The sequence below is a fragment of the Impatiens glandulifera genome, chromosome 1 (genome assembly GCF_907164915.1).
Source record: "Impatiens glandulifera chromosome 1, dImpGla2.1, whole genome shotgun sequence".
Lineage (NCBI taxonomy): Eukaryota > Viridiplantae > Streptophyta > Magnoliopsida > Ericales > Balsaminaceae > Impatiens > Impatiens glandulifera.
In genome coordinates, this window is record NC_061862.1 from 134,708,826 (window position 1) to 134,765,467 (window position 56,642).

The 56,642-nt window shown below is 28.2% G+C and overlaps 3 protein-coding genes, 1 non-coding gene and 1 pseudogene across 4 annotated transcripts; 3 read left to right on the plus strand and 2 right to left on the minus strand.

Annotated features, from left to right (window-relative positions):
• Positions 1–13,109: 13,109 nt before the first annotated feature.
• On the minus strand, positions 13,110–13,814 carry LOC124944097 (agamous-like MADS-box protein AGL62). Its single transcript, XM_047484565.1, has one exon. It carries the CDS (start codon positions 13,812–13,814, stop codon positions 13,110–13,112), a length of 705 nt encoding a protein of 234 aa, XP_047340521.1.
• A 6,975-nt stretch (positions 13,815–20,789) lies between these two features.
• LOC124944106 lies at positions 20,790–24,341 on the plus strand (annotated as a pseudogene).
• A 7,255-nt stretch (positions 24,342–31,596) lies between these two features.
• LOC124923228 lies at positions 31,597–31,826 on the minus strand. The gene has a single exon (XR_007098230.1). It is a non-coding gene; the product is annotated as a small nucleolar RNA U3 (small nucleolar RNA).
• An 8,075-nt stretch (positions 31,827–39,901) lies between these two features.
• LOC124937449 lies at positions 39,902–41,768 on the plus strand. Its single transcript, XM_047477718.1, has 4 exons — positions 39,902–40,356; positions 40,551–40,800; positions 41,109–41,202; positions 41,308–41,768. The coding sequence occupies exons 1-4, from the start codon at positions 39,941–39,943 to the stop codon at positions 41,583–41,585; spliced, it is 1,038 nt and encodes a 345-aa protein (XP_047333674.1). The 5' UTR covers positions 39,902–39,940; the 3' UTR covers positions 41,586–41,768.
• Positions 41,769–48,743: 6,975 nt separating this feature from the next.
• Positions 48,744–49,552, plus strand: LOC124937477. Its single transcript, XM_047477746.1, has 2 exons — positions 48,744–48,987; positions 49,150–49,552. The coding sequence occupies exons 1-2, from the start codon at positions 48,772–48,774 to the stop codon at positions 49,417–49,419; spliced, it is 486 nt and encodes a 161-aa protein (XP_047333702.1). The 5' UTR covers positions 48,744–48,771; the 3' UTR covers positions 49,420–49,552.
• The last annotated feature ends 7,090 nt before the right edge of the window (positions 49,553–56,642 follow it).

Sequence of the window (56,642 nt, forward strand, 5' to 3'; positions counted from 1 at the left end):
GATGAAACAAATACATTGAATCTTTGAGAGGAGAAGGTATGAGCTCTTAACAAGCTAAGAGCTATTAGAAATGAAGACGAGAATCTAGATAGAATTGAAATGTCTAAATTGTTCAAACTTTCTTTTCCTACTTCCCCCTTCCCTCCTTAGGTTCAACTGCTGCTTATTTTCCTGACAAGATTTGCGATTACAGGTTAGTTACTCCAACGCTGATTATTCTTGTGTAGCATGTTTATGGTAATAAATAAATATTTAGCAAGCTTTTGTAACTCATTGCACTACAATTAAGGAAAATATTTTCTCTGTGCCATCTACTAGAGTAATTTTCTCTGTGACTATAATAAATTAAAAGAGATTATATTTTTTTCATGTAAGTTGTGTATAATATCTCTTAATATGCACATTGTGCAATACCACCTTACCCAAAATTTTATTTTTGCATAATACATGTATATGTATAAGTTGGATTAATGCCCATTTTGAGTATTTCAATCATGAACCAACATAGACCGTGTGGATTGTAACTTGGAATGAACATCTTCTTCTGAGGTCTGAACATGATTGATTTTATAGGTTATATTGAACATGTGATGGCGGTTCTTACTAACATAGTCTTGACGTAAATCAACGAAGTGTCCGTATTGTGTTATTTACATTTTCAAAGGCCAACCAAGAAGGAAGGAGAAAAAACAGTTTTAGATTTAAAAAATAATTGTATGAAAAACAAACTAACAGTGCTATAAAATATAAGAGTTAGAGATTAATCGAGCCAATTATTAATAGTGCATATATCTAAATGAAATTTTATGGCATTTTTCTAAATGATCCGGTTATCAAATCATTTACGTCTAAATGAGTTTATTTAATAATATATATATATATATATATATAATGATGCTTAATTTTTAAAATGTCCGGATTGCCGGGTCGAGAGCTGTGGTTAATTTGGATATATGTGAGAGTAAATGGATACTTGGGTCGGATTGTGGGTTAACCCGCCCATAAACTTAAAACAGTTAAAAATAAAAATGCTATAGGTATGGTTCAAACTTGCAACCTAACAAAACAAGTACAACCTTTTAACCAACTAGACTAATAACACTTTATATTTTAAATTCAACCTAAAATTTGATAAACGCATGACATTTTAACAATATAAGTTTAAATTTTTAACTAACTAATCTATATATATATAATGATGCTTAATTTTTAAAGTGTCCGGATTGCCGGGTCGAGAGCTGTGGTTAATTTGGATATATGTGAGAGTAAATGGATACTTGAGTCAGATTATGGGTTGACCCGCCCATAAAATTTTTACCGTAATATTTTTTTCACAGTTTTTTATATTATTACTCGTGCAAATGCACGGGATACATGCTAGTTATAAAAAAGAATGGAATGAGAAATTTGATGATCTTATAATATAAGGGGAATTCAATATTAATAATTTACAAATATATTTTTGTTAGATAAAATTAGACCGGTTCACAGAACTTAACATAAATAAACTTTCCATGCAGGAACAAGGAACCGGACCGGTCAAACAAATGAACCGGTTAAGAAGATTAACCGGTCAAGTTATTAAACCGACCAGGAACATTCGGAACATGACCGCACAAAGAAAGGATCGGCCAAAACTAAAAAACCGGAAACACCAGACAACCGATCAGCTAGAAGGCAAAGGAATAACCGGAAGCTGTCCGGTTAAACCAATCACACCGGAAGTCATCAGGCTAAGTCAAATGACCGACCAACATAAGAAGATACTTCGGGTATCTGTTGAGAACGATACCAAAGGAACAGACTGAACACTTCCATATTCATACAAGTCTGAGGAAAGTCTGCAGGCTGCAGAAGACAGTCCTACAAGATCTTTCCACTTCAGGATAAATCAGAAAGGAAATCTTCCAAGTACAGACAACTGTCTAACCGACAGTTACCACATTGAGTAAAAGACAAACCTAGCATGTTTGTCTTACACACTGGAAGAACAGACTGCAAAGTCTGTAAAGTTGACCGCCAGGTCTGAACAGATGACCGCCATGTCTGAATCACTGAACCTCTCCTCAGCCAATCAAATTCAAGGAAGTGAAATATGACCGTTGGCATATTTCACCTATAAAAGGAGCAGTTGAAAAAGAGTAAATGCGGGGATACAAGTGATATAGTGAACAATTAATTTACAAGTGATAAGATTGTGTTCTCTCTCTAGAAAAGACCTAAGTGCTAAAGTTGAAGTGTATTTACAATTTCGGTATAAATTGTACGGGTGTTATCGAGCAGGAAATAAGTCTCGATCGGATTGTATTTGTATTCCTTAGTGAATATCCTTCTCGCGGTTTCGAGAGGAAGGGGTGACGTAGGAGTTTTATCTCCGAACATCCATAAAAATATGTCTTATTATTTACTTTCTGCTGGTTCTACTTTCTAACCGACCTGTACTAACCTACCTACACCGCTCTAACCTACTTGACTTTATCCAAACCGAATCACTAGGTTACAAAAACCGACCCATCAATTTTCAAACCTATATTATCCAAAACCGGTTCTGCCTATCTCGTGAGTGTGCTGCTTCAACCTGAAACAAACCTCTTCCGCGCTTGAACCTGGTTCAAGGGTTTGTGACAGTTTGTGTAGTATTGAAACCCCGGTGTTAATCTCTAACCGGATTAATCACCACCCTTTGAGTGAGACGCGCTAACCGGCCCAACCCCGGTCCTCCAGCCGCGACCTAGATCCTAACAATTTTTATATTAAAGATAAAAAAAATTGTTGTTGTCATTTTATGTTTTTATGTAGATGTCATACTTATCATTAAAATTAATGATAAAATGGTTAAAATCATTGAAGATATATGTTAAATTCAAAATTTGACATTAAAGATATTGTATTGGCTGACGTAATTTTTGGATTAAAGTGATTAGAACATCGGAACATATAATTTTAAGTTAATCGAATTATGCAAATTGAGCAAATAGTAGAACCCTACAAAATTATTTTTAAAAAATATTAACATTTTATTAAAATATGTAAAATACGTTCAAACTTTAAACATTACAAATAGAGACGAAAATATGTTAGACTGTAGTGAACTCAAGCCCACTAAAAAAAATGGTTCTTTTTTAATAAAATAAAGTCAAATTGTTCTCAAATTTTCTAATTTTTTCAATATAATTTATGATAGAATATTTATTTAATTTTTTTCCATTATTTTTTAAGTCTACCCTAAAATTCTTTTAAACTCAATTACAAATATGAAGGAAAAACAAGAAATAAAAGAAAAAAAATGAAGTTGAGAAGATTGCTAACTGAATATTGAATCAAAATAGAATCATCCTTAATATAGACAAAAATTGCAAAAAAACATAGATAAATCCATTTTGATAAATTAAGTCTCAAAATTTCATTACGATGAAACAATAAAATTGTGATTTAAATTACTCATAAAATAGATTTTCACGAACAAACAAAATCTTTGTCTATGGATATGATTATAAGAGTGTCCTATACAAATTAATGGAATGATCATTATTCTCATATGTGTCTATTAAAAAAATCAACAAGTAAATATATTCAAAATGACACATTTAGTTTCAAAATTACCCTGAGGTGAACTTGAGAAATTTTCATCTTTGTAAGGTGGTAAAGTTTGTAAATAATTTTGTCTAAAAAATTAGTTGGAAAATCAATGTATTTGTATGTTTATTTGTTAAGGGCATATTTAAACACGCATATTATTTATATATTGTTAATATGTGTATACGCGTAAAACGAGAGTCATATAAATAGGTCACATTCGGAATGTAAAGCGCGATTTGAGTCATAACAAGAGCCCCCAAATTAAACCCTATACCGCCTCCATATATCGGGTTCTTCATCCTCTTTATCTTTTGTCGATCAATTCTTATTTTACTCCGAGGAATCAAAAAGATTTTGAAGTATCATTTTATTGGGTATCGTGCTGAATTAGCTCTCATGCATAAGGTACTTGTGCACTTCTTGTCTAGTCATGTTCTAAGGTAACATACTCTTAATTAAAGTTATTTCTCACACGAATTATTCGTCAAACACCTACATGTCTATTAAAAAAATCAACAAACAAATATATTCAAAATGGCACTGGAATACATTTAGTTTCAAAAGTTAATACGTGTATACGCGTAAAATTTAGAATATAAAGCGCATTTTTAGTCATAGTAAGAGCCCAAAAATTATACCCTAGATCGCCTCATAATATCGGGTTCTTCATCCTCTTCATCTTTTGTCGATCGATTCTCATATTACTTCAAAGAATAAAAAGATTTTGAAGCATCATTTTACTTGAAAAAGCTCTAACCGAGTTCATGTTTGAAGGTGATTTATTCTCTTAATTAAAGTTATTTTTCATGCGGATTATTCGTCAAACACCTCAAAATAGATATATGAGTCTTGGTAATGATTTTGTCTCTTCTCTTCCTTTTTTATTTTTATTTTTAATAATTATTTAGTATTTTTTTCATCTAATTTTATCATTATTTATTCAAACTACTATTTAAATAATTTTTTTGTTAAAAAATACATTAATTTAGATTATTTATCAATTTTTATAAGCATTAAGTCACCGTAACATTAACCTTAACCTTAGTAAGAATTATCTTGTACTACATTAAATAAATTAAAATAAACGAATCAAACTTAGGCCACACATTTTGAAATTAAATTATCCTTTACACACTTGATTTTATATACTTGATTATTTCACTTAGATTATAATTTTATAAATAAAATAATTAATTTAATTAATGACAATAATAATTTGTTTACTATTTTTGTCATTCCTTAAAAGTCATAAAATAGCTAAAATTGTAAATAATTAAGAATTTGAAAGAATAAAATTATAGGAATGATATAATATATTATAAAGATTTTTTACTTTACATTGAAAATTCAACACATATTTAGAATTAGATTCAATTACTTAATCTTATAACATAATATTTTCAAAATTCAAATCCATCTTAATTAATTAACTAAATTCAAGATTTTTTTTTACAAATATTGCCCGAATTTTATTTTATTTCTGTAACTTGAAATTAAAAGTAAAGTTGATTCCTTCTTTATTTATTGAAAAAATTGAGATAATTTGAGATTTTGTAATTAATTCCAAACCAAAAATAAATCTAATTATTAAACAACCCAAAATTCAATTCTTCACAAATTTCTCAAATATGATGAAAACAATGTACAAATATATATCACCACATATTATGTAACCCAATTTCCTAAATCATTTTTAAAAAATATTTAAGTAACTTAAAAAATAAAATAAAATAAAAAACAATATTCTCTTTCCATTTCTTTATATATAAATAATATTATAATTAAATAAACTTATAAAAGGAATATTATTTTTTAAAAACAAAATTTATTTGTATGAACGGGTTTAATTAAAACCAATAATTATTGTTGACTCCTTATGCATTGTTCATATTTTTTTAAATGAATTAAGATTTTTGTATTTATAATTTATGAATTTGTATTTAGATCCAAGTTTAAAATACTAGACAATTCAAAACATAAAAGTTAGTAAGACTATATATCTATTAAAATCACAATTCAAAATCCATTAAAAATCCATTAAATTATATTAAAAACGTTGATGAGACAATACAAATATAAAACAACAAAAGGGATATATCCATAATTATATATCTTTTATTGTTTTTTATTTGTATTGGATCATGAACTTTTTTTAATATAATTTATTGGATTTTGAACTGTGTTTTTAATAGATATATAGCTTACTAATTTCTATATTTTGAATTATTTTATATTATTAATTTGGATCGAAATACAAATTCACAAATTATGAATAAAAAAAATCTTAATTCATTTTAGAAAATAAGAATAATGCATAAGTACTCCTTCTTGTTTTAATTAAACCCGTTTATACAAATAAATTTTGTTTTAAAAAAAGTGATATTCCTTTTATAAGTTTATTCAAATATAATATTATCTCAATTTTTAATAAAAAAAATTTTAGGATTCAAAGATTCAATCTAAGATCTCGTTTTAGATGAAGTATTATTTATGATGGAATTCTGACATATGATATGTACATGAAAAAAAATTGTTTTATGGTTATTCGTTTGTCATATGTGTCAAGAAGATGTTGAATTGACAACTTACTTACTTTTGCATTGTTAAAGGGTGAGTAGTATTTGAAGTCTTTTGTGAAGTATTACTTGGATTCATTTGGTGATGCTCGAGTCATTAGGTAGTTGCTGAAAAATTTAGATTGATGTGACTGATATGAGATACCTACATATTTGGGCTACCATCCCAATTATTCTTTGGTGGACTATCTAGTTGAAAAGAAATCGTCGAATTTTCAATGATCGTAGTCGTACAATGCGTATCATTCATAATACTATTGTTATGATACTTTCTGAGATTTGTTTAGGAAAGAAAGCCAGTAGAGTCTGTCGGGAAATTAATCGTTCTTCTCGAAAATTTACAAGCTCGATAACTTATTAAGGACTGTTGTTCTTATTTTTTATTTTTTATTTAATGTCATTCTTTGTCGTTGTGCTTAAACGATTTTTTCCATTTATAATATATATGGACTTTTTTCAAAAGGAAGTAATATATAAAACTGTCTCAATATTCTATATAATTGTTCAAATAGGTGATAAAATTTTAAATAAAATATTTTCTAAATAAATTATGTCTCAATATCTTCTCTCAAAATAAATATTTAAAAAAAAAAGTTTGGATTGGAGATTTTCAAGAGCTTTAAAAAAATATATGATTCGAAGTTGATGTTTTCCCTTTGAACTTCCATATTCCAGATGAAATTACACAGATTTTGTCTCCCTGATCCATTATTATTTGGAACAACATTTGAATGATTTTATATTCTCATTTAGTTATCTTCATTAGTGCATTTTTATCTTCTAAATAAAGTATTAGTTGTATAAATAAACCACCAATAAATTTTGTCCTCCAATGGACTTCTTATTACTAATTTTATGACATAAGTTTGGTCAACCAACCATTTTTTCAACATATTTTTCTTCAATTCAATCAACCTCTCATCTCGTAATTCCACTTTCACTTCAGTCAAACCAACCATCTCATTCATATATTTTAATCATCGATATATATATATATATATATATATATATATAATTTTGTTCTCAATGAATTTCTCATATTACTAATCAGGTGACCTCATTTTGGAGCATTTTACACTAAACAATCTCAATATTACCCTCACTTCAATCAACTAATTAATGAACTACCAATATTTTTACTAATCTCATGACCTCATCTTGAGAATTTTGCACACAATCATATCAACATTACCAACATTTTTTATTCTCATTTTCACGAACAAACCATCTGGTCAATATTTTAAATAATAATTTTGTTTTAACTTTTAATAAAAGTAAATATATATATATATATTATTTATTTATAATACATTTATTTAAATAATTATTTAAATATTTACTAAATAAATACTAATCAAATTATGTCAATAATAATAATTTAAAATAAAATATCCAAAAAAAATGATTAATATTTATAAATATTTATTTATAATATATTATTAAAATATATAATAAAATTTTAAATATTAAGAATTTAAAAAATATATTAATAATTTTATATTATTTTAGTCTGTTAATTTTTTCTTATTTATTTAAATAAATTCATAATATTTAAAAAAATATTTTTATTTTAATAATATATTATAAATTTAGCATATATATATATATATATATATATATATTAATTAATTTTCTAATAACCGTCTATATCCGATTTAGTAAGTAGTTTACTACAGGGAAATTTGACGAAATGACCCAATGATTCATTTATTTGCATCCGTGGTCACCTGATAATTTTTATTAATCTGGTGATCATTTTATTTTTTGAACGAAAATACTCTTATCGCGTACGCGAAGGCCTTTCGCATTTCGCGAAAGGAATAGAGTTTTATATAAATACTCTAATTTTTCATTTCGTTATTTTTCTTTCTCTCTACTCCGCGTTCTCTCTCTCACGACGGTCACCGGCCACGACGACGACGAAATTCTAAACAAACACATCATACATATCGACGACCAAAATCCGTTCTAATATCATTTGTTCATCTTATTGTTCATCCTACTAATCGATTTATGTTCTTATTTCGTTCATCTTCAAACTCTAAACCATGATGTTGTTCTTAATGTTCATCTTGTTGATATTTTGTTCATCTTATTCATATTGGTTGATCAAATTTATTGATAATATTGATATTTGCATATTGATGTTCAGGGAAAATTCATGTTCACAATAGAATGTCCCTTCGCGATGGGACCCTACGCAATGGGGCCAGATTTGTTGGTTTATGCTATGATTCGGTTGTTCATTTTTGGTAAATATTAATTCTTTAACCTCATTTCGAAACATTTTTGCAACCAACCATCTCTAAACCTTAGTAACCTCTTTTACTCACACTTTGAAAATGAACTCTTACCCTCACTTTGATCAATCAACAATTTAATTTATATATTTTCAATTACTAATATCTTTTGTTCTCCAATGGACTTCTTATTACTAATTTTGTGGCCTAAGTTCGGTCAACCAATAATTTTAACCAACAATTTTATCATATTTTGTCACCAATTTAGTTGATCTCTCATTTCGTGATATCACTTTCACTTCGGTCAAATCAACCATCTCATTCATATATTTTAATCATCAATATATTTTTTCTTAATGGATCTCTCATATTAATAATTTTAGTCGGTTAATTTTTTCTTATTTATTTAAATAAATTCTTAATTTAAAAAATATAAATTAAATTTATTTATCCTATTAATTAAGAAAAAGAATGTGAAAAATAAGTATAAAAAAATTAAACTATAAATAAATATAAACTTATTTTATTATATATATATATATTAAAATACATCATACAAAAAATATTTATTTTATAATTAAATATAAAATTAATTATATAAAATAAATTTAAATATATATATATATATATATATTCATTATATAATAAAATATAATTTATTCATATTAACAAAAAAAAAAATAAAATTAAAAATTATTTAATTAACATGTTCAAAATCAGTTTATAATTTATATCTATTAAATATAAATTTTGATTTTCTTTTTATTAAAATCACTTTGTTAATATTTTTATATTTATTAAAAAAAAAACTTTATATAATTGTGTTTTTTAAAATAAATATAATATAATTTTTTAATAACATTTAAGTAGAATATTATATATATATATATATGATGATTATATTTTAGGAATATGTAAAACAATTGATATTCCTATTCGTCGCTATATATATATATATATATATATATGGTAATTTCTAGTAATTAACAATTAAACAGTATTCTTGAATTCCAAGTTCCATCAATCAATTACTTACTCAGGTGAATGATCATGTCTTCTCATCTCATCCAACTTTCCACGCTGTCTCTCTTTCCTGAAGAAGCCGGAGATGTCATGAAGAAGAAACGTTTGATCGGAGGAGAAGACGACGACTTGAACATGCAAAACCGTAAAAATCTCATACAACTTTGGTTTATTCCTATTATTCTAATATTCACTTGAAATTCAAGTCAGTAAATATCTCATACAACTTGTAACATCAGTCAGCATTGGACATTGAGCAATTACAACAGAATTTAAGAATTTCCTTATTAACTAAAATCCATGTAAATGATTAATTACTAACATAATATCAGATTCCACCTATCTTGTGAAAGTTCTTAGTCTCAATTATATTTTCTATCTTGATCCCCTATCTTGGACTGTTAGCTACATTCTAGCAGTCTTCTCACCTTTGTTTCTTCTTTTTCCTTTAATCTTGAATTCTCTTCTCCTAATACATCCTCTGCACTTTGAATATAGATTCCTCACTCGGTCCAGCAATTAAGAACTCGATTCTTGAAATTCAAAAACTCAAAAAAGCTAATTTGCAAAACAAGTTGTAACACAATCATATTTACTAAAGGGGAAACCAAGCATACACATAAACTTCTCAATAGACATTGGCGAAAGAAGCAAGTGGGTGTTGGTTCTACTCACATCACATGACCATCTGGATTCCCAGACTGTTCCCAATAGATAGTATGAATGTACATCAGAGACCTTCAAAACTCCAGTACTATATGGTTCTATATCTGGATACATACAGAGTCTTACTTAAGATACTTGACTACTCCATAGATACCAGATTCAGATGTTTCTCACTCTTGGAATCAACTTTCTGAGCCCCCAATGTCAAGCTGTTGGCCTTTCTTCTTCTACCTGTGGTGAATTTTCCATTTCAAATATCAGTTCGTGAGACTTCATACAACTATGAACAAGCTTACCGATTAAATGCATAGAGGATTTGGACACAATATATTAAAATTATTTTAATAAAGAAGAAAAAGTAGAATTTTATGTATTTTTAAATAAGAGGAGTGATATGGGAGGGAATTTGAAGGAGGGAATGGGAAAGGGGATGATGTGTCACTACATCACTGTTAGAAAAATGATAAAAGGTAAAAAGAGAGAAGAGAGAGAAATTTTGTTATTTTTTTGGCTAATCAAAATTGCGCCACAACATTCTCTCTCATCATTTCTCTTTTAAATAATAATATTTTATAAATAAAATTATATATAACAATTAAAATTTGTTAACCTTATTTAAAAATTAAAATATTTTATTCTAAAACATTATTACTTTGTTTCTTATTTAATAATTATTTTAAATCAAATATACTATATATATATATATATATATTAGAATTTTAATTTTAAAATAAAAATAGAAAAGTAAAATCATTATTTAAAAATATTTTATTCTAAATTATGATTGAGTTTAAAAATTATATATAAAAATTAAAAATTTTAATTTTGTTAAAATTTAAAACATAAACATTTTATTAAAAAAAATACAAAATACGTTCAAACAAACAACATCTTTTAACACTAAAAAATATAAAATTTTGACATTAATGTGTGGAGTTTAGATGAATTGTATATCTACACAAGATTTAAGAGTTAAAACTAAGTTTTCAGATTTCATTATGATAAGACAATAGGATTGCAACTAAATTTTCAAATTTCATTATGATAAGACAATAAAATTGCAATTTAAATTACTTAGCAAAACAAAATATTTGAATATAGATTGTCATAGTATCCAATACAAATTCATACATGTCTATTAAAAAAATTAACAAGCAAATATATTCAAAATGGCACTTGAATACATTTAGTTTCAAAATCTACTTGTCAAAGTGAACTTGAGAAATTTTCATCTTGTGATGTAAAGTTTGTACATAATTTTGTCTAGAAATTAAGTTGGAAGATGCATTTGTATGTCCATTTGTTAAGGGCATATTTAAACACGTCATATTAGTTAGCGATGTTATTAATTCGTGTATACGCGTAAAATGAGCCGTATAAATAGGTTACCTTCGAAATGTAAAACGTGTTCTGAGTCATAGTGAGAACTCCAAAATTAAACCCTATACCGCCTCCACATATCGGGTTCTTCATCATCTTCATTTTTTGTTGCGATTCTCATATTAACCCGAGGAATCAAAATGATTTTAAAACATCGTTTGAATGGATATCAAGAAACCAAGTGTTTGATTAGCTCGCATTCAGAAGATATGTGCACATCATCAGCGAGGTCATGTTATAAGGTAATTCATGCTCAGAATTGAAGTTATTTTTCACATTGATTGTTCTCGAAACACTATCAATATGGAGTCTTGATAAGGATTTTGCCTCTTCTTTTTATTTTTAATTGTTTTGTATTCTTTTTACCTATGATTTTATCATAATTTACACAAACTATCCTTTACATAAACTTTTTTTTTTAAAAAAAAATACATTCATTTTAGATTATTTATAATTTTTTATAAGCAGTCAAGTCACCGCAACCTTTATAAAAATGATCTTGTACAACATCAAATAAATTAAAATAAACACATCAAACATTGGCCACACATTCTTGAAATTAAATTATCCTTTACACACTTGGTTTTATAATACTTTATTATTTCACTTAGATTATAATTTTATAAAAAAATTATTTTAATTAATAACAATAATTTGTTTACTATTTTTGTCCTTCCTTAAAAAATAATAAAAATGGTAAAATAATTAAGAATTTGAAAGCAGAAAAATTACTGGGAATGGTATAATATATTATAAGATTTTTTACTTTCCAGTCCTAATTAATTTTCTTTTGAAAATTCAACACATATTTAGAATTAGATTTAAATACTTTATACACTATAATTATTAAACATTTATATATATTCACATTTATATTGTCAAAATCTTTAAATATTTAGAACAAAACATTTTTAAAATCTCTTAATTAAGTAACTAAATTCAAGACAAAGAAACATACTACTATTGCCTGAATTTTAATTTGTTTCTATAACTTGATTTAAAAATTAAGTTTATTTCTTTTATTTATTGAAAATAATTGAGATTGATTCAATTGATATAATTTAAAATTCTGTAACTAATTACAAACCAAAAATAAATCTAATTATTAAATAACCCAAAATTCAATTCTACACAAATTTCTCAAATATCATGAAAACAATGTTCAAATACCACCAACTATTATATAACCCAATTTCCTAAATAATCTTTAAAAAATATGTAAGTAACTTAAAAAATAAAAATAAAACCTTAATATCTTCTTTCCATTTCTCTATATTGAAATAATATTATATTTGAATAAACTTATAAGAGAAATATCACTTCTTAAAACAAAATTTATTTGTATGAACATGTTTAATTAAAACCAAGAATTATTATCAACTCCTTAGTCTTTATCCATTGTTCATATTTTCTAAAATTAATTAAAAAAAACTTATTTATCATTTGTGAATTTGTATTTAGATTCAAGTTCAAAATACAAAACAATTCAAAACATAGAAATTAGTAAGACAATACATGTAACTAAAACACAATTCAAAATCCTTAAAATTATATTAAAAAACATTCATCAATCAATACAAAAAAAAAAAAACAAAAAAAAAAATGACATGAAATATAATTCTACCCGATCAACCCGAAACTGTCTTCAAAAATACCCACTAGGGCCACCACGGAAGTAACCGGAGTTCCTCCCCATAGCAGGATTCGGACCACCAAAAGTAGGTGCAGGCTGAGGACCACGGTTGAAATTGAAGCCCCCATTGGAGCTACCTTCGCCACCATTATTATTAATGGAGCTAGTTGCCGCTAGCAAGTGTAGCGGGTTGGAAGCCTCGGACATGTGTTGGGCAACCATGGCCTTCACATTCTCGAGAGAACCCTTGAGCTGCTCGAGTTGAGCATAGCTCATCTCCTCAATGGAACGCTCCCACCATCTTTGCTCCCTTCCAGCACGCAAGGCTTGGGTAATGGCCTCCCCACGCCTTTTCTCAGCCTCCAGCTGTTCCTGAACCTCCATTAGTCGAGCATTCAGGTCCCGGATGTTAGTCTGCCTGTGAGCCTCCACAAGTTGTTGAGTCTCGTGGGAAAGTCCCATCGAGGAGGAGGAGGATGGACCATGAGTCCCCATAAATCGAGCAACCAATTCCTCGACGCTCGGGTGACCAAAAGAGAATACCTTCTTCCCCGGAGAGAAGACAATCATCAACATCTCAGCACCACATAGTGTGGTAAGTTCGCTGGATTTCTTAAACAATCCGGTTCTTCTCTTGGAGAAGGTCACTTGAAGGTTACTCTCGTTCTGCATTTTAGCCATGGTGATTCTTTGGCGTCCCTTGCTAGTCCTCACCATAGCTAGAGCTAGTTAATTACAAATTAATTTAGAGAGTTTAGATGAAATATGAAAAGAGGAGATGTGTGTATGCATGGATTAAAGAGGGCCTATTTATACAATTAAATTAAAGATTGGCGGGCTCCTATGCCAATCAAAAATTTCTAATCTAGTGGATGTAAAATGCTCCACATGGACCAGCTATTTTTTTTAAATCTTTTTATTTTACAAAATCTATGTATTAAATTTTTTACTTTCTTTTGCATATTTTTTTCTTATATTGCAAAAGTTTTTACCTATATTATCTATTTTTATTACGAAAATCTTAATAATATTTTTTTTCTATCCCTTGTTTAAGATTAAATAAATATTAAAGATATTACTTAAAAAAAGTTCATTTTCATTTAGTGTATAATTTGATGAATATGTATTATATTTTTACTTTTACTCAGTTTTAAATTGGAGAATTGGTAAAACGATAATAATGTAATGGTTCTATCTATTTTACCTCCGCATTTAATATTTAAATGAGATAAATATTTATCATTATCATGTTAAATATTAAGAATTACGAGATATTTTTTTAAACCAGAACTACAAGATATTTTTTTTTAGAATTATGCAATTAATTTAATAGGTGTATTAATTATATTATAAGATTTAGATTGTGTTTAGTGCTCAAATTTTCTAACTTATGTTGTGTAAATATCTAAATTGTGAGGAGAGAATAGTCAATTGAAATTATATAGATTAATTTGTAATTTAGTTTAACATATAAGATAAATAATGAACTATATTTATATTATAATTTTGTATGTAATAAGAATATAATATATGATAAATATTATTTTTTCATTTTAATTAAAATGATAATACAAACTCTTAAACTATTTATTTATTTATTATTCTCATTTTGTTATTTAATTTTTTATATCATTTAAAAAAAAAAAATCATTACTATATATCATTTTAGTATTATTATTTTTAGTATTCTTAATTAGAATATTTTAAATAATTAAGGAGATTTTGATTTAGTCAAATAAATTGATTAAATATATTTCAATAATTAAAAGGTGAATGTATTTAATTTTTTTTAATTGATTATAAAAAAGGTAATATAAATAATTTCAATTTAATGTATATATATATATTAAATTGAAAATTTTAATTTATATATATATATATATATATATTATTACTTCTCATCACTTTAATTATTTTGTTATTATTTAAATAATATTATCTAAAAAGTTTATTGCATGTATGCAAAGTACAACAATATTTGCATATATTTTTTTAATAGTTTTTACTTTAATTAAGTTAGAGATTTGCAATATTCAAGTAATTGGAGTTACCCATCTAACTAAAAAGAAAATATAGACAAAGAATCCTGAGAAGGTAAAAGAAATGAAAAGGTAAAAACACAGATGCGACAAAAGATGATCCATATATACGTGCAACACAAATACGACAAAAGATGATCTATATATACATGCAACACAAATACGACAAAAGATATACAAGCACCGATACGACAAAAACAATTATCCAAATATAAGCATATAATACAAATATGAAAAAAAAAAATCCTAATATACGCATATAATATAGTTACGACAAACGATTATCCAAAATAGGCATATATCACAAATACGACAAAAGATAATCCAAATATACGCATATACGAACATTAATGAACATGATATTCTAGACTAAGTTCAAATAAACAAATATGAACATTAACCATCTCAAATATTCTTGAAGAACAACTGAACAAGATAACTATAATATAATTTGAACCTCCGTTAGAGTCATTAGATGTGACTTTTCAATGGGTCTATGATTGAATAATTCATTATAATATGTTTTCTTAAAAATTATACAATTAATTAATATTACTCAAATTATTTTATAAATTTAAATTGAGTTAAAAAAAAGGTCTAAATTGTTTGAGTATCATAAAGTTTATTTATTTTTAAATGATCATGCAATATAAAGAAAGTTGTTTAAGCACATTTAAACATGCATGAGAAAATAAAAAACAAAATGATAATAGAATTAATGTACAAAGAGATCCTAAAAAAAAAGAGTAATCCAACATCATTGGGGAGCCCGATTTGTCCGGCTTAGCTTCAATGAGTCCAACATCATTACTATGTCAAGAATGTATTTTCTTTGATGGACAAACAAACCTTTGAAGGTTTTGCCAATTTCAAGACCAATGAAGTACTTTGTTTCATTCTTTAATAGGAAATTTAGAATTAATAAATGCTTTTGTTTTAAAGATTTCATCAAGACTGTTACCAGCCACTAAAGCATCATCAACATAAATCAATACCACAGTAAGAGTTGAGTTCATTTGTTTGATGAACAAACAATAATCATGAGATGATTGAACAAAACCAAAACTAATTAATAAGATTATTTGAAAATTTGGTATTCCATTGTCTAGAAGTCGGCTTGAGGCCACAAAAACTTCTTTTTAATTTGCAAACCTGATTTGGATTATCTTCAATATAACCATCTGGTTGTTGCATATAAATGTCTTCCTCTAAATGACCATGGAGAAAAGTATTATGCACATAAATTTGATGAAGAAACCAATTTTTAGCAGCACTTAATGCAATTAAAAGTTTTACGGTCACAAGTTTTTCTAATGGAGCAAAACTTTGATGGAAATCAATGCCATTTATTTGACTATATCCTTTGGCAACTAACCAAACTTTAAATTTGTCGATTGTACCATCCGGATTTAATTTGGTTTTATAAATCCACTTGCTGCCAATAGTCTTTTTACCATGTGGAAGAGTGGTAATTTCCCAAATTTTATTGGATTTCAAGGCTCGAATTTCATCATTCATAGCTATGATCCAATCAGAATTAAGAGATGCTTCTTTGTATGTTTGTGGTTCACAAACATTTGAAATGTTAGATAGAAAACATTTATAAATAATATCTGTGCATTTAGAAATAAAAGGAAAAATAGGTGAAAGCATATGATTTGTGTTTTGTGTAGCCATAGTATGATTAATCATATAGTCATCAAACCAATGAGGCTTATTTCGAGTTCGAGTTCTTTTTCTAGGAACAAAACTAGTTTAAATAATTCAGTAAACAATTACTCCATTCCTACATTCTTGTCCCCACAATTGCAATTGCATCTCGTTTGACTCGTTCTTAAGGAAATGCTGACTAGTTCGTTCAATCTATGTTTTTTTCTAAAGAGTTAGTGTTATAATTTTAATTTATTCTTTTAATTTCTCTAATTTTAGAACTCCATTTATATAAATCAAATAAACTATATTTGTGAAAAATACCCGAATCTTTAGGAAAGAATGGTTCATAAAGTTTTTTTTTAACATTCCGATTCTTGGATATGTAATATTATGATTTTTTGGATTGTCTGAGACTCTGGTATTAAATATGAGTTTGAGACTTAGCCATAATATACTCGTTCATTCCGTTTATGAACAAAATAATAAATAATATTTCTAATTCTATATAAGTAGATATACATTTATACTATACATTATTTTAAATGAGTTTAATCTTTAATATAATATTAATTCATATACAATTATTAAATAATAAATAATTTATGTAACAAATGTTATAATTAATTTCAACAGTTGGAACATTATTAAAAAGATATTAGTATTAAAAGAAATATATAAGTTGTATTTATTGAATAAATATAGAGTTAATTTAATTGTGATACCAATGGTTAGTCTACTTTTAGTGTATTTCTTAAAATAATGTTACTACAGGTTTTGAGAAATATAAAAGTATTTTTTCTTTCAATTTGAGTGAATTATATAGATTCAAAACAAAGAAACTTATTTTAAATAACATTTATAATTTACTTAAGAGCCCGATAGTCTTCTTTTAGCCTCCCTTTACTATCATTGAAAATCGAGAAGAAAAAGCCGAAAATTTTAGGATATAAGGTTATTGTCTTTAACATTCTTAAGGTAAAAAAAAAATGAAGAAAGAATGAACAATATATAAAAGGAACATATAACTCTTCTATATTTTGATCACTTAATTTCCAAAATCCAAATATTATAGCATTCTTTTGACAAAGTAACTTATATGAATAATCCTCAATTCGACACACTATGAATCTTATAGAGATTACTTGAGCTCAAGAAAGTAACCAACCTTCCTCTTTATTTCTTAGCTTGCCTCTCATTTAAGATTTTATGTCCCATATACCTATCAAATAAATAAAATGTGAACAAATTTTGAATTGACAAAGAAAATAATTGACCAATTTGAAAATATTTTCACAACAAATGACAATAGCTTGAGGATTGGACCCGGGGGACTCATAAAAAGTAGAGCCATCAATGACTCGCAAACCATTGACTCCAATAACTTTGTAATCACGATCAACCACTTTTCCTACTTGACAACCTCCGTGATAATGCCAAAGGGTTGTAACCGTATCTTTGCAATATTGTTCCAAAGAGAAGCTAGAGGAGAGGTGTCTAGGTCGAAGGTTCACGGGTAGGGTTAACATCATATCGAATAGGGCTTGAACCGTCACAAATGGATAACGAAAACTAGACATGGCATTAAACTCGAGTACTCGAATTATGGTTTGCAACCCCTTCACACACTTTTCTAAGTCTTGTTACTTTTGGGTTAAGATATGCATCAGTTGATTCTAACTCCAAATGACCTGTTGATAAAGGCCCGTTAACTTTCTCCAGTATTATTCAGATGAAGCCCCATTAAAAAAAGGAGGAATTTGTTCAGGCAAGATAGTCGTAGGTTGATCAGTCTAAAGAAAAAAAAATAGATAAGGTAATTGTCATAGATAAACTCAAACCGATAATTCTTAGTCACTTGCGCTATTCATTAGTGCAATATAATCGGTTATGCTAGAAAGTCTGACTCTGAATTGTACCCCACTGGCTGATTCGATAAAGCTACTAAACGGGATGATACCTACGATTTGGACGAGGGACACTTCAACCGGGCAAGGGGAAGGAACAACTACTGCGTTTGTCGGGTTGTCGGACATTCCTTCCCAAACCAATGGCAAGTCCAATATGACTTTGATCCCATGCAAGACTGTCAAAATCTCGAGTTGACTCTTACAATCTTACGATTTTACGATATCACATTAGACTAACGAGTCTGATTTTAAGTAAACTCTTAAATAGGTAAACTCTTAAAATTTTAAATTTACGATAGTAAGATTTTACGAATTTACGAGTTTATAAATAATTTCGATTTTACGATTCTATATGATTTTACTTTAAAAAAAACAAATTTATATTTAAAAATTAAAAAATAAAGTTATTATTCATTTAAATAAATTAATTAATATAATTAATTTTGTAAGTATAATTTTTATATTATTATTTTTAAATTATTTTTATAATAAAATATATATTTTTTTAAAATTGGCTAAATATAAAATATTTAATTATATATAAAATAATAATAATATATAACTATTATTTTTTCAAATTAAACTCTTACGATTTTATGTAAACTCTTACGATTGATGTTGGACATTTAAAGTAGGAAGATGTTGATAAGACAGATTTAAATCGATGGCATAACATTACATCATGTAAGGATATATTGAGCTAGTTGTTATCACTTTTATATTGGATATTGATTCTGAAAAATCTACATTTGTTATGTTTGCCAAAATCACATTGATCTATAAAAAATCTGGAAATAATTTGAATCATAACTTTTATACCAATTAAAACAAAAATTACTATGAATCTTGATCATAATCCAAAACACAATATTATACCAAAAAAAAAATCAAATTCAATTTTAACTTGTGTTTTTTTTTCAATAAGATCGTGATTGTTCAAGAAATTGTGACAAAATACTTGTTTCCAAATAGGCTCTTTTTTAGATTATTAGTCTTTAGGATCTTTCACTTGTTATCTCCTGATTTGGGCCATTCTCTATCTATTGGAACAACATGTTGAAGATCACCACTTATATTCACTGAATTACTTTTGGGCATTCCTTTTGGGCCTTAAGACATTAAGTCTTTTAAAATAAGCCTGAAACTTATTCACTGAATTAATTTATTTAATTCAACTTTCTGCCTTTGTACAATTCCATCTCCAATTTTAAACTTTAGATTATTTTCAAAACATTTGAAACGATTCGATCTTGGACTATTTGTTCACGTTCAATTCGACCCTGCCTTTATATATGTCAAATTTTGGCTATAAAGTTCCACTTTCAATAAATTTGAAATTCTTTAGGACTTGTTTGGTTCATTTTTCACACTAAACAACTTTGTTTCATCAATTGGAGTTTCTAATTCATTTTAGAAAAATTCCAAAACTTAATGGATGGTTAAAAACATTATTTTCTTCAAGAATAATATTTTTCCACAATTTTTAAGGCCCATTTTAAAAAAGGCTTAATTTCAAACGCTCATATCTTGAGCTTCACTCCTAGAAAAATTACAAAATCTTTACAGCGAGTCCACAAAACTATTATGACCTTCACGATTTTTTTTAGAATTTTTTGAATACTTTTAGAAGAACACTCATTTTAGTGGTCTCATATTGAGAGTTTTGTAGCTCTGAAAATTCTAAACTCGAGTGCAAAGTATTTTTAGATCATAATTAAATAAAGGAAGAAGGTAAAGGTAAGTAAATTAAGATAATGGTTGATAGAATAGAACCCGTAGCTGGACCGAAGAAAAACAGAATTTCATATCTATTTTGATTTCCATTTTTAGTGAGACTCGTCGGAATAAAGAAAACCCAAAAAAGTTCATTGTTAGGCTTTTGACTTTGAAGAAATGTTATTTCCGTTTTTGATTATCTTAGCTTAGTGTTTGTCATAATAGAATAGTTAATCACCTTTTAAATCCAATAATGCATATATTTTGTTTTCCAGATATATTCCATGAATAGTTTGAACGTAGTTTCATAATCTATATAAACGTGTATAGTGTTTCTCTCAAGTTATACTTACTCTAAACTATTCATTTTCCAAAAAATGGTTAATATGCTATTTTTTTTATTTCTACTTTGGATTAACTCAACCATGGCTCATATGCCAGGTATTTATTAGTAATTTATGTTTCTTAAACCATTGTGTTTGAATATTTTAATATAGGTTTTCTAAGTATTGATTGTGATGGTGAGACCAATTTCACCGATGAAATTGGTCTCGAGTGGATTCCAGACAGTATTCGTTACGGAGAAATTACAAAAATTTCCGTAAGAAATGAGGGATGAAATCAGTACAAATCGCTGAGATTCTTCCCGACCGACGATAAAAAATATTGTTACAAGCTTACCATTGCAACTAGAAGGAGGTATCTCATTAGAGCTACCTTCGTGTATGGTAATTTTGATGACAAAAACATTTTTTCACAATTTAATATTCACTTTGGTGCGACATTTTGGGATACCATTATTATAACCGATGCTAATAAAATTGAAGTTAAAGAACTTATATTTCTGGTAATGGATCAAGTTATCAGCGTTAGCGTTTGTTTATCGAATGTTGTCACTAGACAACCTTTTATTTCTACCCTAGAGCTCAGGAAATTCAATGGTTCAACCTACTATACTTCATTTGAAAAAAATTATTATGTTAGTGTATTTGCAAGAATCAATTTTGGGGCAGAAAGTGAATCTAGTATCAGGTATATTTATCTGTTCTTTGTACTTCTTTATTAATATATGTCACTTTTCTTGGGCAAAAATGTATCTACGTATTTCTTTTTAGCATCCTCTTCAGCTTCTTTTGATACAAATATATTTATCTTTAGTCTGAATATATGTGTAGTCATTTATAGTGATTGTCATATCTACACCAACATTTTCCATCTTTCTTATTCAGGTATCCTTATGATCCATTTGATAGAATTTGAGAATCAGACTTGACTAAGAAAACAAATTTTTTAGTTGATGTTGTTGCAGGAACTAAAAGAGTTTCAACCAAGATGCCAATTGAAGTTAATAATGTTGATGGAAGACCGCCTCAGAAAGTGATACAAACAGCAGTTGTTGGGACAAATGGTTCATTGACCTACACTCTGAATTTAGAAGGTTTTCCAAATTTTGGTTTGGCATACACATACTTTGCGGAAATTGAAGATTTTAGCTTAAATGTGTCCAGAAATTTTTTATTGCAATCCCTATGCATGCCACGTCACATAAGTGTTGTTATGGATATTCAAGAAAATGATTTGGGGAAATATCGTGCATATGAATTTGGTTTAAAAAATATATCACTGCCATTGTTTTTAAAATTTAGCAAGACAGGAGATTCTAATTCTACATTGGGACCCCTACTTAATGCCATGGAGATAAATAAGTATCTCAAGAAGAGTTATGGATCTCTAGATGGTAATATAAATTTTACTTTTTCTATTTTCATTATATGCTGAATTTCATACACAGTTTTGCTTTTTAGTTCAATATTGTCATCAGTCATGGTTGTACTAAGAAAAAAAACTTACTTATTTCATATTCTCATGCAACATATGAAGAAGTATATGCATACTATAATTATGTAGTTCATCAATTCAGGATTTGCAATTGCTCGCATTGTACTTGCCTACTCATCAGCAGATTGGGCAAATGAAAGCGGTGATCCATGTTTGCCAGTTCGGTGGTCCTGGGTGGAGGGTAACTCGGATCCTCAACCTAGGATAACAAAAATGTATATTTCTAGAGACAATTTGCGGATTCATGGTTGAGAATTTGATGTTTCTTTAACCATTTTTTTTACAGTAAATTCTCTCGGAAAAACTTAACTAGGAATATTCCTCAAGAGTTGACTTTGTTGAATGAGTTGGTCGAGTTGTAAGTAATCCATTCTCTTGGTTATAGCTTGTTGAAAAGATTCCTCTTTTGTGTTGAAGTGTTGATTTAAAATCTTTTTAATATTTGTTGCTTACCCTTACTCCTACTTCTGTGGCAGATGGCTTGATGGAAATTCACTTACTGGCCGATATCTGATTTTACTGCATTAGTGAACCTAAAGATCATGTACTTGTTTGTATCCTTATTTATTTTTGTGATATCTCTAAAAGGTAAAGTTTGTCTAACTTTGTTTATTTTCTTGCAGTCATTTAGAGAACAATAATTTGAGTGGAGATTTGCCTTCCTCGTTGGCAGACCTATCAAATCTTAGAGAATTGTAAGTTTGACTAATAATAAAAATTATTCTTTACATTATACTTTTAGTGATTTTATGTACCTGTTAATAGAGGTTTGTCTTTCTAACTTGCATCCCATAAGAGGCTCAAATGTGAAATTATCTTCCCAAAGAAATAATATAGATCTCTCACATAGTTTTTAATGTTGTAAATAAGAATCTAATGTGCACATGCATCATTTTCATTGTAACTTCAACACTTTGTTTCCTTTTGCATTTTCAATCTACAAATTGAATTTCCTTGATATATTTCGTGGTTACAGGTACGTGCAGAACAATATGTTAAGTGGAAAAGTGGCATCAAATCTGTTGAACAAGAATATTAGTTTCAAGTACGTATTATTTCTCTATGCCCTTGTGAATTGTTTAAATTATTAAATTTGATTAATAAAAAGTTGTCAAGTTAAATTATGACAATTTTATTTTTATTTTTTATATTAATTTTATCTGTTCCTATTTCTTTAAAATGAAAACACATATAAACTGATTCTCTTTCCTTTAGAATTCTCCTACAAAGTTTTCATTAACTGAAAGAAGTTATTTAAAACAGATGACAAGAAAACATTTTTGTGTTGTTTTTTCAGTTACTCGGGAAATGAGAATTTCAAGAAAAATAACAAGAAAAAACAACAAGAAAGTTATCATTGGATTAGCAGTTGGGGGTGCTGTTTTGCTTGTTTCCCTTGTTTTTTATATATATTGTTTGGGAAAAAGAAACATTCTACGCAAGGTACCAAGAAGAATCATTCCAGTAACCATTTATTTGTGTTTTAGGAATGAGTTCCATTAATTAGCTTCTTCTGCTGTTTCCAGATAGATTTGAACATGATCTATCCTCTCAAAGACTAGCTTCTTCCATGAGGATCAATACCACTGAGGCTGCACATTGCTATACATTTTATGAACTTGAAGATGCTACGACCAAGTTTGAGAAAATAATTAGCTCAAGAGGCTTTGGAGTTGTATACTATGAATTGAAAGATGGAATGGAGATTGCAGTGAAGTTCTGACGGGTAATTCCTACCAGGGGAGACGGGAATTTGGGAATGAGGTATTTTTTCTACTTAATAGTTAATATATTCCGTTGTAGTATTTTATTGCTTCACTAACTAGTCATTTACTCAACTTCCTTATATATATATATATATCTATGGTAACATTTGTTTTAAGGATTCATCATCGAAACCTTGTACAATGGGACTCTTAAACAACATCTCAATAGTAAGAACCTGTTTTTCTTTTTTCTGGTTGCAATTCTTTTCGTATTAGCTTAACTTAAATTTTACATACATTCTGTTAGGACTTCGCACCCATGACAACAATATCAATTGGATAAAGCGCCTTCAGATTGCCGAAGATGCTGCTAAAGGTTCATAAAGAGAAAATTGAAATTACATTCTAGCTAGCTAGGCATATATGTTTGTGCTCGAGTATCTTCATATTAGCTGTGCTCCTTCAATTATTCACAGGGATCTGAAAACTAGCAACATTCTTCTAGACAAAAATATGCGAGCCAAAGTCTCAGATTTTGGTCTCTCAAAACTTGTTGTTGACGGGGGGCTTCACACGTGTCTAGTGTTGTTAGAGGGACTTTTGGATATTTCGACCCTGAGTAAACCTTCTTCTTTTGTGGTTGACTTATTTTGAAGTGGCTAGACACTATCAAATTATAGTCTTTGAAATGAAGGTATTATATGTCTGAAAAATCATCACAAGCAAATGAAAATATGTTCAAAGACTAGCCCCGGATACGTTTCGAATCTGAAATGTCATGATTCATTTAGAAGATTCAAGATTCATTACAATATCGAAAAAAAAGGAAGCAATGATAGAAATTAGGGGAATAAAAAATTTATTTTTATCTAAAAATATGAGTCATATGTCCATAAATAAGGTTTGAAACTGTCGACTGACGCATTTCAACTAGTTGTGAAGGACTCTTTTAAAAAGGTGTAAGCACTAAAAATCTACACAACAAATTTATAAAATTAAAATAATTATTTTGATTTATTTTCGAATAAATAAAATTAAAATAATTAAACCTAAAGCCAAAACCTAATTAAAACGATTAATTTGATTAATTATTGTGATAATTAAAGCCTAATTAATTAAAGAAAATGGCCAAAACACATAATAAAATTATTTTAGATAAATGTTGTACTCATTTTATCTTAAAATAATTTTATAAAAAATCAATGGATTAAAATAAATAATTTAGGATAAAATGAATTACTCATTTCATCCCTCAAAATTATTTATTTAACCCTAAAATATACAAAAAAAATTTTTTTTTTTTAAAAATTGGCAAAGTATTTGTTATATTTATTTTAATATTTTGTGTATTTAAAAAGATCAAAATTAAGTCAAAATGATGAAAGAAAATCAATTTCAAACAAACCCTCAAAGTTTTAAAATAAAAATAAAATCAGTAATCGGGTGTAGCCGAAACTTGGAGAGAAAGCTACAGCCGAGAACTCATCTGATGGATAAGAAAAGGATTGTCATCTAACGTTCTAGACGCGCCTGCGTAGCCGGATGTAACCGAAGGTGCGCAAGCCCGCGCCTCATCGGATCGACTAATGTCCTTTAGCTAGAATGCTAATAGAGCGCCCAATTGTCAACGATACGGAGCCTGAAGAAACGCCTTGAGTTCCTCACGAATGCCTCAAAACGACGTCATTTCGCGCCCCAATCGTCTTCTCCAACGCGATCGTCGGAGGATAAGAACAGATCCATCTTTGATTTTTCAAAGATGGAACTTTCTCCACAGTCCACTTTTTCGGATGATTCGAAAGGTGAAATGATCACTCTACCACAATGATCATTTCCCCTACATCCTTAGGCAAGTTACTAAGTCTCAACCGACTCAAGTAGGCTATAAATAGTCTGCCTCAACACTTATGAGGCCAGAAGATAACATATTAAACCTCAAATCAAAGAAATTTGAAAATCCTCCATTGAAGCTTAAAGCTTCTGATTTTTCGAAGATTATGTATAAAGCTCTAAATCTTGGATTCAGGTATCCCAAAAGCTTCCTTAAGGTCTAAGGAGTGTTCTCCAATCCTTAGTATGTTTTTAGTCAACCTTTAATTCATACTTCTAGTTTGAATTTAAAAATTATATATTTTCGTGTTTATAAGTTTGTATATTGTCTGGTTGTTGGATTTTAGGATTGGAAATCGATCCTATTATCATTTACAAGCTTTCTATTTATGTTATAATCAATCAATCAACCTTAAACAGAAAAACCTAAATTTGAATTTTGAAAAATCCACAAATCGGGTTTGTGGTTCTTGGGCTAATCCTCAAGAATAGTTCATAAATCATCCTAACATGTTTCTAATTATGTTAGGAAACTGTTTGGATCATGTTTGATCTATCCCGATCATGTTTGATCAAAATTAAAATTTTCAAAATAATTGAAATTATTGAGTTTTGAATTGGTCCAAGCGAACAACCAGTGTTCTTGTTTTGGTAACATTCAAGTATATGGTGTATAAGGAAGCTATTGGCTAGCTCCTTACACTTCAAAACATCTTTAAAACCAAAAACCCGACTTTTGGCTACAAACTATTTTAAACGAATTGATTATCACCCAAATTGATTGATACATTGGGGTGATGATCTAAATGTCCATGGGAGCTTTGTAAAACTACTTAGGACCTTGAATCGAAGAATCCAAGCCTCCATCAAAATTGCAAAACCTGCAATTTTGATGTTCTTGAGGATCGGTAGGTCCGACCGAGAACCGAGAGATCTGATCGAGGAACTTAACCTAGGACCGACAAGTCCGACCGAGTCTTGTTAGCTAGGACCGAAAGGTCCGTCCGAGGTTCTTCAATTAAAACCGAGAGGTTTGGCTGAGTTTTTTTACATCCGACCGAGAGATCAGACCTAGGACCGAGAACTCCCGAACTTATGACCGATGGCTTCCACTTAGGACCAAAAGGTCAAACCTGAGGAACCTTGAACCCGACCGAGAGTTTTGGTTTTAGAGACAATTTTTGCTGGAGAGAGTTGAGAGAGAGACGATTTGACGATAATGAACGGGAATTGAATTTGGACATGAATTTTTCATAAATTTTTTAATTTCTCTCTCATGCAGATGTGGTCTTGCTTCTGTTATAGTCTTGCTGTCCTAATCATTTATCATAAAAAACATCTTGCATGCTGGTTGAACCTGCTGTCTGATCACGACTAAAAATATAGGTTTCTAATTGTATCTTTCTGATTGTATCCCATGCATGTCTACACATGCATGTGATCTTTGTCCATTGGTCATCGCGAGTTGACTAGGCTTTTGTCCGGTTGACCCGTCTTAGTTGACCCACTATCGCTCCACCCTTTTGTCGGCCCTTGTCCGCGACTTTCAGCTCTGGTTTGACGCCAACCGCCATCTACCACCCGCCGCAGCCCACACCTATTTCGGACGATCCCTGAAAATATTTATTTTTCTGATCAATATTTACAAAAACATAAAAATAAAAAATTAATATTAAACATCATACCGACGGCTCAGGCCATTAGCTTTTATTTATTTATTTTATTTATCTTCCACTTTGGTTTTATTTAAAAATGTCTGGATTCTAAATAATTCGAAAATCGGTCAACACAACTCCAATTTTTGAATTAATTATTTATTTTTTAATTCAGTACAATAAGCCCATTTATGAATTTTAGAAAATATATTTTTAAAATACAATTGAGATTTGTTTAAGTTATAAATTATAACGGTGTAAAAAATAAGCCCATTTATGAATTTTAGAAAATATATTTTTAAAATACGATTGAGATTTGTTTAGGCCGGTTATAAATTTTAAGGGTGTAAAAAAATGAGTGTGTACACCTAGGGGTGGGAAAAAATACCGATATTAAATGTATATCAAAAATATCGTACCATAATATATCGAAAATATCGATTTTAAAGTTATGCCGAAAAAAAAGTAAGGTATGATACCGATACCGAAATTATTAGTATGGTAAAGGTATGAGATTTTTAAAATTTTAGTATATTGAGATATACCGAAATAGTATTTATAAGTTAAAAAATATATATATATATATAATATTTATAAGGAAATAATTAAATAAATTATATATTAATTTAATTATAGAAATATAATTTTGGAATAATATCAAAATATAATTATACTGAAATATTATTCTATATATGTCTCTCTACCTTATCGATGAGATTGATTTTTTTTAAGTTAATATGTATTTTAGGTATTAAAGGTATAATACTGATACCGTACCGAAATTAAGGTAAGGTAATGTATGAATTTTTTGTATATCGAAATCAAGGTATATCGAAATCAAGGTATACGAAAATCAAGGTAAGGTAAAGGTATGCATTTTTGCATACCGAAATTTTATGTAAGGTACAAAGTACGGATAAAATATTAAGGTATACCGTACTGACTCACCCCTATGATCACCTCTATATTTTTCAATATTTATTATTATTTTATTATTAAATTAATATATTTTAAATCTTTTTACTAAATATATCTTATTTTTTCTCAAAATCAACCACAATTAATATTTTATAAATTAATTAAATAAAAAAAATAGACATAACTCTCTTATTGAATAGTGAGTTAGTGATTCCAAGTGAGCCTACTACAGTGATATTCAAAATTTATTGAGATTAAAATTTTTTATTTTAAATTATTATTTTTTTAATTAAGAACAACTAGCATGACACCCCACTTTTATTTCTACTTTAGTGAACTTCAAATATTATTAATTGAAAAGAAACCAATATTTTATTAAAATAGTTTGGAAATTTATTACGAGATAAACACTCTCACATTCGAAAAAATAAAATAAAAAGATAGTTGTAATAAAAGGTCAAATAAGTAAGCACAAAAAAGTGATAATGTCACAAATTAATTGTAAAAATGAATTAGCTTAAGAAAATATTTTGTTAGAACAAATGAGGCAACATTTGTTCATAATTTTTCGTTAAAAATTTAGATAATTGTGAGTTTGAGATTAAGACAAACGAGAAAATAAAATAATTACATGACCCAACCCAATTTATGTTATTTTCTTTTTCATCGTTAGGCTACTCATTTAAAAAATTTGGTTGTAAATATTTATGTCAATTAGAAATGAAATAAAACATAATAAATAATAAAGTATAATGATATTAATGTCACATTCAAATTGTTCAAAGTTAAAAGTCAAATATTTCAAATTATATTGTGATATTTTTAATCTTATAAACATTTTTTTAACAAAGTTTATTACATTAAAATAAAGAAAAATAATACTTTTTATAATAAACCCTTTAAGGAACATAAAATCCACACACACAAAAAAAAAAAACAAGGTCTTAAATGGATTTAAGGGTACCAGGACATGGTCATCGTTGTTGTCACATGTATATAAACATAAATAAATGTGTTTACAGATATGTCCATACAAAATATAATTCAATTATGGCAAAGATTTGTGAATATTTAAGCTCATATTCCAATACAACGGTGGAAAAAGTACTAAAAATACTTTGAAAACCAAATCATTACTTATTTAGCTTCTATTGTCTAGTTAAAACATGAATTTAAGAATGCCCTAAAATATAAGAAGACAGTTTAATTATGCCACCAGTTATAAAAATGTATGTTGATATCTTCATGAAAACCTTTCTCTCCAAAAGTTAAAAAAATAGTTACAGTGCGTTGCATCAGACATATCTTTCACAATGCCACCTTAAGGCATTTGGTAAGATTAACTTTTGAAATGATCTCACAAAACATATGTAATTTATTTTAACTTCAAAGGTGCGTCTTACTTAGGGTTGCAAATGAGCCAAAGGGCTCGATTCACTATTTATTGGCTCGAATCGAACTCGAATACGAACGTGTTTGTAAATTTGAGCTGAAACTCGATTCATCAAGTTACCCACAAGCTCGAACGAACTCAAGCCAAAATCAATTTTTAGAAAATATTAAACTATCGTAACTATTTCAAATTTCAAAACATAATATTATCAAAATAAAAATATCAAACCTCAGTAACTATTCAATTCAAAATTCCAAAGTAACTACTCAAAGAAGAAATGAAGGGAGACCGCAATGGAATATAATTTTAAAAAATAGTTATAGCCAAAGATGGTTGCAAAGAGTTTAACTTTAACAATGCCGCAGATGAGTGTGATGATTTCTCGATTGATTTTTGTTGTGATATTATTATTATGATTATAATAATAGATAACATATTTGTTTTTAAATTTAAGTTTATAAGTTTGATATTAAAATAAATAAAAATAAATTATATATTGTTTGGCTTAAAAAAGTTCAAAAAGTCATGGAACCAGTATAATATGAAATGAGCCGACTCGAGCTCGATCAAAATCTAGCTCCAGTCGAGTTTTGACTAATCGGCTCACTCATTTGCCCCAGTCTTACTTTCATCCCAACAACAAACTTGATATCAAAAGTACTAGTGATTATGTGCTAATTTAGCTGTGCATTATGTATGGTTTGACATCAACTTCAAAAAAGAAAATCAATTCAAAATTTTACTTTTATATATGGAAAGTATCACAAATAATAGAGCAGAAGAATGGATTGAAAGAGAGAATCAATTCAAATCTTTATTTTTGAATGAAAGAGTCCGCACGGGGATGTCATGTACTAATGGACATAGTCATGATTGGGTCAAGATTGTCGCATGTATATAAACATAAATACACGTATTTTCAGATATACCCATTCAAAAGATAATTTCATTGTTGTAAAAAAATTGCGATTATTTGAAAGAAAAATAGAGAGGAAAACTCATTCCAAAAGTGGAGAAAAGTACTAAACATGCTTGGAAAACCAAATCATTGTGAGGTTTGACTTTCATTTTCTACATTTCTTTGAACTCTTACACGAGTACAAGAGAATATCAAAAAAATGAATAACCTGAAAAGACAAGAAGACATAATAATATTATACCATTAGTTATAAAAATGTATGATCAGATCATTCATGAAAGTCCTTTCCAAAAAAAGTAGAAAAAATTCATTTCTAATACGTTTTACTTTCATAGTGCATTTCAAGGAACACCATTGCAGGCATATCTTTGTAGGCTTAGGTTATCGGGTCAATGAGAGATATAAACATCAGGTAACTCAAGGACTTGTTAGAAATATGGTTTGAAAGAGAGAATTAGTATCTTTATTTTTGTATATGGAAACAGTTAATCAATCATAGGTAGAATATTTGAATTAGTATCTTTATTTTTGTATATGGAAACAGTTAATCAATCATAGCTAGGTAGAATATTTGAATGAATTAGTTCATCTTAAAAAGAAGAGGAATGAATTAGGATAGAGAACCTAGACCTTAAAAAGGTGAGGTTTTGTTTTAGAGTGCATCCATCAAACACCTTGCAGGCATATCTAAAAGATGAACTTGCAATGCCACCTTAAGGCATATCTAATTTAGCACTGCATTATGTATGGTTTGACATCAACTTTGAAAGAGAGAATTAGTAATCTTTATTTTTGTATATGGAAGTAGTTAAATTAATCATAGGTAGAAAGAATATTTGAATGAATTAGTTCATCTTAAAAACAACAGGGATGAATTAGGGATAGAGAGAACCGCCTAGACCTTAAAAAGAAAAAGGGCGGCGAAGCCTGTCAGACAAACCGCTAGACCAACCCAGCTTGGGCCGAAGCCCCGACTGAGAACGATCCTCTACAGCAGTGTGACCACGAGCCGAAGCAGGTGGGCAACAGCGCCGTTAATCACGCTCTGGTCTAGCGGCAACATCTCATCAACCAGACATAGACTCCTGTCTCCTTAGAAATCAAGGATACAGATGTACGAGCCTATAGAACAGATCCTGTTCAAGTAAGGTCGTGACTTGTACTCTCTAGCCTTATTAATATATAGTACAGAAACATATGTCATCTGGGTAATGTGGGATAATAACACTAGCTCAAGGAATTGTTTGGAATAAAATGGTCAACACAATTATTATACCACAAATAATCTACACAAATATTTACCTAAACAATAATATACTAAAAGTAATCCAAACTAATAATAGTAAAACTGTGATAGGGTGGGTAAATGACAAGGAAAATTAGTTCATCATGGGAGGAAGATAGTAAAACTTTTCATATTCAAATGCTTGTCCGGACAAATCAGCTTCCATTCAATTAATTTAACCCAAAACCAAAAAAGCTCAGACTAAAGAATTGGACTTGCACAAAACACTGTGATATGTCTGTCCTGTGAGATGATAGAAAAACAAAAAACTTGGATGATAAAACTGATCATTGATATTTGATAGGAGGATGGATCAAGCAAAATGAAGGTCATGTCTATTGATGGATTTCACAGAAAGTTCTTCTTCTCAAAACCAAAGAATAGTCAATAATGGAATGTTTTGCACATTGAGGGTAGCAGCATGCATGCATAATCAATATTAATACCCAACAAGATCTAATTAACTAAAGAGTTGAGATATGTTAACACAAAAATGATCTCTGAATTGATGATACAGAAAGAGAAAGAGAGAGATCTTTTTATCCATGGATTGTATGTAACTTGGAAGGATAATTAAGCTTGGTCAAGACTACCTTTAATTATCCTGCTGCCTGTTCCATCATCAATCATCCATCCCCAAAGCAACCAAACAAACAGTGCAAAGACAAAATTACCCTATTGCGTCAAACTAATCATAAGCTAAGGGAAGAAGAAATCATCATGTCTTACAATCCGAGAGAGAGAATCGCTATCTGCCGATCGTGGTCAACCAGCCGCTCATACTACTCGCCATTCCGTAACTGGTGGTGCATGCATCTGGAAGGTGAAATTCCACAAAAGCAGAGACGAAATCATGAAGAAGAGGTGCATTTGTCGTGATCTCATTGTAGCAAAAAAAACTGAAGTGAAGTGAAATTAGTAGTAAGAAATAAATCTGAGCGAGTGAAATTAGAGCTCCGGACGCGGTTGACATGACACAAACTCACCTTTCCTCCGAGTTGACTCAAGTCATCTTCCCTTTCATACTCATTTAAAACTAGTCATGACTTTAAACTGATCAGTACAACCTACTCTTCCCCTTTTTTTTAAAATATTTTTTTCAAAATTATTTTATATATTTATACAGTAATAATAATAATAATAATAATAATAATAATAATAATAATAATAATAATAATGATTAATAGGATCAATAGATTGCAAATATTCACAATTTTTTTTTTTTAATTTGACTTGAACTTTTTTTTGAAAAAATAGTTTAGTACCAATTCATTAAGAAACTCAAAAGTGGGAGGATCAATAATTAAAATTAGACAAATCATAGTTTTTTATTATAAGATGACAACCGAACCAAGAGGAATCAGTACAACATACCTCACAACCATCGGATGAGCGACGCCCAACAGTCAGCCGCGTCGCCCGCTACAAGGGAAGAAACATGCGTTCGCGAAGTAGCGGATCAACCAACGCACGCCTTAGCGTCGTTCGCCTAGACGCAACGAAACATCCAAACGCCAATATAACGTGGACGTAGCGTCACACGTTCAATTTTTGGCCTGAAACAACATCGTTTCGCCTAGTTTATCTTCTTCCTCGCGGCGACAAAATGTTCAAAACATATCACATCCTTAATTTTTCAAAGATGGAACTTTATCGTTAGTCCACAAAAACAGCTATTTCGAAAGCTAAAATGATCACCCGTCCACGGTAATCATTTCTCCTACGAACATAGGCCTCAAAATGGCTTGATCGGGCAAGTTGGATGAAGAGCAGATAAAACAAGATTGATGACTTTTAACTGAAATTCGATCTACTTGCTCAATGAACCGAACTTGAAAAACTATAAATAGTCTCCTCAAAATAAATATATTGAAATTAATATACCTTACTATAAATATATTCAATTTAATATATTTATAAATTATGTATATAACAGTTTAGACCATCTCCAACTCACAAACTCATTCTCAAACACAAACGTCAAATCAAACAGTAATTCATTTTCAACTCAAAAACATATTTCTAAACCCAAAAGAATATTCTTTAGAACATTCTTTTTTTACATTAACTTTTTAACCTTATTAATATTATCTATATATTTATCAACTTTACATATTTAACCTCAATCTTTTCTTATTCATTTAATAAAATTAATTATATATTAATAATTCATACATAACAAAATAATTAAATAATACATTTAAATAAACAAACATAATATATTAAAACAAACATTATTAATAAAAAAAACAATAAATTTATATGTTTATTCGTAACTATAAAATAAATTAGATAAAATTTTAAATATAATAAATATATGATTTAACTATACATTTAAAAATATTATAACTTTTATCTTAAAAAAAGAAAAAAAAATTAATTAAGGCTAAATTTTGATTATAAATATATAAGGTTATATATATAAAAAAAAAAAGATTAAGGCCATTTTAATTGGGAATGAACAGTACCAACGCAAATATGTGTTGGTTTGCATTTTGGGTTTGCGAATGATGTCCGGTTGGAGGGAAAAAGGGCACGCATAATGGAATTTGCGTGCCCTACCCGTTAGAGATTCTCTTATACAATTATAAAAAATTACTTCTATTATAAATTTTATATATTTTTTATATGTAAAAAATATATAGAATTTTAATCATATAACATGAGACCAACTAAATTTGAGTCAATATATATGCTAAAATTAAAACTCAGCCTCGAAAAGCTATTGTGAGACAAATTCGGTCCTTATTGCTATCTAAATTGACTCCAACATAATTATATCATACCAAAAGAAAAAAGATCTCTAATCTGTCTTTTAACACATTTTTTTTTCAATTTATCGGTGAGAAAATCGAATGACATCTCTAAAACTAAAGATTGATGGATGGAAAGAGAGATATAAAAAATGTGGGACGATTGAACTCCTTGATTTCAGTCAAATAGGTTTCGACTAGATGAGTGATCGATGTAGGAAAGTAGTCTCTATGCTAAAAAAGAAAGAAAGATGGAGTATCAAAAATGGGTTAGACCATCCATAAACTGTTAAAAATAAAAATTCATAAAACTTAAAAATGAACCATATTAAAGTTCATAGTAAAATCTTCAAGTCATAATGCTTCAAATGTGAAAAACTAGATCAACCAATGTAACTTATTTAAAGTATCTATAATTAGTATTATTCTAACTAGATCATATACTTGCTGATACGATCACGAGTGTTGAGTCTTTCCCAGAAGGAGAGCCATAGGATGAACTGGTGTCGAGGGATAATCTTCGTTGACCATACAAGAGGAGCCCATTCTACTTTCTGCGCTTTTTCCCGGGTTACCTCCCATATTTTCTTCGATACCAGCTTCCCATTGTTCTTAACTTTCCATTCATTAATATTTGGTATGTCGTGTAGTTGTATGTTACTTATATGATCAAGTGTCCCCTGTCCTTTTGGATTTCTTCTTAGGAGTGAGTTCCAATTCCCGTCTTTAATGTCCTTAATTTTCGCTTCTGCGCAGTCGCTTCTGATACGAGTATTTCGAAACTCCTCCTTGTGGATGATAGACTGGTTTTCAAACCAGGGGTCGTGCCAGAATAGAATGTCTTTCCCGTCCCCTAAGAATAATACATTTTTGATAATCTCAACCTCATGTCCTCATCATATATTTTTTAGAAGTAAGTTTACATGTTTTCTGTCATATTGGTACGAGTTCTCCCAATTTTACCTATTTTTGTTGGTGATAATATATATGTCACAAACTAATAAATTCATTTCAGGTCCAACTAAGAAACCGTTTCTACTCTCGAACTCTCGAACGAGAAAATAAGATGGATTGAAAGAAAAACACATAATTTAGACATGATAAATTGTGACAAATTGTTCTTAGATTAGAGAAAAACATAATTTATGGTGCATAAACATACTCAGTCTAACATTGCATAAGAAATAAACCCAAGAGACCCTAAATCAATATTAACCTTAAGTAAAAAATTAAAATAAGTATTTGACCCTCATAGTCAAGTCTTCACTTTAATTTAATTTTTTTTATTGAGAATGAAATATTTAACTTTTAATATCTTAAATTTGATTTTTATCATTTGAGTTAACTTAGTACATGAGTTATTTTCCAAATTACAATATATTTATGGTTTTACACTAAGTATATAAAAATAATAAATAAATAAAAACAAATGTAAGAATGTTTGGGTTTGTCTGGATAAGGAAAAAAGAAGATGTGATTATTAGAAGATCTGCGAAGAAGACAATTGATAAGTCAGGGCGGTGATATTTAAGAAACCTACTTATATTATTTTATTGCATATACAGTATAAATAAATAGTTATATTAATTAGTCATTAGAGTATAGATTAAGAAACATACAATTATCCTTAATTTTAAATGTTTATATACTTAGTCATCTTTGGAGCACATCTAGCTACATTCCATTTTCTAATTCCACTGCATGAAAAAACAACAATTAATTTTGTTTTACATATATTTGTAATGTCTTATGTTCATATTATTATTTTTATTTGCTTTTACATTGGTGATGCGGAGCATTGAATGGTGTTAGAAGAGAAGAATACAAATCATAATTTCAATTAGAAAACAAAATTGAATTCATTTTTTTTTATTATATATTAAATTAGGTTTAACTCATCTTTTCCTCGTTCACTCACACTTTACTTATCTTTACTCCAAGTCTCTATCTATATTCCTCTTGTGGCTACCCACCTTAACATATTCTATTGATATTTAGTGAAGTATCTAAATTCTTATGGCGAAAAAATAATGATGATGTGACGAGCCATGGTTGATATTGTTGTAGATGTTAATTTGTCTCTTAAAGTATAACGAATATAGTAATGATTCTGTAATCACTAAGCAACGAACTTGACCATCGTATTTGAATTATCACCGGGTTTTAACGGAAAGATGTTAAATGAAAAACTCGAAAAATACTCATAAAAATAATGAAAGAATTCTTGAATTTTAGAGTGAGAAATGATTTGTTAATAGAAATTAAAATGAATGAAAATATATAATTGTAAATTTAATTCTAAATCATTCATTAATTTTTTAATTCAATATCTATCTATATATATATATATAATGATGCTTAATTTTTAAAGTGTCCGGATTGTCGGGTCGAGAGTTGTGGTTAATTTGGATATATGTGAGAGTAAATGAATACTTGGGTCGGATTGTGGGTTGACCCGCCCATAAACTTAAAACGATTAAAAATAAAATTAAAAATGCTATAGGTATGGTTCGAACTTGCAACCTAACAAAACAAGTACAACCTTTTAACCAACTAGGCTAATAATACTTTATATTTTAAATTCAACTCAAACTTTGATAAACGCGTGACATTTTAACAATATAAGTTCAATTTTTTAACTAACTAATCTATATATATATATATATAATGATGCTTAATTTTTAAAGTGTCCGTATTGCCGGGTCGAGAGCTGTGGTTAAAATTTTTACCGTAAAATTTTTTCACGATTTTTTATATTATTACTCGTGCAAATGCACGGAATACATGCTAGTAATTATCAATAACAATTGATAACATCAACAAACTCATAATCTATATATATAATGATACTTAATTTTTAAAGTGTCCGGATTGCCGGGTTGAGAGTTGTGGTTAATTTGGATATCTATGTGAGAGTAAATGGATACTTAAGTCGAATTGTGGGTTGACCCGCCCATAAACTTAAAACGGTTTAAAATAAAATAAAAAATGCTATATGTATGTTTCAAACTCGCAACCTAACAAAACAAGTACAACCTTTTAACCAACTAGGCTAATAAAACTTTATATTTTAAAATCAATATCAAACTAGATGAACGCGGGATATTTTAACAATATAAGTTCAACTTTTTAACTAACCAGTCTATATATATAACGATGTTTAATTTTTAAAGTATTCGGATTGACGGGTCGAGAGTTATGGTTAATTTGGATATATATGTGAGATTAAATGGATACTTGGGTCGGATTGTGGGTTGACCTGCCCATAAACTTAAAACAGTTTAAAATAAAATTAAAAATGCTATATGTATGTTTCAAACTCACAACCTAACAAAACAATTACAACCTTTTAACCAACTAGGCTAATAACACTTTATATTTTAAATTCAACACCAAATTAGATGAACGCGGAACATTTTAACTATATAAGTTCAACTTTTTAACTAACTAATAAATATATATATATATATATAACTAATTAAATGAGAGCGTTTTTTTATTTTAATATATTTTTTGTTATTTATTAAAAATTTAAACATTGAACACATATTATTATTATTATTATTTTATTAAATTTATTGGAAAAAATATGTGATGAGATAGGTGAGAAGATAAATTGTTTTACCGAAGTGAATAAAACGTGGAATGAAAACGTTATTTTATTTTTAATATATTATTCGTGATTTATTAATTTTTATTTTATTTTAATATATTATTCGTGATTTATTAAAAATTTAAACATCGAAGACTTGATTCCAATACAACAGAATGGCTAATTCCAAAAAGAGAAATGAGAAAATCAAGTTATACATAATATTATTATTATTATTATTATTATTATTTTTATTTATATTTTTATCCGTATGTATCGAGGATCTTCCTAGTTGTTACAATGACAATTAAAAAATATTGAATGAATTCAATATTTGTTAATTGTCTCATTCAATGAATTAATGTTAATTAAATTAACAAATTCACTCTCATTTTGATTAAATTTCACCTTAATTCACATTTTAATTTAGTGTGAACTTCATTTGAATTAAATTTTACTACTAATTCACATTTTGAATTTGGTGTAAATTTCATTTGTATTATATTTCATCTTAAATCACATTTTAATTTAGTGTGAACTTCTTTGAATTAAATTTTACTATTAATTCACATTTTGAATTTGGTGTAAATGTCATTTGTATTAAATTTCACCTTAATTCACATTTAAATTTAGTGTGAATTTCATTTAAATTAAATTTGTCCAAATTCTTATTTCTATTTAATCAATGGAATTAGTTTAATTCTAACCAAGATTAACACATAAATTTTAGATATATATCATTTTTTTAGATAAATGATCTCTTTTTTATAGAATGAGTAACTAATTTATTGCATCTGTTGTCGTTGATCAAGTGGCTCTATTAGGGAGGATCTTGAGATTTTTTAAAATGGGTTCCCTTGAGCTCTCGCTCTTACTCTTTCTATTCGTCGTGTTTTTGACTTTATCTCTAAGCTAGATTCCGTCAACTTGTTTGATTCACTATACTCGTATTCTCACTTTTCTGAAAGATCTAGAGTTATAACATTTCCATTAAAGAGCTTTTATGTGTTTTCATACCTAAAAAAATGGATAAATTCATTTTCTTAGGAACACAGGCTTAAGCTCTAAACAAGAAAGAGTAGTAAGCCCGTGTTTGGTCAGGTTAGAAAGTCAAACGAACAAGATGCGCCAACCTCATAATGCTTTATTCGATCCCATTCCCCGATATCAGAAGAATATGATTTTATACTAATCAGAAGTGTTCAACTATTAAAAAAGGATATGGTACTTAAGACAATAACTTTATTTATGTTTTTATTAAATCAAAATTTTGTTTAAAATTGTTATTATATTGATTTTTTATATTTTATTTTGTTTAATTAGTTATTTTAAAATTAGTTTTAAATATGTTAATATAAATGATTAGATAGATAGACTATCTATGCTGATATTAAGATGGAGGTAAGATTTTAATTGAGTATAACTAACTCAATAAAACTGAATTTAAATTTATAAAAAAAAGATATTTTTAACTAGATTTTGTTTAATATATATATTTTTATCTAAATTTAGTTTACAAAATAAGAATAATTATTATATAGAATACAGAAAGACTTAATATATATATAGCCAAAGGAATCAATGCCAAGTGATAGATACAGATTGATCATCATTTAGATAAGAGAGAGAAATACAGAGATGAGAAGATCATTCGGAGGTAACCAAGGAATGAGCGGTGGTAATGGCGGAATGATAAGAACAGTTCACAGGGCAGTGAAAGCTGCCGGCGTCGGTGGATCATCTCAAGACCCTTTCTCTCATTCAACCGCCAATACTTCCGCTAACAGACCCACTTACAGACCCACCACCGCTTCAAACATCCTTTCTCTTACCTCACCCAGTTCTTCTTCATCTCTTACTTCCTTCAATGTCCCGATTTCTGCTACTTCAACCCTACCCAACTGGCCTGCTTCTCCGACTTACAGTGATGACTTTGATTGGGAGTATATTGATGGAATTGAAGACGAAAGAGCTCGTGGGTATTTTGATGATTCGATTCTTGCTTCTGTTCCAACAAGAGATGAAGTTCAGCTTGCAATATCTTCACTTCACCAGTAAATTTCTTATTTTTATCTTCAATTGATTCTATATTAGTCTCAGATAAAAGATATAGACTTGTTCTAGGTTTAGTGATTGAGATATGACTTTGACTTTTGAGTTTGTAATTAGAATATGATATGGTTATCTGACTAACCCTTGAAGCTGTTTTTTTGGAGATTCTTATCTAATACTTGTTTTCTTTGGCTAGTGTTATTGACCCAGCTTCCTTATCACAATATGTCAAAGACATGCTGCCTCGTTGTTCTGATTCAGATAGTGTTGATGATCAACTCATAGAACCAACTGGTTTTATGCAATCTCGAAGTTCTTCAGGTAGATCTGGATCAGATTGGATTGAACCTCCTTCAATTCAGCTTTTCAATCAAGGGGCAATACATCATGGGTTCAATGGGGTTTATGACGCTTTTAATCTATTACAAACCGAACCAATTGTTCAGGTAAGGCTTTCTATGTTTAAAGAATGTTGTTTTAATTTCCCTTAATTATACTACCCATGTATAAAAGGAAAAAAAACTATTCTTTTTGGGTGAAATCATAACCAAAGTTACCTAAAGTTGTTCATATTGAAAACAAGGAGTTGAACATAGAGCCAATAATGATCAGTCTTAGGTTCGATTCCTATTAACATAAGACATAGATGAGAAAAGAACCTTAACTCTTCAAGTTCAATCAATAACATATTCCATAGTAATTACACACCTGGTATTTAACTTTTTTTGTTTCGACTTTTTTATTCTCTATGTAGAGGATGGTTATCTCCTTGTCCTCTGATCGAGCTGTTTGGGATGCTGTTCTAAATAATGAGGTTGTCCGTGAACTAAAAGAATCATTCAATCAAGGTTCGTACTTTTGATCAAGCGAATTCTGTCTCCTATATGGTTTGTGTTATTGAAAAACTATTTTTTTATTTTATACCGTCAAATTTATAGTCTATTTTTTATCAGATGGAAAAGATTCTTCTAGCGAGGGTCAGAACGGTAGTTCTGATGGCGACGAAGGAGCTGTGAACATATTAGGTTTGATTTTTAACAACACAAAGGAAAAAGTGAGTGAGTTGTTTGAGGGAATCTGGAAGATGTTTGCGGAGCTGTTTCGCCAGCCAGATAAGGAGAAGGCCTTTACGGATGAAGTTGATGATCTGTTTCAGGAAAGGTTGAGGTCTTCCTTCTTCCTCTCGATTCTAGTAATGTTGATTGTGGTTGTGACTCGGGCACAATCTTAATTTGACGACACTACACGATGTTTCTTATGTTGGTGTGTTTGAGATAACTACTCTATAGAGTTCTTTTTTATATATGTTTGTGTTGTTTTAGGAAATCTTTGTGCTGTCTTTTTATAAAGAGTGTTGTAGGAAGTTGAATCTCGAATACTGTAAATTAGTCTCATAATTTAATGTTCTTCGCATACACTGCTCAACATAGCTTTCCGGTGCAAATCTTTTGACATCGTCCCTCTGTTAATCAAAATCACACTTTTGCGTTGAATCTATTCGGGTCTTCTCAGTTGAGATCAAATTATGGTTTATTTTAAACAATACATTTATCATTCTCATGACACTACTCCTAGTTGTTAGGGTTGTGTGTTAAACTATTGATAATTATATAGGAAATTGTTCTATTATTTATTTAACATCTTTTGGTCTTTAGTTCAATCATCATAAAATCTACTTTCTTTCTATTTTTCTTCAAAAAGGTTAGAAGAGGCAAGATTAATGTTGTCAGAACTAAGCCTAATCTAAGCTTATACTAGTCTTGAACTCTGAACTCAAAAGTGGTGATACAAAGCATATTTGATTTTGGGTTATCTAAAAAAAATTGATTTTATGTTGTTTATAAAAATAAATTTAAAGTCAATTGTGATAATTCAAATGACAAGAGTGATATTTATAAGAGATCAAATATTACTGTATGCCTATTTTTTTCTGCTCTTTTAGATAAGGAACCGAAATAAAAGTTGACAAAGTTAACTTGGCAAAGTTTAAGAGTCGACACTTAACTTATTTCACGAGATACTAATAAAGAAAATTTGAAGGAAATTATTTTGGATTAAGTGCTTAATTACGTGTGTGGGAAAAGATCTTCGATACAAAATTGGCCTTTCATATTAAAAATTAAATGTTACATAATTTTTATGAATTTAAAGCCCATACCTAATCTCATTCCTCTCAAATGATTATATTAAGCCTAGTCTAGGATATACAGGAAACATGCTCTTTTTTATTCACAAAATGCATCTAAATTTTATTTATGAACAATTTAGATAAAAGAGGCTTAAACCTGCAATGTGTCCAAAATTGATATTAGTATACCAAAATTCAGAAATAATGTGAGAATCATTCTAAAAATTTTCTCATATTTTTTGGACATATGTACTTAACACAAGTTATACATTTCAAGTTAGGTTGAATGAGATAAAATGACCCAACAAGTCTTAAACAGAATTTTTGAGTTTCATAAAATGTAAAAAATTATGCTGAATTGTTTTATATTGTTTAAAAAAAATTTAAAATGCTCAAGGCCTCTATAGATATAAAATGGGTTAAAAATTAAATCCTAGAAAGAAACAAACCTTAACAAACTGAACCGGTTAAAGTTAAAGTCAACAAAAAATCAAAATCAAGCTCATGTATTTGATTATTTTGAACCCGAATTTGTTGAGTTTTGAGCTCATATTTTATTAGAGTTTATATATTGTAATTGAGCTTTAAGTTTTTATTGGGCTTAAGAGTAGTAGTTTAATATTTTTGACTTTTGATGTACTCCTATAAATGTAGACATTGTAACATATAGTTACTTTGACCATTATTACATGGAAAATCAATAGAATGGACGACTCTCCGAGGATGTAAACATTATTGCTTAACCTCGTTATATATTGTGTTCTTTATTATTTTTTACCCCCTTTTCTTTATATCTTCTTTTATCGTATGTTTAGATTAGATCTTTTTTCTCAACAAGTGGTATCAGAACATATTTTGAAAATAATTATTCTAATCTATTTATGAAAATATGATAGAAACCTTAACCGCCATTGAAGAAATTATTGGATATTTGTGCTTTTTTTTTAAGATTGTTGGTTGTTTGAGAAAACGACATTGGTTGCAAAAAATTATCCGTTGAGCAGATTTAAGTCGAAATCTTCAATTTCTAAGGAGATGTCTATGGTCGTTAAAATATTTCTAAGTTTTGGATAACGATGTATTGTGAAGAAGATAGAAAAAAACGTATCTTTTGTTTTTCTCGAAGACACCAATAAGCGCAAGTAACGAAAAGTCGTCATGTAGGCAACGCCACCAGAACGAAGAAGATGAGGTTTATTCTTTTGACTTATTTTAATTTGGGACATATGATATATTAAAATATAAATATATATATATATATATATTCCATATATATAGATATTATATTATATTATTATATAATATAATATATAGAGAGGAAGGAGTTAAGAATATATTTGAAGCGGTCAATAATTAAGATTTTTTCAACTAAGATTTTTTCTTTAAGTCTCGTTTGATGTTTGATGTTTGATTTCACAAAATAGGTTTAAGACCTATTTGATTCCAATTTTTACAATTAAAGCCTTGTTTGATTTTAATCAAATTCTTAAAGCCTTGTATGCTTTAATCTTGATTTTTATTGAGGGTTATTTGACTAAAATTTCTCAAAGACGGAGATTTGTGATTTATCTACTAAGAGATTTGATATTCGTCAATATGAAGATTAAAAATTGGAGTTGTAAAAGAATGTGGAATACTTATTCAATGTTACAAATTGTGGAAGATAGTTGATGCAACATATAAAGGGTTTTCTAATTAAAGCAGGTGGCTTTAAGGTTTGTTCGCAAGAGTGTGATTTTGATATGTGTGTATAAGGGCCAGATTTGGATTTGCATAAAACCTTGTGAGTACGTTTTAATTGACAATCTCTAGTAAGTGCTGATGCGAAATTGTCAAGTGAGTGTTGATGTCTCAAGGGTTCTACCAGGAATGATAATTTTTAAGGTATGAGTCAATGTTGCATTAATCATATACATGGTTTGTTATATTCTTTATATGCATGATTTGGCTAAAAGAATGTGGAGAATAAACGATACATCATCATGCTTGTTGAAAATTAGTTAGAGGTTTTATTATAACTGATTATTGTTTTGGCACACATGAGTGACATTGTATCACTATGTTGAGGGATTTGACTTGAAGAAATTCTCGGCTAAAATAAGCTTGGAGAGATCTTTTTTTAAAATGGTTATTTAAGAAGTAAAAAATTTAAAGAGAAGTAAAGAGAAAATCTAGCAGCAGATTTTCGCCTACAGTCGCGCATGGTTCATCAAACTGATGATTGAAGATTCAAACGGAATTGAGCCGAGATTTTGTCAAGAGGTTGGTAACTCATTCCTCTACATTTTAAATGGTCGGATCAAGGTTTGGATGTCTCGAAGTTTATTTTTCTATGGATTAAAGTGTCTACCTAATTTTAGTTTTATTTGACTTGTTTTGGACCAAAAAGTTTGTATCTTTTTTGTTATAACCTTTTATATTTACCAAAAAGTTTGTATCTTTATCTTGATTAGCTCTTCCAATAAGATAAAAGGTCATAACTAAAAAGATACAAACTTTTTGATCCCAAACAAGCCAAATAAAACTAAAATTATGAAGACACTTTAAGCCCCAGAAAAACAAACTTCGAGACGTCCAAACCTTGATCCGACCGTTGAAAATGTATTTATCGAAATTAAAGTATATCGAAATCAAGGTATACCAAAATCAAGGTAAGGTAAACGTATGTATTTTTTGCATACCGAAATTTTCGATAAGGTATAAAGTATGGATAAAATATTAAGGTATACTGTACCGACTCACTAGTTTTAGTGTTTGAGCCTAAGTTTGTCTATTATAAAATATAAGTTAAAAATATAAAATAAATTATAAAATATAAAATAAATTAGATTAAATTTCCAGTATAATAAATTTAATTATTTAATTATATATTTTAAAAATAATTTAACCTTTTAAAATAAAAATATAAATTGAAAGATTAATTTATTTATAAAGAAATTGAAATTTTTTAATATATATATATATATAATTTAAGGGCCAATTTTTTAAAATGAAAAAAAATGCAGCATCTCTATCTCTATCTCTATCTCTATCTCTATCTCTATCTCTATCTCTATCTCTATCTCTATCTCTATCTCTATCTCTATATGGGTTTGGCTGAATGTTGGAGAAAAAAAAAACAGGGAAAATCCATTATGCGTGGCCTGTAGATAGTATTATGCAAATTAATAAATATTTGTAAATTTGGTAGTTTAGTAACTATATTTTGTGTTTTATTAAATAATAAGTTAATACATATAGTAACTTAAAATCAAACTTTAGTAGTGATGTAAATTTTTTAATTTTCTGATTTTGAGTTCCACAATGAACCTTAAACTGTTGTGTATACCTGGTCTTACTCAAAGTCTAAGACCGACTATAAGTATGCAAAAGTGAGCTTTTCCTTTAATACTTAAAAGTCTAACTCTAATTCAAGTCCAATCCTTACTTGAGAATGGACCAAAAGATTGAAGATTGAGATGGCTAAACATTTTGGGCCACACTTATTTAGAATCAGATAAAATTATATGCAAGTTATTTCTAACTTATTAATGAAAAAAAAAAACTTGTTCACAAGTTTGAGATGTATATGATCTCTTTTGAAAAAGAATTAAGATAAAAGTAAAAATTGGAGTTGTTAATATTTTTTAAAGAAATAAAAGATAAATAAATCTCAAGTTTTGTCCGATAAGAACTGAATTTAAAAAAGTATGTTCATATTCATAAAGATTATGTAAATATTTTATTTAAAAAATAAAAAATAATTATATTTAAAAATAAAATAAAAATATTGTTTCTAATTCATTATCAAATATAAATTAAAATTTTTAAAATAAATATATTCAAATTTTATTATATGTACAATAAATGACATGTTGGCTCCATAGTCATGACCAAATGACACATTAATTTTATATTTATGAGTAAAGTTTTTTTTTTATGTTATATTAATTTTTATTATGATGCATATCCAGTTTTAATATAATTTTTATTATGATGCATATCCGGTTTTATTATGACACATTAAGTTGTACATTACTCAATTAACATAAAGTTGTACATTACTCAATTAAAGTTGTACATTACTCAATAAAAAAAATATTTTAAACTTAAACCGATAGATTTAACTAAAAAGTTGACGGAAGAGCCACCGGTGACCTTTATAAAAGTTGAAGGGGCAATTTGTTTCAAAAATTAGTTTGAGGGCCAAAAGTGAGCGATCAAGATAGTTCGAGGGCCGCCCAGGTAATTTGCCCTTTATTATATTATTATTATATTATTGTTATTACTTTCAAATATTAAAAGTAATTTGACTTAAATAAATTTTTAAAGAGCTTTTTAACTATTGTTCTAGTTTGTTTAGCAATTGTAGTGTGAATAATTTAAAATAATATTTCTTTTATATATATATATATATATATATATATATATATATATATATATATATATATATATATATATATATATTCAAGTTACAAGATCATCTTTTATTTATTTATTTATTTTAATTCTTATTTGTTTTACTCTGTTTAAAATATAGAGTCTTCAAATTAATATTTTTGATGTTTGATATTAATGTTATATCTTATTTTAAATATTTATTATTTATCATGAAAATAAATATATGAGTTGACATATATTATAAATATTTTATTTAAAAAAATTATATATTTATAATATTTCATGTGCAATACAAAAAATGATAAAAAGCATGTAGCAAGTTTTACATTAAAAAAAATATCACAAAACATAATAATAATAATAATAATAATAATAATAATAATAATAATAATAATAATACAATATTTTGTCTCAAACAGGCCAAAAGAATACTTTGTTAGTGATGTTGTCTTGATTATTCATTTATAATAAGAAAAATCATAGAAATCTTAATAGGGTTTTCGTTCTAATTACAAAATATATTATATTTATATAAAAGTGTTATTATTTATTCAAATAAATAAATATAATTAATTTTATAAATATAATTTCTAGAGTGTTATTTATTTTTATTCTTTTTTAATTTATTTAATATTTAAATAAAATTTTAAAAATAAAAATTCATTATTTTTAACCCTAATTAAGGGATAGGCCCAAAAGATAGAGGCCCAACACTATTTCGCCCTAATTATAATTTTTCTACCTTTACGGCAGTCTTCTTTTACCAAAGAATCAGTTGCAAAAATTTATTACATGACAATATACATAATTTTGCAAAAATGATAAAAATACATGACAAGACATTAAAAAATATCACAAAATAAAATAATAATAATAATAATAAAATACAAATATTTTGTCTAAGAAATTACTTAAGATATCTTGAAAATTGATAAATTAATTTTTGAAAATTTAAAATATATATATATGAGGAGTGACAGGGGAGAGAATTTGAGTGAGGGGAATGACTTGGCATCCTGGTTGGAAAAAAGGTAAAGTATGAAGAAAGAGAGAAGAGAGAGAAATTATTTGATTTTTTTAGCCAATTATATTACCGTCACGTCATTCCCTTTTTATTCTATCACCAAATTCTCTCTCTCTCAATCATTTCTCTCTATATATATATTATTTTTAAATAAAATAAATAATTGTATTTTATAAATTATTATAAATTGATATATTTTTATAATTTAGTAATAAGATTTTATATATGAATAAAAATTAAATATTTTATATTAATTATAAATTTTTTTTTAATATAAAATTTTAAGTTAAAATATAAATATTTTTTTAATATAATTTTTTAAATATTTTTATTTATTTATCTGTTTTAAAAATCTGTAGTTTAAAATTTATTTGAATTGTTGGTTAAATTTGATTCCTTATTATTATTATTATTATGTATAATTTAGAATTATATATCTATATTATATAGATGATAAACGTGTTTGAAATACTCGTAACATGTAAAGTTATGTTTATATAATTAATTATTTAATTAATTGATTTTTAATTAATTTGTAAAAAATAGTTAATTAAATTGACGGCGTGACATCACAAGATAATTCAATGTTAATTTTTTAATAAACAGTTAATTATTATTAATTTATATAAAAATTTACACATTAATAATAATTCATTTTCATATAATATAAATAACATTTAAAAATAATAATAAAATTTTAAAGGTTAAATAGGATAAAATTAGGACAGAGATGCTGCCCCGACAGTGACGTTGCCCTAATAAGCCCAAAAGACAGGCCCAATGAAAACTTTGGTACTTTTGTTGCCCTAATTATTCATGTATAAAAAGACAGACACCCATGTTCTGTAATTATCATTTTTCTCCTTTGGCGGCGGACAGACACCCATGTTCTATAGTTTTCATTCTATCAAAAATTTCAATGAATCAGTTGCCATGGAATTCATGACAAGATTCATAATGAAGTTTATGACTATGATAGATTATATAGAACTAAGGGTTTGTCTGATAAATCCGCCAAGCTTAATGATTTTATCCTCCAAACAGAAGAAGTCGATCCAACCATACCTGCTAAACATGATCTTCCTACCTGTGATCTTTTGGGTTAGTTCTCTCTTCTTCTCTGTTTTGGGTTTTGTAATTACTTTGATTTTGGTTCAAGAAATTGAAAGAGATGCTAATGGGTTGCTGAAATTGTTTCTCTATTGCAACAAGATCACAAGTTAATAACTATAATTTGATCCATTGATTTTGAATTTTCATCAGGTGTTTTCTGTTCCTGTTATCCCGGGAGATGTTATAATTGCTGGCAGCGATGGACTGTTTGATAACTTGTACAGCAATGAGATAACCTCTGTTGCTGTTGCTGTGAATGCCATTCAAGCTGGGTCGGATCCTGAAGCCACAGCTCAAAATATTGCAGCTTTTGCAAGACAGAGTGGAGATGATAAGATAGATCAACCCCATTCTCAACAGCTGCCCAAAATGTTGTTATTCTGTGTGTGTATGATTGATGAATGTAATTGTAAATCTTAATAAATAAAAAAAGAAGTTGAACGGTGCTTACTGAGTTTTTTTATGATTTGAATTGTTATTATATATCTAAATTAAATTTATAAGTATTTATTTAGACCAATGGTCAAATTTGTACTATGTATTGTCTAAAGTTAATCCAAGACAAATAATAAAAAGTATGTAATGAAAAAGTCTAAGTTTATTAACTAACAAGACAATATTTGATCAATTGATCTCATTTCATACAAAACTGAAAAATAAATAAAAATGAGATGATAGTAGAAAGACTCAAATTAAAGAAACCATTTTTGAGCAAATATTTTGATTTTTATAAAATTCTTTATTTTTTTTATCAAAATTGTAAAAGTGCACATGATGGATAGAAATATCAAAATAAAGTTAAAATCTTAATTGAATATATAATTTTTTTTTAAATTTAAATTTCCTATAGTTTTTAAATAATTTTGATTTTATTATTTTATATTATTTTACATTAAAAAATACATTTATATTTATAAATTATTTTTTATATTATTTATTTAAATTAGTTAATTAATATAATTAATTTTGTAAATATAATTTGTTTTATAATGTTATTTATTTATTAATATTTTAAATTTAAATATATATATTTTTTTAAATTAGTCGGATTCAAAATAATTAATTATATATATAAATAATAGAGAAATGATATTCTCACCGACAAGTTAGCGAAAGCAAGGCCACGAATCCTAAGTGGCCTTGCCAGCCAGGAGAGAGAAAAAAATAAAAATAAAATTGAAATTTTCTATTTCCCCCAAAACCAAAATTCTATTATTTGTATCTTTCTATTTCCCCCAAAATCAAAATCTTATTCTTTCTCTCTCTTTTGTTTCATTCTCTCTCTTTCTCTTTTGTTTCATTTTTCCTAAACCCACCGGCGATTCTCTTCTTTCATTTTCACCGACTTCTCTTCCGATCGATCGAAATGGTAAGACTTCTTCCGTTAATGAAACGTTTCATTTTTCCAAAAACCAAAACCCCCCACGACAATCTCTCTCTTTATTTTTCGTTTCCAATTCCCAAAACCCAACCCACTGTCGATCTTACTGAAACGTTTCATCGACTTCTTATCTTCCGATCGATTGAAATATAAAGTCTTTTTTCTTTCTTTCGTTTATCTTCCGTTCGAAATGATTGTCATATCAATATTTATGTTTAACGTTTATGGTTTAGCTGCTGAATCGATTTAGATTAGAGTTCTAAAAGATCTGGATCTTCATACATGACCTACAAATCAAATTAACATCACAATAAAATTATTGACTAGAAATGTTAGTTTCGGGACCAGAAAAGCTGGTTTCGGGATCCGAAATGAGTAGTTTCGGGACCCGAAACGGCAAATTTTTTATTTTTATTTTTTTTTCGAAATGAGTGGTTTCGGGACCCGAAATGAGTGGTTTCGGGACCCGAAATAAGTGGTTTCGGGACCAGAAATGAGTGGTTTCGGGACTAGAAATGAGTAATTTCGGGACATTTTTTTTAATCTGAAATATTATAATGAATCTTAGAAAATCAAAAATAATTGAAGATAATGTTATTATACTAGAAGTTTACATAATTAAAAATTTATTTACAATGTTACAATCTGTCATTTATATCACATTTAAAATACAACCTACAATTTGAGAGATCTCAAATAATCTCATTTTTTCATTAACTTGATCAATAAGAAGATTTGGATCTTCATACATGACCTACAAATCAAATTAACATTATAATAAGATTATTGGTTTATAAAAAAATAAAATAGCCATAAAAGATCGTATAGAAACCATTTCGGAGTTTGAAATCATCATAAAATGGTGATTTCGGGACAAAAAATGTTGGTTTCGGGACTAGAAATGCTAGTTTTGGGACCAAAAAAGCTGATTTCGGGACCAGAAAAGCTGGTTTCGGGACCCGAAACGGCAAAAAAAAAAAATTTTTTTTTGGGAAATGTGTGGTTTCGGGACCAGAAATGAGTGATTTCGGGATACTTTTTTTTAATTTTTTTTAATCTGAAACATTATAATGAATCTTAGAAAAACAAAAATAATTGAAGATAATGTTATTATACTAGAAATTTACATAATTAAACATTTATTTACAATGTTACAATCTGTCATTTATATCACATTTAAAATACAACCTACAATTTGAGAGATCTCAAATAATCTCATTTCTTCATTAACTAATTAATAAGAAGATTTGGATCTTCATACATGACCTACAAATCAAATTAACATTACAATAAAATTTATTGGTTTATAAAAAAATAAAATAGCCATAAAAGATCGTATAGAAACCATTTCAGAGTTTGAAATCACCCTAAAATGGTGATTTTGGGACAAAAAATGCTGGTTTCGGAACTAGAAATGCTAATTTCGGGACCAAAAAAGCTGGTTTCGGGACCAGAAAAGCTAGTTTCGGAACCCGAAATGAGTAGTTTCGGGACCCGAAACGGCAAAAAAAAAATGTTTTTTTTTTTTTGGAAATGAGTGGTTTCGGGACCAGAAATGGTTTTTCTTACAACCTAATTGAAATTAGTTCTGCAACTAAACCCATAACAACAGCCAAACATTATATAATCATACTTTCGGGTCCCGAAATCACATTTTCGGGACCCATAACAACCAAACATTATACAATCATACTTTCGGGTCTCTAAACCATCCATTTCCGGATCCATAATGCAGAAAATACACAATAATCATAGTTTTCTATCGTTAAAATCATTAAAATCATTAAAATCCCTAACCCTAACCGCAAAAAGCTAAACGATCTTCAAATCATTAAAATGATCTACGATTCTAAAAGAGAAAATGTTATTTACCTTGTCCTTTGAGATCTGGGAGATCTTGGAGTCTTGTATGGAGATGTACCTGGACCACCAGCCTGAAAAAATAGTATGAAGTGAACACGAAGGCAGACAATGAAGTGAACATACACGAAAGAGTTCTCTTACCATTTTCAATCGAAAGAAGATGAAGAAAGTAGAAGAAGTCGGGGATGCCGGAGAGAAAAATCGCCAGAGAAAAATCGGGGTTCGCCAAAAGTGATAAATAAAAAGAAGAAAGAGAGGGAAGAAGAAAGAGGGGGAAACTGAAATATTTAATTTTTTATTTTGTTTTATTTTTTCTATATATATATATATATATATATATATATATATATATATATATATATATATATATTACATTATTTTATGAATTTAATTATAATATTAGTTTAAAAAATAATATAACAAAAATTCTAAATAAATATTTGATAACAATTTATCTCCATTAATTAATAAAAAAATAGTCTTGACAATATTAATTCTTCATTAAACATATTTTAATAATGTAAATAAAAAAAAACTAGTTTTCTATATTTTTAACATTTATTTGACTTAAAAAATATAATAGTGTATACAAAATTATAAAGGTTAAAAAATAATAAATATTTTATCTTAATATATATATATATATATATATATTATTTTATAAAAGTAATTAGTAATAAATTAGTCTATTATTATTTAATTAGTCATTAATTATAGAGAGAAAAATATTAATAAGATTTAATATTATTTTAAGAATTATTTATAAACTAAATCAAGTGGGTATGATATAAAACTATATATAAATATGAAGTCTTAATATAATATTTTATTATTTCGTTTTTTTCATTGTTAATTCATGTAAGGTATGTTTATTGAACTGATAAAATAATATTTTATAAGTATATATATTTTAATTAACTTATCTAATATTCTCTTTTGAAACTTATCTCAATTAATTTTTAAAATAATAAAAATTAAAATTTATTAATATTTTTTTTTATGATTTATAATAATATAAGAATTTTAAACGTGGATCTATATAAATCAGTTAAACGTAAGATTGTAAGATTTTAACTGAGGTATAAAAAACAAAAACCACATTTAGAGATAAGACTTTAACTACGGTATAAAAAACCGCAGTTAAAGATAAGACTTTTAACTACGGTTTTATATATACCACAGTTAAATGTAAGACTTTTAAAGGCGGTTTTATATACCGTAGTTAAATGTAAGACTTTTAAAGGCGGTTTTATATACCACAGTTAAAAACAAGGTATTAACTACGGTTTTAAATACCGCCGTAAAATTTCACCGTTAAAAATACATTTTTTACTAGTGATAGGAATGAGTTACCAACCCTCTCGAATAAATATCAGTACAATCGGACTCCGTTTGAATCTTTGATCGTCAGTTTGATGAACCCTGCGCTGTTATAGGCGAAAATCTGCTACTAGATTTTCTCTCTACCTTTCTTTTAATTTTGACTCTTCAATAACCGTTTTCCAAAGAAAAAATCTCTCCAAACTTATTTTAGCCAATAATTTCTTCAAGTCAAAGCCCTCGATATACTGAAATAATGTCACTCATGTATGCCAAGACAACAATTGGTTATAATAAAACCTCCGACTATTTTTCAACAAACATGAAGATGTATCGTTTGTTCTCCACATTCTTCTAGCCAAATCCTGCATAGAAAGAATATTAAAAAACATATGATTAGTGCACCCTCAACTCATACCTTAGAAATTATCATTCTTGGTAGAACCCTTAAGGCAACAACACTCACTTGACAACTTTGCACCAGCACTTACCGGGATTGCCAATCAAAACATATTCAAAAGGTTTGATGTAAATCCAAATCCGGCTTTTACATATTAAAACCACACTCTTGCAAACAAACCTTAAAGTCATCCGTTTTAATTAGAAAACCCTTATATGTTGCATCAACTGTTTTTCATAACCGGCAACATCAAATAAGCACTTAACCTTCTTTTTCAACTCAAAATTTCAATCTCCATATTGACGAATATCAAATCTCTTAGCAGATAAATTACAAATCTTCATATTTGAGAAATTTAAGTCAAATAAGCCTCAATACAAATCCAAGATCAAAGCATACAAAACTTTGAGAATTTGATTAAAATCAAACAATGCTTTACTTGAGAAAATTGGAATCAAATAGATCTTAAACATATTTTATTAAATCAAACAAGACTTAAAAGAAAAAGGCTTAGTTGAAAAAGTCTTAGTTATTAACCGCTTCAATGATTCTTGACTCATTCTCTCTCTATATATTATATTATATCATAATAAAATATTTATATATTGGAATATGTATGGAGATATATATATATATATTTTATATTTTAATATACTATATGTCCAAAATTAAAATAAATCAAAAGAATATACCTCATCTTCTTCATTTTGGTGTCGCTGCCTACACGACGACTTTTCGTCACCTGCACCCATTGGCCTTCAAGAATAATAAAAGACTCATTGTCTTCTTCTCTCTTCTTCTCAAGACATCGTCGTCCAAAACTATTAAATATTTTAACGATTGTTGACATATCCTTACCAACTGAAGATTTCGACTCAAATCTTCACAACGACTAATTCTTCTGCAACCAATGTCGTTTTCTTAAACAACCAACAATCTTCAACAAAAGCACAATATCCAACAATTTCTTCAATGGCGGTTAGGGTTTCTATCATATCTTCATAAATAGATTAGGATAATTATTCTAAAAAATGATTTGATACCACTTGTTGAGAAAATATCTAATCTAAACACACGATAAAAGAATGTATAAATATAAAGTGATAAAGAAAAATAAAGAATACAAAATATAACGAGGTTCGGCCAACAATGCATACATCCTCTATTTATAGTAGTACATCAACAGGCATTAAGACTAAATTACTACGTACTCATAAGCCCAATAAATGCTTAAAGTCCATTACAATATATAAACTCTAATAAAATATGAGCCCAAAACCCAACACCATCGATTATAACTATTTGTGTTCCTCTTCCTCCTCTTCGGACAATACTATTGAATCCAATTAGTAGTGTTCCTCTATATCCAAGCTAATACACTAGAAAATCAATATCGATTACTTGTTGCAGACTCAAAATTTTTATCAAACGTATTGAAGATTGATGTCACTCAATTAGGTCATGGAATCAAGCCACCTTGGCTAATGTTCAATGAAAAATTTGTAATAACAAGTAATAAACTACAAGAGATAGTTGTAAAAATTAAATTGATATTATTATGAAGAAATCAATGTTTTCATCTCAAGAGTGCAAACTGCATGAACAATGAAATGTGTTTCTTTTTGGTGTTTGGCTTGTGTTTTACTCATTGTTTTAAAAACCGTTTCGATCATCAACTCATTTTTTGGGCAAACTTCGGTCCAAACGGCCCAACAAGTTGAACCACTAGTTGGACTGGAATTTAACTTTTGTACAGGTGAAACAAATAAATAAATAAAAAGGATTATTTAATAGTAATAAATAAAAATTACAAAATACTAAACTTTTACTTTCTTAACTTAACCATGATTATTTTTTAATCTTTAATCTAGTGTTTCTCTCCTAGTACCATCTTGTAGCTGGAGATTCAAAGTTTCATACTATCTCATCTTCCAGCGAAGGTAAGATGAAGGCTCAATCTTCATGTCTTTTATTTGACTTCTCATCTTAGCTAGCATATCTAATCACACGAAGGAGGACAAATCAAACCAAGGAGGACACGAAGGAAGATAGAGGACCGACTAACCTTGAACAAATCTGATTAGACGAAGGAGGACACGGGGGAAGACAGAGGATCGACTAACTTTGAACAGATCTGATCAGATGAAGGAGGACACTAAGGAAGACAAATGATTGACTAACCTTAAAAAGATCTGATCTTCTTAATGCTAAAACGATCAGAGTTGAGGTCTCCTCACAGATCCATTAGAATAATGGGTAATCTTTCTAACTGGAAATTTTCAGCTCTAATTTCTGGTCGAACCGTCCAGTCGGACTGTATTTTGACTGGTTCAAAATGTTACCGTATAAGTCAAAAACCAAACCACCTATTCCACCGTTTCGCAGTCGGACCGATTAGACCGTCGGTCGGACCGCGTATTTTAAAACTATAATTTTACATGAACAAACTTGTTTATAATTTATATTTTTTTTTGTTTATGGATAATGGTTATTGTTTATGGTTTATATTTTGGTAAGTTTATGGATAATGATTCTTCTATATGATGTATGTTTTTAGTTTATTTATGTATAATGGTAATCAAATATTATTTGTTTATATCTTTTGTTTTATCGATTTTGTCCAAATCCTCCTTTTCTTCCGAAAAAAAAGAGAAGGAGAAGTATTATCTTCTTCGATGA

Excerpts from the sequence above, each read along its gene's own strand:
- LOC124944097 (XM_047484565.1), bottom strand. The coding sequence starts at position 13,814 with ATGGTGAGGACTAGCAAGGGACGCCAAAGAATCACCATGGCTAAAATG.
- LOC124937449 (XM_047477718.1), top strand. The coding sequence starts at position 39,941 with ATGAGAAGATCATTCGGAGGTAACCAAGGAATGAGCGGTGGTAATGGC. Across the intron at positions 40,801-41,108 it reads AAACCGAACCAATTGTTCAG|AGGATGGTTATCTCCTTGTC; the intron begins GTAAGGCTTTCT and ends TTCTCTATGTAG. Across the intron at positions 41,203-41,307 it reads AAAAGAATCATTCAATCAAG|ATGGAAAAGATTCTTCTAGC; the intron begins GTTCGTACTTTT and ends ATTTTTTATCAG.
- LOC124937477 (XM_047477746.1), top strand. The coding sequence starts at position 48,772 with ATGTTCTATAGTTTTCATTCTATCAAAAATTTCAATGAATCAGTTGCC. Across the intron at positions 48,988-49,149 it reads TCCTACCTGTGATCTTTTGG|GTGTTTTCTGTTCCTGTTAT; the intron begins GTTAGTTCTCTC and ends AATTTTCATCAG.